Source organism: Lolium perenne, chromosome 5, assembly GCF_019359855.2.
Source record: "Lolium perenne isolate Kyuss_39 chromosome 5, Kyuss_2.0, whole genome shotgun sequence".
In the NCBI taxonomy this organism is placed as follows: Eukaryota; Viridiplantae; Streptophyta; class Magnoliopsida; order Poales; family Poaceae; genus Lolium; species Lolium perenne.
The window spans coordinates 180,660,227-180,730,101 of record NC_067248.2 but is presented as its reverse complement, the minus strand read 5'-3'; the positions used below and the strand labels follow the sequence as shown (position 1 = coordinate 180,730,101).

At 43.7% G+C, this 69,875-nt stretch overlaps 8 protein-coding genes across 12 annotated transcripts; 1 reads left to right on the top strand and 7 right to left on the bottom strand.

The window, feature by feature from the left end:
* Positions 1 to 14,463: 14,463 nt before the first annotated feature.
* On the bottom strand, positions 14,464 to 24,159 carry LOC127301126 (F-box/LRR-repeat protein 14). 2 transcript variants are annotated; one of them, XM_071820200.1, is made up of 3 exons: positions 23,929 to 24,159; positions 16,808 to 17,353; positions 14,464 to 16,297 (listed from the first exon to the last, which is right to left on the bottom strand). In XM_071820200.1, exon 3 carries the CDS (start codon positions 16,282 to 16,284, stop codon positions 14,779 to 14,781), a length of 1,506 nt encoding a protein of 501 aa, XP_071676301.1. In that variant the 5' UTR covers positions 16,285 to 16,297; positions 16,808 to 17,353; positions 23,929 to 24,159; the 3' UTR covers positions 14,464 to 14,778. The 2 variants fall into 2 exon arrangements, with proteins under 2 accessions (XP_071676301.1, XP_051187301.1); XM_051331341.2 differs by lacking the exon at positions 16,808 to 17,353 and having other exon boundaries at positions 23,929 to 24,158.
* On the top strand, positions 17,353 to 22,110 carry LOC139831063 (uncharacterized). 2 transcript variants are annotated; one of them, XM_071820201.1, is made up of 4 exons: positions 17,353 to 18,640; positions 18,958 to 20,028; positions 20,098 to 20,215; positions 21,057 to 22,110. In XM_071820201.1, the coding sequence occupies exons 2-4, from the start codon at positions 19,624 to 19,626 to the stop codon at positions 21,542 to 21,544; spliced, it is 1,011 nt and encodes a 336-aa protein (XP_071676302.1). In that variant the 5' UTR covers positions 17,353 to 18,640; positions 18,958 to 19,623; the 3' UTR covers positions 21,545 to 22,110. The 2 variants fall into 2 exon arrangements, with proteins under 2 accessions (XP_071676302.1, XP_071676303.1); XM_071820202.1 differs by lacking the exons at positions 20,098 to 20,215; positions 21,057 to 22,110 and having other exon boundaries at positions 18,958 to 19,371.
* Positions 24,160 to 33,755: 9,596 nt separating the features above from the next.
* On the bottom strand, positions 33,756 to 36,675 carry LOC139829677 (F-box/LRR-repeat protein 14-like). The gene is made up of 2 exons (XM_051331345.2): positions 36,487 to 36,675; positions 33,756 to 35,642 (listed from the first exon to the last, which is right to left on the bottom strand). The coding sequence occupies exon 2, from the start codon at positions 35,627 to 35,629 to the stop codon at positions 34,169 to 34,171; it is 1,461 nt and encodes a 486-aa protein (XP_051187305.1). The 5' UTR covers positions 35,630 to 35,642; positions 36,487 to 36,675; the 3' UTR covers positions 33,756 to 34,168.
* A 5,671-nt stretch (positions 36,676 to 42,346) lies between these two features.
* On the bottom strand, positions 42,347 to 45,162 carry LOC127301130 (F-box/LRR-repeat protein 14-like). Of its 2 annotated transcripts, XM_071820199.1 has the most exons (3): positions 45,003 to 45,162; positions 44,671 to 44,786; positions 42,347 to 44,171 (listed from the first exon to the last, which is right to left on the bottom strand). In XM_071820199.1, the coding sequence occupies exon 3, from the start codon at positions 44,156 to 44,158 to the stop codon at positions 42,671 to 42,673; it is 1,488 nt and encodes a 495-aa protein (XP_071676300.1). In that variant the 5' UTR covers positions 44,159 to 44,171; positions 44,671 to 44,786; positions 45,003 to 45,162; the 3' UTR covers positions 42,347 to 42,670. The 2 variants fall into 2 exon arrangements, with proteins under 2 accessions (XP_071676300.1, XP_051187313.2); XM_051331353.2 differs by lacking the exon at positions 44,671 to 44,786.
* Positions 45,163 to 50,293: 5,131 nt separating this feature from the next.
* LOC127301124 (F-box/LRR-repeat protein 14) lies at positions 50,294 to 53,268 on the bottom strand. Its single transcript, XM_051331340.2, has 2 exons — positions 53,089 to 53,268; positions 50,294 to 52,136 (listed from the first exon to the last, which is right to left on the bottom strand). Exon 2 carries the CDS (start codon positions 52,121 to 52,123, stop codon positions 50,663 to 50,665), a length of 1,461 nt encoding a protein of 486 aa, XP_051187300.1. The 5' UTR covers positions 52,124 to 52,136; positions 53,089 to 53,268; the 3' UTR covers positions 50,294 to 50,662.
* A 2,244-nt stretch (positions 53,269 to 55,512) lies between these two features.
* LOC139830092 (F-box/LRR-repeat protein 14-like) lies at positions 55,513 to 58,448 on the bottom strand. Its single transcript, XM_071820198.1, has 2 exons — positions 58,336 to 58,448; positions 55,513 to 57,475 (listed from the first exon to the last, which is right to left on the bottom strand). The coding sequence occupies exon 2, from the start codon at positions 57,460 to 57,462 to the stop codon at positions 55,825 to 55,827; it is 1,638 nt and encodes a 545-aa protein (XP_071676299.1). The 5' UTR covers positions 57,463 to 57,475; positions 58,336 to 58,448; the 3' UTR covers positions 55,513 to 55,824.
* Positions 58,449 to 62,038: 3,590 nt separating this feature from the next.
* On the bottom strand, positions 62,039 to 64,149 carry LOC127301121 (F-box/LRR-repeat protein 14). Of its 2 annotated transcripts, XM_051331337.2 has the most exons (2): positions 64,020 to 64,149; positions 62,039 to 63,724 (listed from the first exon to the last, which is right to left on the bottom strand). In XM_051331337.2, exons 1-2 carry the CDS (start codon positions 64,020 to 64,022, stop codon positions 62,225 to 62,227), a joined length of 1,503 nt encoding a protein of 500 aa, XP_051187297.1. In that variant the 5' UTR covers positions 64,023 to 64,149; the 3' UTR covers positions 62,039 to 62,224. The 2 variants fall into 2 exon arrangements, with proteins under 2 accessions (XP_051187297.1, XP_051187296.1); XM_051331336.1 differs by lacking the exon at positions 64,020 to 64,149 and having other exon boundaries at positions 62,039 to 63,837.
* A 3,367-nt stretch (positions 64,150 to 67,516) lies between these two features.
* LOC127301122 (uncharacterized) lies at positions 67,517 to 68,701 on the bottom strand. The gene is made up of 2 exons (XM_051331338.2): positions 68,253 to 68,701; positions 67,517 to 68,169 (listed from the first exon to the last, which is right to left on the bottom strand). Exons 1-2 carry the CDS (start codon positions 68,655 to 68,657, stop codon positions 67,666 to 67,668), a joined length of 909 nt encoding a protein of 302 aa, XP_051187298.1. The 5' UTR covers positions 68,658 to 68,701; the 3' UTR covers positions 67,517 to 67,665.
* Between the last annotated feature and the right edge of the window lie 1,174 nt (positions 68,702 to 69,875).

The window sequence follows — 69,875 nt, the reverse complement described above, 5'->3', positions numbered from 1 at the left end:
TGGAATTAAAACTTTCAAACTCACTTTTATCAATAATATGACAAGATGATTGATCAATCTCAAGAGATATGGGACTCATAGATAAAGTCAAGAACTCTCCAATCCCATTTTCATTAGTAGTACAATTAATATTATCAAGTAACATAGGACCATCATCTAAAGATTTATCATAAACATTTGCTAAGCAAAATTCTTTAGTACCATGCATTTCGACATCAGGCACAAACAAAGCATTATCATAAGATTTATCAAAGTAGCATGGATTATCATAAATAACAGTAGCATAATTATTCTCACAAGTATTACTCATAGGTACTATTTCAAGAGAATCCACAGGAACATAACATTCAACCTCTTTCAGTAAGCATGGAGGACAATCAAATAGTGTAAGAGATAAAGAGTTACTCTCATTAGAAGGTTGGCATGGGTAGCTAATCCATTCTTCCTCCTTTTGTTCGTCGCTCTCCTCTTCTTTTTCATCCAATGAGCTTTCAGGTTCATCAATTTCCTCCTCTTTTTCATCCAATGAGCTTTCAGGTTCATCAATTTCTTCTTCCACAGGTTCCTGCAAATTGTGAGTGCATTCTTGTGCATTAATGAGTCTCTCTTTATAATCAATGATATAAGGATTATCACTGTAACTTTCATTGAAAAAATTAAGGATAGAAGAGACATAATCTTTAAGGTCCTTACAAACAACACAAGTTTCATAATTCTTAACCATGAAGGATTCTATCTCAGAGGCTCCCATAAATACGACAAATTGTTCTACCTCTTCGAACCCATAATGAATATAGCAATTCTGATTATAGTTCTTAATTAAAAATTCCTCACTAAAGCCACATTGAAATTTAAGATGTTTAGTATCCTGTTGAGAGCAACAGTTTATATCATGGCGTTTAAGCAAGATTTTAGCAATTGTATTCAATTTTTCTATCACAGCACTCATTACTTTACCAGTTCTTGATTCTCTATAATTATTATAACATTCTATAAGCTCCAAGTAGGTTGTTGGTTCTCCCATAACAGCAGTTTTTAATTTTTAGGTTTTTCAAATTTTTATGGATTTTCAGGTATATGAGGAAAATAAAACAAAACAGAAATAAACTAGACAAAAGTAAACTAAGCAAAGTAATACTAGACAGAAATAAACTAAGCACAAATAAGGAAAAAGTAAACTAAGCAAAACAAAACAAAATAAAACAGAGAGAGGTAGAGTGTACTCCCCAGGTGAACTTATGAGTAGAGCTATGCCTCCCCGGCAACGGCGCCAGAAAACAGTCTTGATAACCCACAAGTATAGGGGATCGCGGCAGTCTTCGAGGGAAGTAAAACCCAAATTTATTGATTCGACACAAGGGGAGGTAAAGAATACTTATAAGCCTTAACAACTGAGTTGTCAATTCAGCTGCACCTGGAAAAGCACTAGTAACAGGGGTGATGTGAAAGCAACAGTAATATGAGAGCAATAGTAATAGTAACACAGCAGCAGTAATAGTAACACAGAGGCAATGGCACCAGAAAATAGTTGATACTACTTCCAATGTCATAGAGAAACGAGTATATGATGATGAGAGATGGACCGGGGTTCCCAGCGATCTACACTAGTGGCAACTCTCCAATAACAAGTGTTGGGTGAACAAATTACAGTTGGGCAATTGATAGGATTGATAAAGCATTAAGAAAGAACATCAATTCATTAATCATGTAGGCATATTTTCCATATATAGTCATACGTGCTCGCAATGATAAACTTGCACAACATCTTTTGTCCTACCAGCCGGTGGCAGCCGGGCCTCAAGGGAATCTACTGGATATTAAGGTACTCCTTTTAATAGAGCACCGGAGCAAAGCATTCACACTCCGTGAAAACATGTGATCCTCACATCACCGCCATCCCCTCCGGTTGTCCCGATTTCTGTCACTTCGGGGCCTTTGGTTCCGGACAGTGACATGTGCATACAACTTGTAGATACAATCTAAGCAATAAGTATAGAGCTTAAATCTAAGATCATGCCACTCGGGCCCTAGTGACAAGCATTAAGCATAACAAGATTGCAGCAACAATAACTTCACAAACTTTATAGATAGACTAATCATAATGTATCATCCATCGGATCCCAACAAACACAACACCAATTACATCAGATGAATCTCAATCATGTAAGGCAGCTCATGAGATCGTTGTATTGAAGTACATGGGATAGAGAGTACCAACTAGCTACTGCTAGAACCCGTAGTCCATGGGGGAACTACTCACAGAGCATGATGGAGGTGGTGGCGTCGATGGAGATGGCTTCCGGGGGCACTTTCCCGTCCCGGCAGGGTGCCGGAACAGAGACTTCTGTCCCCCGAATTGGAGTTTCGCGATGGCGGCGGCGCCCCTGGAGTCTTTCTAGAGTTTCGTCAATTGGTACTGCGTTTTTAGGTCGAAAGGGGTTAAATAGGCGAAGAGGCGGCGCAGGAGGGTCGACAGGGTGGCCTCCCCATAGGGGGGCGCGGCCGAGTCTGCCCGCGCGGCCCACCCTCTCGGTGGCCCCCTGGCTCTCCTCCGACTCTCCTTCGGTGTTCTGGATGCTTCCGGGAAAAATAGGATGTTTGGCGTTGATTTCGTCCAATTCCGAGAATATTGCCCGAACAGCCTTTCTCTCGGGAACCAAAAACAAATGAGAAAACAGGAACTGGCACTGTGGCATCTTGTTAATAGGTTAGTTCCGGAAAACGCATAAAATCATTATAAAGTGCAAGCAAAACATGTAAGTATTGTCATAAAACAAGCATGGAACATCAGAAATTATGGATACGTTGGAGACGTATCATTGTGCAGGTTCCACGTTGGCGCCGGAATCCCTGGTGTTGCGCCGCACTACACTCCGCCACCATCAACCTTCAACGTGCTTCTTGGCTCCTACTAGTTCGATAAACCTTGGTTTCTTACTGAGGGAAACTTACTGCTGTACGCATCACACCTTCCACTTGGGGTTCCCAACGGTCGCGTGCTGTACATGTGTCAGGTGCTAACCTTGATTCCCATAATTCCTTTGATTTACCTGATAATGATGATATTTTTTCTATAGCTCTTGAAATGTGAAAACAAAAAAGTCAATGAGGTGTTACTACTGGGTTTTGGTGAAGAAGACACTGATGAGGAAGGGTTTACTCCTCTTGTCTCCAGAAGAAACAGGAAGAAAATGAAATCTGCTTCCAAATAAAAAATGTCAATGCCAAGATATGGTTCTATAAAATCTGATGGAGGAGCACATTCAAAATCAAGTGCCGCCTCGGTGAAAGTTCACAACAACCACCCTTTGTATGGGTTATGTCTGGATCCAGAGTGAGGAAACAAAATCCTGATATCAATGATTGGTGACAGTTTGAATTGCAAAGGTGTTTGTAAGAAAGACATGAGTGCTTTTCTGCAAGATTTGATCAAAAAACAGATGCTCGATTTTGTTGCTTTGCAAGAGACAGTCAAAAAAGATTATTCTCATTCCTTCTTCAAGAGAATCAATCCCTTTGATCAGTTCCGCTGGAAATGGTCACCTTCTGTTGGTGTGGTAGGACAGGAGGCATCCTTGGAGGATTTGAAGTGTCCAGATTTGATATTTGTGATACCTTTGCTAGTAGATTTTACATAAAAGTAATTGTATATGACATCAAGATTCATACGAAGTATTGCATGGTTATTATCTATGGTGCTGCTCAGAAATGTGATAAAGAACAATTCTTGCTTGATCTGGGACAAATCTGTAGTGGTCAAGATTTGCCTCTCATTATGGGTTTAGGATTTAGGGTTTAGGGTTTAGGGACTGATGATAAAATAAGATAGTAAGACCTAGCAGATGGATTGATTTGTTCAACTCAGTCGTCAATACTTATGAGTTGAGAGAATTTAACATGGCTTGTGGCCAGTTCACTTGGACCAATTACCATACCTCTCCTACTTTGGAGAAACTTGACATATTCCTTGTTAGTAAGAATTGAGAAATGTTGTTCCAGATCACCACGGTCCACAAGCTAACTAGACAGATATCTCATCATAATCCCATCATCCTAAATACTATGTAAGAGTCTGTTCCTAGCACCAAATAATTCAGATTTAATAAGAGATGGTTGAAGGCGGAAGATTTTAGTTAGTGTTTCCAAAATTTGGTCTCTACCGGTTATTGTAGAACATAGCTTGGAGGTTATACAAATTAAATTGAAGAGAATTAAAAAGGATCTGAAAGGGTGGGTGCCAACCTGAGGGGACATGATAAGAAGAAAAGGAAAGATCTTTCCCAAGAGTTGCTTGATCTAAAAAAATAGAGGAAATTTCCAATCTCTCCCAAGCCCAGTGTTATTAAGGAAAATCAGGGTCCAAAAAGATCTTCTACATTTATATGAGAAGGAAGAGGAATATTGGCACCAAAGATCCAGAGACATGTGGCTGCTGAAAGGAGACAATAACACTGAGTACTTTCACAGAATTGCTAATGGGCACAAAAGGAAGAACAAAATTTTCTCTCTCCAAGATGGGACCAATGTAGTTCAAGGGACACATGATTTGCTAAAACATGCAACTTCCTTTTATAAGTAGTTGTTTGGCCCTAAAATGACTGTTGCAACAAGATTAAGAGAGGACATTTGGTCAGATGGGAAAAAATTGGATTCCCTTGACAGAATGGAGCTTGACAGACCATTTAGAGAAGAGGAAATCAGGGTGTTATATTTCTGATGGAGAAAAATAAACGGCAGTTTTCTTTTTGCTCCTGCTTTGTTCAATTTAGTAGTTAATTGTCTAGCTAAGATGATTCATAGAGCTCAGCTTAATGGTTCGATTAATGGGCTTGCTTTGGTGGATGGTGGGATTACAATTCTCCAATATGCTGATGATACCATTTTGTTCATCCAAGATGATCTGAATAGTGCCATTAATCTCAAGCTTGCTACTACACTTATTTGAAGTCTGGGCTGAAAATCAACTTTGAAAAAAATGAAGTGCTCATGATCCAACCTGATGATGATAAAATGCATCAGTACACTGAGTTGTTTAAATATCAAACTGGCTCCTCGCCCATAAAGTATTTGGGCATCCCTGTGTGTGCAAGGGGAACAAAAGTGGCTGAAATGAAGTTTGTGGAGGATAAGATGAAAAAAAGGGATGGAAGGCTGGATGGATAGTGCCACGTCTATTGGTGGCAGAGTTACACAAATTGATGCATGTCTATCTAATAGTGTTGTTTATCAAATGTCTTTGATGTTGCTTCACAAAACGAATACTAAGGGCTGGATAAACCAATCGAAGGTTTGTTGTGTGTAGGTAATGGAGGGAAAAAGAGATACCATCTGGTCAAATGGAAACACATTTGTAAACCCAAATGCAAAGGGGGGCATGCGTATAAAAAAACTTGACCAAATTCAATATTAGTTTTATGTGCAAGTGGTGGTGGAGACTTGAAAAATATAAAGGGTTGTGACAAGATTTCATGTGGAGGAAATACTTACGTAATTCATGTGTTTCCTTTGCTAGTCAAAACAAAAAGATTCTGCCATGTGGAATGATATGTTACATATCAGAGTATCTCAGTGGTAGGAAAATGGCAGTGGGGTTGGCAAAAGAACACATTTCTGGGGAGATTCCTGGTGTGGTTTTACACGTCTGAAAGAAAATTTTCCAAAGTTGTTTGAGATCTGTAAGGAGCGGGATCTGACTGTTGCTGCTGCTGCAGATGTCAACTGGAGATTCACCTTTAGAAGAATATTGCCAATGATCAGCAAATTCAGATGGATGGTTTGGACAGGATTCTGTGTTCCATCAATCTCAACTCCACATCTGATAGGCCTCTGTGGAAATGGACTAAGGGTGGCATTTCAGTGTGAGATCTCTTTATAAGTAGCTCTGCATCAATGGGATTGATAGATCTTTTAAACATCTGTGGAAAGCTAAAGTTCCCCTGAAGATCAAGATCTGGCTTTGGTTGATCTGGCATAATGCCATAGCTACAAAAGACAATATTTTCAAAAGAAATTGGATAGGGAATACAAAATGTCAGTTTTGTGATGAAAATGAAACCATCCATCATCTCTTCTTCACTTGTGCAGCGGCAGCAAATATGACTGGAGCTGTGTAGCTAGCTGCATTGGTGCAACAAGCAGACCTGCTTCCTTTTCTCCGTTCTCCAGGTGGTTCCCGCGTCATATCCCTATCAGTCGCAATGTTCAGATTACCGGCATAGCTGCCATTTGCTGGGAAATTTGGAAGCTGCGCAACAGAGGTTGCTTCGACGGAAAACTCATTAAATATCGTGTGGATCTAATATGCTATTTTGTTGTCTTCATGAAATATTGTGCAGTTTCAATAATGTTGCAGATCAGGAGGCTCTTCACGCAGGTGATGAATCTCTGGTTGCGGTGGCCATGGCGGCGCGCGAGGAAAATCCTTCTGCTAGCAACAAGTGGAACATCTTCTCTGATCCATGATGCTTCTCATGACCAAGACACAAGTGGAAAAATACCTCTATCTCTGTGATATGATACCAATTCTTTTGTCATGTCTAGCAATCTCCCAACGTGTTCAATCCGGGGGTTGCTCTACTGTCTTTAGCTCTTTCCTGCTTAGAACCTCTAGTTGCTTTACTGCTTCCTGGACTTGTGTTAAGAGGAAGCCCTTCACGCTGGCAGCTAGCACTAAGTGGAGTTTAACTTTCTTTGTTGCACATGGATGCTTTTTGTTACTCCTTCCGTTATGCCCAGTAATGGAAGCCAATCCTGGGTTTCATGTGAATATTTTTACCGTTCATCCAGTTCTTCTCCGGCTGGAAATGGAACTCCGTGCGCTGCCACGACAGCATCACATTGGTCCAGTCGTAGGCGCGGCCGCCAACATGAAGCACCTGCGTAGTGGACTTCTCGGACACGCCCAACACCACGCTGCGGGTGTCCGACACCTCTACGATGCGGCCCACTGCAGTGAACGTACATATCTATAATTTTTGATGCTCCATGCTTGTTTTACACCAATTTCTATGTGTTTTGTTTACACTTCGTTGCACTTTTATATATTTTCCGGAACTAACCTATTGATAAGATGTCACAGTGCTAGTTTCCTGTTTTTCTGTTGTTTTGTATGTCAGAAAAGTTGTACAGGAAATATTCTCGGAATTGGACGAAACAAAAGCTGAAGTTCCTATTTTATGTAACGAAGATGGAGTTCGGAAGAGAGACGAAGGGGCGCCACGAGGCGGCCAGACCTACCCATGTCGCAGCCCAGGCCCTGGCCGCGCCAAGGGGTGGTGTGGGCCCCCCGAGCACCCACCGACCTTGCCCTTCCGCCTATTTATTCACCTATTCGGGAAAAACATAAATACCTGAGCCTCTATCCACGATAAGTTCCGTCGCGGCCGCCATCGCCGACCCTAGCTCGGGAGGGTTCTGAAGCTCTTCCTGACACCCTGCCGGAGAGGGAGATCATCACCGGAGGCCTCTACATCGCCATGCCTGCCTCCGAAGTGATGCGTGAGTAGTTTATCTCTGGACTACGGGTCCATAGCAGTAGCTAGATGATTTTCTTCTCCACTTTATGCTTCATGTTTAGATCTTGTGAGCTGCCTATCATGATCAAGATCATCTTTATGTAATGCTACATGTTGTGTTTGCCGGAATCCGATGAATATTGAATACTATGGTTAAGATCGATTATATACTTGTCATGTGTTATTTGTGATCTTGCATGCTCTCCGTTGCTAGTAGATGCTTGGGCCAAGTATATGCTTGTAACTCCAAGAGGGAGTATTTATGCTCGATAGTGGGTTCATGCCTCTAGTAATCTGGAAGAGTGACAATAATTTCTAAGATTGTAGATGTGTTCTTGCTACTAGGGAGAAAACAACAATGCTTTGTCTAAAGATAATTCTATTGTTTACTTTACACACATTGCTTAATGCGATAGTCTGTTGCTTGCAACTTAATACTAAAAGGGGTTCGGATAATAACTGGAAGGTGGATTATTAGTCATAGACGTAGTTGGATTACGGTCTATGTATTATGTTGTAATCCCCAAATGAATCTCATAGTAATCATATTGTCATGTATGTTTTTTATTTTATCTATTGCCCGGCTATAATTTGTTCACCCAGGATGTTATTTATATTTATTGAGAGACACCTCTAGTGAACTATGGACCCCGGTCCTTTCTTTTACACTGATAAAATGATCCACTGCAAATACCTGTTATGTTTGCTTATTGCAAGCACTGTTCTCTTTAATTCCACTGCAAACAAACATCTCTTTCCACACTATACGGTTAATCCTTTGTTTTCAGCAAAACCGGTGAGATTGAGAACCTCACTGCAAGTTGGGGCAAAGTATTTTGATTGTGTTGTGTGCATGTTCCACGTTGTTGCTGACGCCGGTAGTGCGTCCTACCACAAGTCAGCTAGCAACACCTTCAGAAGTCACTCCTTTCTCCTACTAGTCGATTAAACCTTGGTTTCTTACTGAGGGAAAACTTGCTACTATGTCTCTTGGGGTTCCCCAACGGTGTGCAACTGCGAAACATGAACAAGCGCCTGGTCGTACGTCGTGGCGGTGTGGTCTTTGAAACACGAGCCGGAGGAGCGACAGAAAGAGAACGGTCCACATGATGGCCGGGAGAAGGATCGAGGACCTCTTATGATGTGCTCGACCCTTAAGATTGGTCTCAGGAAGGAGCGACGCGTTCGTGCACTTGGCGGGGGCGTGGCGGACGTCGAGAAAGGGAAGGAGGAAGATGGAGTTGCGATCTGTTGGAGTTTCTCACCGACAGGAAGGAAGCTATATATTTTTGTTAAGTAGATTTGATTGCTAGATTGATTAAGGCTAAGGGCATGTACTATGGTGGGGAAAGCAGTCTTTCCTTGTGCCTTACACGTCAGCCAAGAGAAGGCAAGAAAATAGATCGTACAATGCTTGCAAAAATGTAGGAATCATCTGTAACTAGTATCTCTGTAGATGACGTTGTGTTACATGATAATTGCAAGTACTACGTTTAGTACATGTATGAAATACAAATGATCTTTAGCATCAAGTGGTTGTATATATTATTTCCTTTGGTCCTAAATACTTGTCGTGAATTTAGGTAAAATGGACGCTAAAACTTATCTAGGCAACGGATTATTCCTAGTCTAAGACCAACACAAATATGGATTATTCCTGTTCAATATATAAACTCTGATACGATCACAGATACAAATTCCATATGTAAATCAATTCAAACTCCTGGAGACACGCAGTAGGTAGTCCAGCACCAACAACCACTGGATATTGCAACCAAGTTTCAAGAGACCTGGAAGTGAAGAGCCAGCACTACAAAAAAATCTTTGCACAATTGTAGTTTTTCATTCCACATGCACCCTGGTTCTAAAAGTTGTACCTCCCCCACTCAGTGTATTGCTCTAGCATTTTTGCTTTTGTTTTGGCCTCCTTGTTCTCCCTTGCTGCCTCCAGGGTGAGCCGTAATGCCTCAACCTTATCCTGTAAAATACGTTTTTGTATTTCTAGCACCGCAGTGTTTGTTCAATAAAAAAAAAGCACCGCAGTGTTTTAGACATAACCTCTAGGTGGGTGAACATCATTTACCCTACACAAGGATAACCATTCAAATGTTAAAATAACACAGGACATAGGTATGGAACATAATCATTTAGTACTGAATATCAAGCCGCAGGAGAAACATCTAGCTAGGATGAAACAACATCAGGCTACTGCAATACTAGATATCACCGTATATTATGAGGGACACTTCTATTAATTTAGTTATCGTATCTAGAAGTAGCTTAGATGTTAGCTCAGATAGAATGCTGCCTCCATAAACTAAATGATGCTCTTGTTCCATCTGCCATATACTTCTCGGCAGGTAGAGCATAATCTGTATGTGACTGATCGAATACAGCACAGCCACTAGAGATTGCATCTAAAACACATCTAATATTTTCTAGTTCTATGGCCGACCAATCCATGACATCTACCTATCGATTATTTTATACTCGTATCAAGGATGAAATAATAATTACAAAATCGAGATTGCGGACAGCAGCGTATTCATTCAGTTAACCAAACGAGAACGGCAGTGCATCACCAAATTAACTGAGTGAATCAAGATGAAGAGAACATGTACACATCGAGTACAAGGATCAGAAGGTGAGGCTTACCAATCTGCTGGAGGAGAAAGATTGGGGATACTAGCACCAGACCCATCCCACCAAACGTGCCAGGCGCTGGTGCCAAATCCAGCATAGTTCGGCGGTGGAGGGCATAGACGGGAATTGGGGATGGAGAAGATTGTCCGCGCGTGCGCAGAGGTGCAGAAGATCCATTCCACGCCGGCCGACGAGACATGGCCGGAGCAGTGGCGGCTGGGATGGATTTGCGGCGGCAGCGGTCGGGTTTGTGGTTCCTCTGAGTAAACATGGATATATGCAGATAGGACGATTCAGCACGGGGAGAAGAAAGAATTTGGCGCAACGAGCAAAGTAATTTCGCGCGTCGGAGCACTGGATTTGGCAAACGCGTTGATAAGGAAAAGCAAGTCATACAACGCCAAGACTTGCCTTCCCGTTCTTGATAAGAGAAGTTCCCTTGCGGAAGGGAAGGCTCAGGCCTTTCTTCGCTATCTCTCGCCTCCACGTCTGCAAATGTCCTACGTGGAGCTGTTAAGGGAAGGCTGACGTAGGAGCGTTGTACATGTAACTATGAAAGGGAGCGGTCAGCGTAGGATTAGGAGAAAGAAATTGATTACATCCCTAATTTGTATTTGTCTAGTGATCTATTTACAACATACCTTTTATTTGTGGGGGAACTTGTGTGACATCGGATATAGATTAACGGTCTAGATGCTTTTAATGACGACAATAAAACGTGTTGAGTGACAAATTACCAACTTCAATATAATAGTATATAATAGTATAGATATATTAAAATTAAAAATAAAGTTGAAGGCCTCTCAACGACTTTCAAAGGTACCTTCAGAAAATATACTTAAGTTCACCATCCGTCGCCTCTTTTGCTCTGGGAAAATACTACTACATGCCTTCAGAAACAAAAATAATTCACCATCCGCCTTTTTCTACGGTGCCTTCTTCTATTGCCTTTTTGTACGGTCCCTTTGACATAGTAATTTTCTGATGGTAGTTTTCCAATGGTATATTTTTAACAGTGTGGAATACTTCCATGGTAATTTCCATGCGGTATTTCTTCAACTGTAGCAACTTCAAAAATAATAATATTCCTGTTTTCTCTACCTCTTTTAGCTGATGAAAATACTACTGCCTTATCTACGGTATCTCCGAAAAAATAGATATGTATTAAAGTCAAAAAAGTTGAAGGCCACTCAATGTCTTTCTAAGGTACATTCGGAAAAATATACTTAGTTCACCTTCGGTTGCCTCTTTTACTCGGGGAAAATACTACTCCCTTCTTCTATTGTACCTTCATTTTCTTTTTCGCTATTCGCCTTCTTCTACTGCCTTCTTCAACGGTACCTTCAATGCAGATCTTCAACCTCAATAGTAATTTTCCGATGGTAATGATCCAACAGTAAGTTTTTAACGGTGCAAAATACTTTCACCGTAATTTGCATGCAGTATTTCTTCCTCGGTGCATGAAGCTGGCCTCACAATCACCCTACAAGAATATTAGTACCTTCTTCCGAAAAAGGGAAAAATATTATTGCCTACTTGCAAAGGGAAATATTATTGCCTACTTATATATTTTAGAAATAGTACATCATTAACAGCATCTTCTGTTATGGAAACGTACTACTGCATGGACAGTAACTTCTACAGTACTACGTCGCAAAAAAATCTCAACTGTTCGTCGTCTCTTTGAACCAGGAAAAATACTGCTACGTACATTAAAAAATTGGTGGATCATCCGTCGTCTCTTTTCTTCAGAAAATTACTACTTCCTACTTTAAAAAAATACTCCAGCATTGCTCTCCTTTTTTATTCGAAAAACATACTAATGCCTTCTTTTAACTAACTTAGAAAAAATACTCCATTATTTCTCACTTTTTTTATCCAAGGAAAATACTATTACCATCTTCTACGGTACCTTCGGAAAATAGTTGATCCACCGCCCGTCATCTCTTTTACCCGGGAAACTCACTATTGCCTTCCTATACATTATCTTCAAAAATAAATTATTATCCATCTCCTGCCGCCTAGTTCAATCGTTGAAAATATTATTATCTTCTTTTGTATGAATTCCGGAAACAAAAAGGATCATCCACTGCCTACCACCTTTTATAGCCGGGTAAAATACTACTGCCGTCTCTACAATACTCTGAAAAAAAACTCACTCGTCACCTCTTTCAGCCAGTCAACACTATCCACGCTTCGGGCGTTTGTAGCTACTCCCTCCGGTCGGATTTAATCGACGCGGAGGGAGGCCTGGGCATGTTCATCGTTACTTGAGCAGGCGCGTCAATTTTTAGTGACCAGAGGTAGTACATTGTAGTGGTACTACATAGTACCTATGTTTTCACATTGCCTCATTACTACACAGTGATTTTTGTCTATATTACCCTCTTTTTTATCGCTTCACGATCATTCTACCGGTGTAAAGAAAAAATAATATCAAACCATAGCGCTACAATATTAATTTTATGTTACTGGCAATACTTCCATGGCACCAATTTCGGGCACTACTTCGATAACCCATGGATCTTAGAGCATCTCCAGTCGCGTCCCCCAAAGTGTTCCCCAAACCGCGCCGGATTGAGTGTTTGGGGACGTTTTTTTCGTGCCGCGTTTGGGGGATGTCGCTCCCAGCCGCCTCCCCCAAACGCCGCCCCCAAACATTTTTTTAAAGATTTTTTAATGAACAATCATTTATCAAATATAACATAGGAATAAATATGTTTGCGGAGATAGTTTTCAAATTAAAATACAACAAACAATAAAACAACTAAACAAATGTAATAAATAGGGCTAGATCAAGGTGTCGCGGCATTTTCTTTGATCCTCCACAAATGCTCAACGAGATCAGCTTGAAGTTGATCATGAACATTGTTGTCACGGATCTCTGCATGCATGGTGAGGAAATCAGCAAAATCTGCAGGCAACTCATGATCAACCTCCGCAAGAGGGCCATCACACTCATAGGGACCAACATGTGTCCTGGCATGATTCTTGCGGTCATCCTCGATGATCTGTTGTGCATGATCACACAAGCCGCGACGACGGTGCCGACTCTCAGAAGAGATCAGACGCCCAAACGACCGGTAAATCCAGCGGCAGCGAAGGGGTGGGAGGCGCGGGAAGGAAGGACCGACGAGAAAAAAAGACGTGAATCAACGGTTTATGCAAATACTCATCGACATGTGGGAGCCCGCCTCGCTTTTCGTTGTGTCCGGCGTGCCCGGTGCGTTCCCTGTGGGACGGGAACGGCCTCGGGGCGTTGGACACCATATCGGGACGCGCCGGACAAACAACGGGTTTAGAGGACGCGGCTGGAAGCGCTTTTTTGTCCGGCGCACCCCAAATAGCTTTGGGGGACGCGACTGGAGATGCTCTTAATCTAACAACGAAGGCACGCCGTGCATTTTACTTCCTAGTACTCTTGATATAAGTAAACAGAATTGAGACCAGGAGTGGACAAATAGAGACCGAGCTAGATATAGTACTTTATATTCAAAAATTCAGAAATCATATTTATAAATTTTAAAAAAATCTGAAACAAAATCCTAGCTGCAGCTAGCTGTAGCCAACGATGAAATCTACAAATACGTAAAATCTCAATGTGAAATTCATTGTATTTTAGGATACATAAAAATGACAAATGTGTGGATCTGAGTATAGTGGATAATGCATATTTCAAAATTATAAAACTTGTCAGACTTAATCATTTTTGTGTAGCCTAGAATACAAAGAAATTCACACTGAGATCATGCACGTTTGTAGCATATATCATTGGCTACATCTAGAAAAAAAAATCAGATTTTTTGAGACTTTAGAATATAACTTCTGATTTTTCGAAAACAAAAAGCTACATGTAGCTTCCCGAAAAAAAGAATCTATAAGTAGCTCGGTCTCCATTTGCAGTTTCTGAATTGAGGGCCCCTCAAAAAACATGTCACAAGGACATGATGTGACTGCTTGTAATTAGAAACTGGACATGTTATATATGTTGGTCGGCTGGTCGCTCAACGCCACAAGTTTCAGCCAGTCTATTTGTGAAGTTGTGACGCAAGGTCTACCGATAAAATGAATCCATGAGATGGGTGCATTGACTTTGTCATCTTGGAATCTAGACACAGCCGATTACGCTAGTAACTTTTATTTTGAGAAGACATTCACAAATAGAATCAGTATCAACAAACGAAGCATGCAGCCTTTGTAGTACAGGTACCTGTGAGACACTGACCATTACTGCACTGATCCATACCAAAATTGTCAAGCGAAAAGTAGCAGGCAGATAGTACACACTTCAAACTCACTCCCGCGATTCTAAAAATGGGTTCATTTGCTTAAATAATACAAATAAAACTAAACGGTCGGGCTGGCCTGTTCATGAGGGTTTCAGAACGGCTACAGAGGGTAGAAACTAAGCAACCAGAATTACAGTAGATAGTACACACGTGGTGGCTACTACTAAAGTTGAATTAAGCAGATGCAGTCGAGAGTACTCACTAGACTGTCGGAGAATCATTGCAGCACAGATAGAAGGCAATAACAAGTTCAGAGAAGTGAATCTGGGTTGGATGATTGCCAGCCTTGTCCAATATGCACACTCAACAAGTTAATGGCTTCAGCAGCCAACTTATACTGAAAATTTTGGTGACCACTTCATCCACCAGTCGTCATCAAACCCGATTTTCTTCCAAAGGGCGGCTGATCGGTCCATGGAGTAGTGAACTGACTTGGCAACACCCTGCGCAGCTTGCAGAGAGATCGCATGACAATAATCAATGACCAAAGACTCTAACTTATGTGCACGTCCCAGTTCAGCCACTCCAACATCAGTCACACGGTTACACATCCTAAGTGTGAGATTACTCAAGCATGGGGTGTGCGCAATGAAGCGCATCCCAACATCAGTTACCGCTTCACACACTATAAGCTCGAGTGTCTCCAGATGTGGTGAGGATGAGAGGGCCTTCATCCCCTCGTCATCAAAGAAGTTGGCAGTATTTAGCACGAGAACACGAATCGGGCAGGACTGAATGAGCACCAGAAAACCCTGTTGTGTAAATCCTATATCTGATGGCCAATCAGGAGCACATGCTGTGAATTTGAGTTCTACGATCTGAAGCATACGACAGTTTAGGGCTAGAGCGTAAAGGCTTTTATCAGTAAATGACGTCCTGGTTTCACAATAGCTGACGTCACTAGAGTAGAGCTGACGTGTGAGCAAAAGTGAGATGCTTTTAAGGTTGCTGCAGCTCCGGGATAATGCAATCATGTCATTGTCATTTAGGGCATGCACATACTCAAGGCAAAGGTTCTCCAATGCTTTACACTTCCCTAAGACAACACGAAGTCCTATTTCCGGCCAAGTTTTAATATGCGCCAACCTTAAATCCTTCAAATTCTCACAGCAGAAATCATATATATCCATGTTGTGAGCATCATACGAGGAGTCATAGACCTCATCACCTATAAGAGCATCATCATATCTTCCTCTTTTTCTGTCAAACTCAAACTTCTGGAGCTTCATCCATCCTGAACCAAACTTTAGGAGGTCATGATGATTGATTCCTGCGCAGTTCTTCACTACAAGCTCTTCCAACGATCCATTCCTACCAAGGTATTCCAGCCAATCTATGCTGTCAATTTTCTCGCAATCAATAAGGTGGAGAGCAGATAGACTCGTGCAACCAACTGCAACCAAAAATAGCCCAATTGAAGTTATTTGTGGTGCGGAGATCAGCCTGAGAGACACCAATGTCTTGCAATAAGATAAACAACCAAGACCAGAGTCATCGATGTATGAGCAGAAGCTTAAGGTGAGGTCAATCAGAGAGGAACAGTGAGATGAAAACACAAAGAGGCCTTTACTGTCCAACTGATTTCCATGTCCAGGTATCCAACCAGGTATCCAACCAGAGTAATTGATTTCCACTTTCCGCAAATTTGGGAACCGGGCGCACAATGATGTCAGTGATTCTGTAGCAGTGCAAAGACCGGAACCAAGACGGATAGCACCCCTTTGATTCCCCTCTATGTTGTAGAGCTGCTTTGACACAAGGGAAAGAGAGTTCAGATCACTGGTCCTGGTGATCTTCTTTAGAATCTCTGTCATCATAGCCTCCGGTAGGTCCTCCATTGAACAAACTCAGCTGTACAAAAATCAGGTAATAGCACGGTTAAGAAAACAACCAAAGAGCTGGACTAAAACTTATGATAGTATTGAATAAAGCATTGAGGCTAGAGATCACAATGGCAAAACTCATTATGAAGAATATTCTGAGGAACTTTGAGCATTTACTGTATCCGTCCAAAACTTGTGTGAACTTCATAAGAATGGAGATTAATTAAAGTAGCAAGCACCTTATCCATATCTAGATTGCTAGCAAGAAACAATGAATCTACAAGCCACATCATTAAATTAAACTACCGCCATAAGTAGCAGAGCATGAACAATGAACTAACAGAATATAAAGAAACAAACTAGAATTGGGGCAAGCAACTACGCAAGACAAGATCCAAGTGCTGAATCTGAACCTAATTATGTGGGGGGCGCGTAATTAATCACGATACAAGAGCATGTAAATTAGTGCTTGTAGCTCCTGGCAAGAAAGTAGGGGGATCGCCACCTGTATATATATTTTTCTCGAATTGGTGCTTACAAATTCGGGAGAAGGGAAGCTAGGTGATCACGCCACACCAGAGTGTGCCCCTTTAAATTGGTTGAGTAAAAACGATGAGTCCATGTAGATATGTTGGTGTGAGTTGAAATTTATGTATCTACTAGGACCTTAATGTAAAATGTACACATAATAATATATAGAAGAGAATAGAAAGAGGGATCGGCAACGATCCAGAAATTTCCCCATACTGTAGCTCTATCCCCTTCTCTATTCTCCCTCACAAACCACTAAATCCGTTTGAATCTCTGTGATTTCTGCATGAGCTTCAACATGGTATCAGAGCAGGGCGGTTCCTGTGTTTTCTCCCCGTTTTACTGAGCAAGAATCGGCCGCCCGTGAGGTCCTGCGTCGCCATTGCGCTGGTGGTGCTCGTGCGGTGGTGCGGCCACGATTTACTCCAGATCCTGTGTGGTCTGGCCGGAGTGAAGCTGCTTCAAAGTGTTGTTTGTTGCTGATCTCGGATCAAGGCACGTCCTTGTAACTCGGCAAGGTGTGAGCGACAAGGTCATCCTCATCCTCTGGTCACTGCAGTACATTATTCCAGACTTCTATTATTCACATGCTTCTGCCTTTCAACTACAAATATTTGAGGTACGTGTAGCACTGTGTTGATCTAGAGTTGACTTGAGAAGCAGTATTGCTTAGGAGAACTTGGTCAGATCAGCCTAGAGCATTGCAATTTGAGGCAGGCCCTAGTATAATTGTTGATTGTGTGTGCTTTTTGAGTAAAAAATGGGAGATTCCTCCAAGGACAAGCCAGGGGATCCGAGCATGGAAAAAATGTATGAACTCCTCAGCAGACTGTTTGAACAACAACAATCAAAATCAGTATCATCAAGTATGCACTCGAACCAAATCCAGTAAAATTGTCAGGTCCTGGTGACTATGTCAGCTGGGCACGCCATGCTCAACTAATATTAAGTTCCCATGGTTATAAGTGCATGCTGGATTGTGAAGAAGAAAAGCAGAAAACCAGTGATGCTTATACAAAGCAGAACAATGACAGAGTGTTGGTATGGCTGCTGGGAAGCATGGAACCAACAGTACAGCAGCAGGTTGAAATAATGTCAAGTGTGTCTGAAGTGTGGAAATCTCTAGAGAAGCAATTTTCTGGAAAATCAAACAAAATGCATGCAAACCGCATCATGGAAGAACTGACTCACTTAAAGCAGGGCACCAAATCCATAAAAGAATATGCAGGTGAGGCAAGGCGGCTGTACAGGGATCTACATTATTATCATCCCTTTCAACCCGTTGACAAGCAAGATCTACCCATCCATCATAAATGGTTTGAGCCGATTGTGGCCAAACTTTTTCTTGATGGACTGAACATGGAATTTAATCTTCGTCGGCAACTTATTTTCTCCCAAACAGAATGGCCCAGCCTTGATGATATTATATCCAGTGTACTTGAGGAAGAGACTCGCTTATCTCAACCTAAAGAAGATGATCTGAAATGTGGAGATAATCGTGCAGCGTTATCTATGCAATATCGCCGCACCGCCAAGTCCCTTGTCAAAGACAAAAGCAAGTCGTTCTGTGACCACTGTAAGAGGAATGGACACACAAAGGATGTTTGTTTTGAGTTGCATGGCTACCCACCTTGGTGGGATAAAGGGAAACCTCGTTCAGGGGGAGTTCAAGGGGTCAATAAAAGGCAAGCTAACCATATTACAACCTTGCGGGAGCCACCGGTGGTAGATGTACGAGATCTTGAGGAATTCAAATCCAAGCTTAAACTCTCAGAAAGCTCATCTTCCTTCCAGGACACCTCTAAGGCTGATTCCAGGATCATAACCACCTCTCACCAAGGTATGAAACCTTATCAAGCCAACACCACCACCAAGTCAAAACCTTGGATTATTGATACAGGAGCTACAAACCATATGACAGGGGCTTCAAACCTATTTCTTTCGTATACACCTTGTTCGGATAAAGACAAGGTTCGTGTAGCAGATGGTTCCATGGCACCAATAGTTGGACGCGGATCCATCCGTTGCACAAACTCATTGTCATTATCTCCAGTTTTACATGTTCCAAAATTCCCAGTCAATCTCCTATCATTTAGCTCTATTGCAAAATCACTTAATTGTGGAGGTTGGTTTGATCCTACTTGTTGTGTTTTTCAGAAGCTAAAGACGGGGAGAATCTTAGGGACTGGGACCGAGCATGATGGGCTCTACTACCTTGACGATGGAAGTGACGAAGTGGCTCTCACATCCTTCTTATCACCATGTCAAGAGTTAGTGTTACATCATCGTAGGCTTGGTCATCCTTCTTTTACAGCTATGTCACGTGTCTATCCTTCTTTGTTTAAGTCGTGTCCTAAGGATGTCCTAGTATGTGATGCTTGTGAACTAGCAAAGCATACCAGGGGCTCCTACCCAAGCGTCGGTCTGAGAAGTAAGAGACCATTTGAAGTAATTCATTCCAATGTTTGGGGACCTTTATAGATTGCTTTAGTCGTTACACGTGAGGTTGTTTCTGTTTCTGGACATAGATGGTTCGTAACCTTTATAGATTGCTTTAGTCGTTACACGTGACTTTATCTCCTAAAGTATAAAAGTGATGTCTTATCTGTTTTTAAAGATCTGTGTGCTCTTATTAAAAATCAGCATGAAGCCACTGTTAAAATCTTACGCACAGATAACGGTACGGAATATGTTAATCATGATTTTAATCAGTTTCTTGCCTCAAATGGTATAGAACATCAAACTACATGTGTTAACACACCAGAACAAAATGGTGTGGCTGAGCGGAAAAATAGACACTTACTTGAGGTTGCAAGGTCTTTGATGTTTACAATGAATGTTCCGAAATTTCTGTGGGGTGAAGCAATTAAAACTGCAACTTATTTAATTAATCGCATGCCCCTTTGTGTTTTAGCTCATAAAACTCCTACAGAGTGTCTTTTAAATTCAAATGAGTTTGTTGTCCCTCCGAAGGTTTTTGGGTGTGTTTGTTTTGTACATGATTATAGAAATGCTGTTGGAAAATTAGATCCACGAGCCCTTAAATGTGTGTTTATGGGGTATTCTTCCTCGAAAAAGGGCTATAGATGTTGGTGCCCCTCTGAGCATCGATTCTTTGTGAGTATGGATGTAACATTTCGTGAAAATGGATCATATTATGGGCCTGATGCCGGGTCTGGTATTTCCTTATCCTCACCTGAAGAGCAGCAAGAAGGTGGGAGTGATAATGTAAGGCCTGTCCTTGTCCTTGCACCTACTTCAGGTGATATGTCAATTACTAATGATACTCAAAACCAGGGGGAGGAAAATGATGGTGTTAGTGATAATAACTCTTGTCATGGAGATGAGGGCGATGCGGTAGGATCCTCGCCACTTCTATCTCAAGGTGAAGAGTCTTCAATTCATGGGGACCCAGGTACCAATACTACCCCTCCTAGTTCGATAGCTCCTATTAGCACTTCAAGGCAAAGTGATAATCAATTGTCTACTTCAATAGATACCTTACCTATTGCCTTAAGAAAATCCGGTAGAACACGAAACACACCAGAATATCTCAAAGACTACAAACATGATATATCCAATTACATCTCCTACAAGTGTTGTAGTCCATCCTTTCAAAGTTTTATTGCTTCTCTAGATTCAATTTCCATACCACGTGACTGGAAAGTGGCCTTAGATGATCCAAAATGGAAGGAAGCAATGCTGGATGAGATGAGAGCATTGGAAAAAAAATAAAACTTGGGAGCTCGTAGATCTACCACCAGGTAAGCAACCAGTAGGCTGTAAATGGGTGTTTACTATTAAGCACACACCAGAGGGTAAGATTGACAGATACAAAGCACACCTTGTAGCAAAAGGGTATACACAGACCTACGGTATAGACTATGAAGAAACCTTTGCGCCTGTGGCAAAGATGAATTCTGTGAGAACTCTAATATCTTGTGCGGTGAATTTTGATTGGAGCATTTACCAAATGGATATAAAAAATGCATTCCTTCATGGGGATCTACATGAAGAAGTGTATATGCAAATTCCACCCGGGTTTGAGTCCAGTTATAATACAAAGAGAGTGTTACGCCTGCATCGCTCCTTGTATGGGTTGAAACAATCACCAAGGGCGTGGTTTGATCGTTTCAGACAAGCTATTCTAAAAAGAGGGTATCAACAGAGCAACGCTGACCACACATTATTCTATAAACATGCTAACAATAAGGTTGCTATCCTGATAGTCTATGTTGACAATATTGTGATCACAGGCAATGACACCGGGGAAATTGTTGGCCTGAAGCATCATCTTGCACGGGAATTTGAAGTCAAGGACCTTGGACACTTGAAGTATTTTCTTGGCATAGAAGTCTCACGTGGACCAAAAGGTATATTTCTAACACAAAGGAAGTATGTTTTAGACCTGCTCAAAGAAACTGGCATGTATGGTTCAAAAACAGCTGCTACTCCCATTGAGCAGAATCATAGATTAAGCAGTGATGCGGGAAACCCAATTGATAGAGAACGCTACCAGAGACTTGTGGGAAGGTTAATTTACCTTTCCCACACGCGCCCTGATATTGCATTCGCTGTGAGCGTTGTGAGTCAGTTTATGCATAGCCCAAGAACAGCTCACATGGATGCTGTCACTAGAATCTTCGGTACCTTAAAGGCTGCCCAGGAAAAGGTCTTCTTTACACTAAGCAAGGAAACTTACAAGTTGAGTGTTATACCGATGCGGACTGGGCTGGTTCTCTAGATGACCGGCGATCCACATCTGGTTATTGTGCATTTGTTGGAGGGAACTTAGTCTCTTGGCGAAGTAAAAAATAGAACGTGGTAGCCAGATCAACTGCTGAAGCTGAATTTAGATCCATGGCACATAGTATATGTGAACTACTGTGGCTGCAAATTCTCCTAAGTGAACTAAGATTATTCGAGTGTAAGCCTTTGATGCTTTATTGTGATAACAAAAGCAGCCATTGATATTGCAAATAATCCAGTGCAGCACGATCGAACTAAACATGTTGAAGTCGATCGTCATTTCATCAAAGAAAAACTTGACAGAGGAGTAGTCTGTATACCATATGTGACCTCAGCTAGTCAAATAGCAGATGTTTTAACCAAAGGTTTACTAGAGAAGCCATTTTCTGTGTTTTGTACCAAGATGGGTCTATTTGATGTGTTTGCCCCATCTTGAGGGGGAGTGTTGATGTGAGTTGAAATTTATGTATCTAGTAGGACCTTAATGTAAAATGTACAAATAATAATATATAGAAGAGAATAGAAAGAGGGATCGGCAACGATCCAGAAATTTCCCCATACTGTAGCTCTATCCCTTCTCTATTCTCCCTCACAAACCACTAATTCCGTTTGAATCTCTGTGATTTCTGCATGAGCTTCAACAAGATATCAATAGATATCCCCGATCTAATATCAGTTCAACTAGAAATACCGTTTGCTGCAACCTAGGCTAGTCCTCCATTGCAAAAAAGCTTACTTTCTAGGACTGAACTAGGCGGCGGCGCCGCATATTAGCGATTCCGTGCGGCGGCTCCAGCTCAGCTCGTAGACGCGAAATCAGGAGGCGCTGTTTCCTCTGGTTCGGCCCGCTTAAGTAAGCATAAGGATGGGCCTTATTGGGTCAAAGTGTGCGTACTTATTGGATCAAAGTGTGAGATTCGTTGCCATTATCGCCAGATTAATTGGGAGCAATTACCAGAATAATTAGTCACATATCTAATTAACGAGTTACTTCGGTCATAACTGCCTGATTAATTAGATACTCCCTCCATACCGGTTTACTGGGCTTACTAGCCAAAGCGCTGCAACCAAGGTATTCAGTGATTGGGTCAGATAATTGTGTTTGAAGTGTTGGTAACGCTCATATTTATTTTGAAAACTGTGGTACTTAAGGCTGGAAGATGAAAGAACCAGGAAAGTCCCACTCCCGGTGGTCCTCTTGGTCTGCATGCAACCCATCCAGTGCATGCATTGGACAGCACTAGGAGCTAGCGAATTCTCCACCAAAATGAAAGCTGGCCTGATTAAATCACATGCAATTAAACAAGGTATTAATTAGCAAATTTGGCCTAATTTTTAGGTTTTTCCTCATTTTCATTAGGAGCCCAGTAAACCGGTATGGAGGGAGTACTAATTATCAGATTTATTCAGAGTAACTGCCAGATTAATTTGTGCATATTTTCCAGGCTAGTATTTAGTGCGTTCATAATTGCAAGATTAAGTAAGTGCAAATTGCCCGGTTAATTAGTAGTACCTGCCAAATTAATTTCTACAATGGAGTACTATAAAAATTTCAGATGAGTCTCTTGTCCCCAAAGTTGAACGCTGAAGAAGAATTCAAATTTCAGATTGCTAGATGCAAAGAGTTTTGATGCCGAGGAATCCTTCACATGCTTCATGGACCCCAAGCCTTGCGTCATCTACCTCGGGTACAGCAACTAAGCAACGGGGCTCGAGCTCTGTTCTCCCGGCGAATGAAGAACGAAGATGAACAGCCTCCTCCTCACGCGGCTGGCTCCAGGTGCTCGTAGCCGCCTGATGCATTCTCGTCGGCGGCGGCCTCCACCTCCCGGCGTAAGCGCCTGGCGGCGGCCGCCCACTCCTCGCGCGCCTCCCGGCGCCAACAGACGCGGGGCCTCCCGCAGGGGTTTACGGCGGCGACGACGCCCCCCTCTCGTGCCTCCCGGCGCGGGGCTCCTCATCCTCTCGCCGCGCGTTGCTGCTCCCTATGGCAGTGAGAGAGAAGGTGGATTGTGTGGACAGAAAGAGCTCGTGGGGATAACGATGGAAAAGGTGCGGGTGTGCCATGGAAACAGAGTCGTTCGGGCTTGGTCTGCTCTCGCCCGTCACCCCTATAGTGTGCGATGCGCGTTTTCTAATCGCGAGGCGTCGCACGGAAGGGCCAGCAATGCGGCGCCTCTCAGTAGATTTTCCCTACTTTCTAACAAGGAGGTCGATTTACAACTAAAATGGATGATACTACCGGTTTCCCTCAGGCAAGTCTTAGTCAAGAAATCGAAACGAGAAAAAAAAACGTGTACATGTCGATGGGGAAGCAACGAAGAGGGAGCAGGAGAACCAAGAAAACAGCGGCGATACAGAATAGAAGAAAGACGGGACCTGCGCCGCCGCTCGAGCTTGGAGATGGCGATCTATCAGCCTACTCCGTGGCGGCGGAGAGAGGTTTTCTCTGAGATTCGGAGGAGAGCGCGTCGCCTATGCCCTAGGCCGCAGCGGAGGGTAAAGCATTTCCGTGGAGCATTTACTCGATTACTTCAGTGTTTGGTTTGGTTGGCTACGGATAAATGAATGGGGAGAAGCAGTTCAGTGTTCTTTTGGCATGTGAGATGGTGAGATTTACGACCCTTGCACTTTTGAGATGATCAAAATATCGAGTGCAGCATTTGTAGCTCGGGCTTCATGTCGATCATCTCAAAATATCGAGATGATCAAAATTTTGAGATGATCAAAATTGAAAATGGTAATTTATAGTGCCAAAAAATTCTGAAATGGAAAATTCTAGACATAAGTAAGACAAATTCTATAAACGTGTAAATTTTCAACTCAAAATACTTTATATTTTATGCAATACAAAAATAATAAATATGGAAATCTAACTAGTGAATAGTGCAAATTTTAAAACCTACAGAAATTGTCAAATTTTGTCATCTCTATGTGGTCTAAAATATAAGGTGTTTTGAGTTGAGATTTTGTACGTCGATAGAACATACCGTTATCAACATCTAGATTTATTTTCATAATTTTATAAAACTTTAAAATGTCACTTTAATTTTTTTCGAAAAGTGGCCGATACGTAGCCCGAGCTATATTTGTAGTTTCCGGTAAAATGTCATTATATTCTAAGTTTTAAAAAATAGAAAAATATCAAGCATGGAGGTTTGTGGTAGATGCTTACTTAAAAAATCATAAGTTGTTACAAAAAATTGTGAAATATGCAAAATGCATATATCACAAATGATTGTGCTTAACTTATACTACCGCCCTTGGTACCAGCATTTACATACTCTAAGAAAAGCTTTGATAATTATTTTGGTTAATAAAATATGAAATATATGTCATAAAAGTTATATAGATGAACACCACGGATGTCCCAAAAATTCAACAACAGATCGGCTCAAGCATTACTGGCCACCGACAAGTCAAGCCGAACGATTCCGCAGCCCACGACCACCCATGCGGTAGAGAATCACAACACAGGCCACACCTCGTGCATATATATGAAAATGTATCCATTTTTAGGAGCATTTTTAAAGTGTCTCAAAGAATATTATTTTTGAAGGGCAGGTCTAGCGCACTGGTATAGTATCTCCACTTGTATCGTGGAGGTCCTAGGTTTAAATAAGTCTTCTTGCATAAAAACAAGGAAAAGGCTGCCTAGAAATACCCTTTCCAATATCCCACAATGTGTGAGAGCTTTCAGCGGTACGCTATTTCCTTTCCCTTCTCTTTTGAAGTCTAGCAATAGATTTTAGCAATATGATTAAATTTGTCACTTTTTCAAATGCCTCTAAAATAATTGAGAGCATTTTGATGATTTTTAGGAACACTTCTAATTGTTACTAAATTGATATTGTGACGTAGTAGTGGAAAGAAACATGTGTAGAGCAATAGGCATAAACAACCGATATACAAAGGACGTGGTTCGGGTTCGGTGGTTGGTATTTGGTACCCGGTTAGGTGCAAAACTTGTAAATTGGTTGCTGGACTCTGGAGCTCCTCTTCCAGGCCAAAACAAAACTAAAAGCACCTAAAGGTAAAACCGGCCAAATAAACTACTCCCTCTCTTACTAGATATAAGACGTATAGTGTTTTGAGAAAAATTCTGAAATATAAGATGTATTGCGATGCATCACTTGTCTAGATAATTTTATTAGGGATTTGATTATGTTTCCTTATCTTTAAAAAATCCTCTATTTTCTCACATCAAATGTACATGGGTAATCCCGTTCAAGCCAGGTGTAATTTTTCTTTAATATGTGTTCTTTACTTTTCGTACTAAAAACTATATGGTTTATATCCAGAAACAAAGGGAGTATATTTTACCGCAATCAGGGTTATCAGGTCCAATATTATCTTTTACCTGTATATAGGCTAAGCTAGTAAAAAAATGCCTTCCCCCTATTTTTCACCCACTTTCTTTTTGAGCAAGGGAAAGACGCTTCATTTCAGCTCAAGTACATTTTACAAAGTACATCAAGAAGCGCGCAGCCCTGCAAACTGGCATTCTAAAGAGCTACAAATATAGAGTAAAGGCTATTGCTGTTGAAATATTGGGCCCACTTTAAGTGGCCTATACTAGATTTCAGATTTCCCTATAAATCTCAAAGCCCACATAGTGGCAGCCTTGTGAGTTTGAGCCCAAGTTGGTGGCAGCTCACTAGCGAGTGGCAAGAGGTGGGAAGTTTAGTCCCACATGGAAAGTTGGGAGGAAGTTAGACCACCTTATAAGGTGGGTTGTTCCACCACTAGTAAGTGAGTGAGAATAGGAGTGCTACACGCGCGCGCTCCTCCTCCTCCTCGCTCGACTCGACACGTCACGACGCGCTCGTGGTGAGTGGATTGAGCCTCGAGCCTAGACTTTCCTTACTTTTTGCAGCTCAGGAAAACGAACAGAGTCCTAGACGGACGCGTCGCAGTTAGTCGGTTCGGGTCGCTCCCGGATCGTGGGCTATCTGTAACCGACTCGAAACGTTCGTGCGACGTGGGTGTGGCCCACGTTGCCTAGGGTTTCCCGAGCCTATATAATCTCCTACCCGGCTACCGCAGAAACACATCTAATACACGAGTTAGGGTTTCCACCTCTCTCTGCTTGTGCCGCCATCATAGCCTACTCCATCCCGCGCGCCGACGTGCATCGGCGAACGGGAGAGCAGGTCTCCGGAACCACTCGTCCTTGCGATCCTGTACGGGAGAGGGCGAATTAGGTTTTTGGGAAGCGCTCTGCGCGACTGCTCAAGCTCTTCATCACGGGTCGCCTTCCGTCCAAGTCGGGCGGTGCTGCCTACCGTCGTCTACAACGCCGTCTACTTCGACCCGTCGTCCCCGTCATCAACAACGTTGTCATCAACAACGTTACTGCTGCGACATCATCTGCTACACCTTCACCGCCACCTCCACCAGATCGGTACGTGCGACATATCTCGATCTGTTTAGCGATGGATGTTGTACTGTTTGCTCTGCTACTGTTCATGTTGATCACTGCATCTAGTATGTTCGAGTTTCACATGTTAGTAGTTATTGTCGTCATGCTTAATATTCAGGAATTAATCATGGAAATTGTGCCTAATTATCCAACAATTGCTGTGAGCAGAATGGCTTCCAATTTTAATTATTTTGTTATGGTGTGTTTGGAATTTCCGTCTAGAATCAGAGGCTGGTGACCAATTTCAATTTCTGTTTAGATATACAAACCATGAAATAGTGCCTCCAACAAGGGAAATACGTTTTCATGTCAACTCAAGTACAATTTACAAAGTACAGCAAGAAGCGCGCAGCCCTGCAAACTGGCATTCTAAAGAGCTACAAATATAGGGTAAAGGTTAATGAATGACAGGTTGAGTCAAATTTTGCCTGAGAACCTGATGACTGATGAGCTGTCAACTCCTCCACTAGCGTTTTTGTTAACGCTGTGTTGGATGTTGGAAAATTGGTATGGAATTGAATTGAAAAAAGAATTTTAAATCTAGGATGGGAAGGAATTCCAATTTCAATTCGGCTGTTTGGGTATGTTTGAAATTTCCTGCTAGAACCAGCTGGTGATCAATTCTGATTGCTGGTTAGATATACAAACCATGGAATAGTGCCTCCAATAAGGGAAAGACGCTTTCATGTCATCTCAAGTACATTTTACAAAGTACAGCAAGAAATGCGCAGTCATGCAAACTGGCATTCTGAAAAGCTACAAATACAGGGCAAAGGCTATTGCTGTGAGCAGAATGAATGCAACCAATAACAGGTTGAGTCAAATTTTGCCTGAGAACCTGATGATTGATGAGCGGTCAACTCCTCCACTAGCGTTTTTGTTAAGAGAAATTCGACCAACTAACAGAGGCACGGTGCTCTCACTTCAGACCTCCAGAAAAAGGCACGTGCTTCCTATAAGGGGACGAAGAAATACCATGAGCTCTTCCTACCGTTTTTCCTATAAAGGAGCTCCCTGTGTAAATTACCTTGGTTTACTAGATGGACCTGGCGCGTGTTGTTGCGCCGTTTTCTGTTGTTGGTCGTTGCTGAGATAAATCATTTCATTCAGCATTACATTGCATAGAGATGCTAACAAACTCACGCAAAGATACATGTTTATGGAAAATGATTATAAACATTAGCGCAACTGTCTAGGACTGGGATCCTCTAGCGAATAGCGTTTTCGGAGATGTCCTTTCTATGTTGTACCACGCGATCTAGGTTAGAAGCTTTACAAAAATAGTCAGAAGCAGAAGGCTAATTCATATGCAAAGCTCATGTGTGATGGTTCTTCCTAATTCCAAGTCATTTAATGTTCTCTAATCTTACAGGAGTGACTTTCTCGCAGCAGCAAATTATTTCTGTAGCCCTCGTACAACTTGCTCTATCTTATTTCAGTCGGTTATATTTCCAATCTTAAAATTACTAATACATCATACACATGGTGGCACTCCCCATGTCGATTCACTGCCATCGTCCATGGTAGTTAAGCTATGATATTGCTCTCCACGTACGTTTCTTCGAACAAACTCTTCACCTGCTCCAGAAGCCTGATCTTGAACAAGCATCTGAACGAAATTTGTCATGGCTGCCTGGAAAACCCAAACCTGTTGGACATAGCTGTGGAGCGCTTGTCACCGACGCTTGGTTGAGACCTGAATTACAACGGGAAAACAGTGCGTTGATATGCTTACAGACCACGAGTACTGTAATATGTGTGTCCTCGAGTACTATATGTCTTTCTCTTGGAGCAACTGATGCTATCCATTCCATCTCTGAAAAATATGTCTATTCATCGTAAAGAAAATTCTAGTATGAACAAAGACCAAACCTCTTGTTTTTCTGGATTTTGCCTGCACTTGCTGCTACGCTGAATTCATCGACCATCTTTGCCAAGTCTGTTGTGCACGCAACCTGATCTTTTAATTTATTTACAAAAAGCGTCTGGATGTCCCGTAGATTTGTAGCACAAAATAGGAGAAAAAACTACAATATCTCTATGACATTTGTCAGTCACACAACACACCTACATATTTTCAGGGGGAGTAGATTCTTCATATGTTTTATGCAGATGTCTACTTTCCTGAACATATTGCAAGGAGTATCTGCTGTGGTATGTCAGAAAAATATCGATATGTGCGACCAAACGAACTGCAAACACAAAAAAATACGATCCATAGATCACACTCAGCCATACCAGACATAGGGAGGTCTTCTTGTACGACACACCAGCCGACAAACAGTTTGTGCATATAGAACCACCTTTAGAACATAACTTAGCCATCTGAAGAGTGATAGTGAGAATTGCATGAAAATATTAAATCGCATGGGAAACAAACTGAAAACACTCCAAATAAATTAAATAGTAAATTCATCTATCTGAAACGCAGCAAACAGGGAACAAACATCTTCCTTGATCATGTACATATGACTGAAAGTAATTTAAACTAAAAGGACTTCTAGATTAGTTAATTACCAAAAGTGATTTTCTATCTGCAGCATAAGTGATTTTCCTAGAGGAATGATTTCTCATATGAATGGACAACTCGTCGAGGCCTTGTCTACCTTCATTACTCACACCTCCTGTAGTGATAGTTCCACAACAATTAGACATTAGTTTGAATTCTAATTCTAGTCCACACAAAAATTGCAGCACAAAACTCTTAGGTGACTAATTTACCATCTGGATCAGTTTTACGCATGACATTATGCAGTGTTATATGTACCAGATCTTCCTAAAAAAACCACCAAACTCTGCAAAACATATTGCAATCATTGCGTATATGAAGAAACTGAAGAAATGAAGAAATGAGCAGCATTCAGAATTATACTGGCAAAACTGAAGAAATGTCAGCACACACATACAGGTGCACAAGACTGAAAGTTTAGGCCAAAAGGAATTCGATGCCCTTCATTATTTTAGCTGAGAAGGCATTCGTCAACTATTATATATTCATATGTTTGCTCTCAGATAAACAAATCCTGAGAAACAGAGAATAACAACCTTTGCCTAGTGGTTTACACATTTCCCTTGTTTTTATAAGAATGTCTTATAAACTGGCATTTGTCGCTCTTGTTGAACTTTATAACTTTAGTGATCCTTCCACCAAAATATGAGTGTAATTTTCTGCTACAGTTAAAACTTTAAATGGTTAATGTGTAAAATGTAGCCAGGTGATTCCGATATCAAGAAAAAAGGGGAAATCACGTCCTACCCAACGTTTTAATCCACTAATGCTGCAATATGTTGGCTCTCTACCTGACAATACTTTCCACCTGCAAGGTCTCGTCCATCCTACAGCAGATATAATCCTTTAAATTTGAAGAATGATAACACATGATCCAAGAAATAGCCAACGCTCACCACACTCTATGGAGCTTAGTGCTTCCTGGTGCTCACAAGTTTTCTGTCATGATGTATGTTTGAATGTCTGCTATGTACAATTTACATTGCACTCAAAGTCCAGTTTGGGCAGCCGGGTGAGCATATGCATCTAGTTTATTTTGTTCAATCTTCCACATTTGGCATTCCTACAAATCGGTTGTTGTGCACACCTGACACACTTGCAATATCAAAGGTTTAATTTTGTACAATCTATCTCATCAGGCATTTGTTCAAACAGCTGGTGACGTACAATAGCAAAGTGAAACAGAGATTCATCCGAACAAAGAACCAGTTACCTACTCAATATCTGCAATGGAACCAAATTGCGGGAACCATGAGGAGCAGGCAGCAGCGCCGGCGAACACGCTCACTAAGTCGTCACTTAAAACACCATGCATACCACGATTTGGAGCAGGTAGCGCCGCACACGGACGTGGCCGACTCTGTCGCAACGCCGCAACCAGAGGAAGGATGGCAAGGTGGAGCACCAACAGGGACCAGCACCACCACAGCGAACGGCGCCCTCAGTAGCTGACCAGGCGGAGGTGCTTGCTTCAGCTGGAAGGCGCTGCGGAAGGCGACACCAACAACGACTGGACCATCAAACCGAGTTGTGGACTTGTGGTCAAGGTACGAAGTTTGAAGGGGAATCCCTGTAGGAGATCGAGGCCGAGGCTGCCCAGGCGCATAGCAGCAGCAACCAGAATCCAACTGCCGCGGTGATTTCAAGAGAGAGACCAATGGAGGGTCGAAGTTCTATTTGCCTATGCGCCAAGGGCCTATCACCGAACGCAACCAAAGAGATCGACGAGCGACGACGCGGTCAACCAGGGACGCTCCATAGTACGAATGAAATCTTCCCAGCATGTGGGGCCCGCGAAAAGGACCTGCCGATTCACCACAATCGCTCCCAACCCTGGAAGCTTAGATCTCTTAGGAGATTGCGTCCTGTAAACAATACTCAGGATTCACATAACCAGGAACGAACTGTCCTATTAGAGCATCTCCACCGGCGGCTCTGATAACGACCCCAATAATATTTTAGAGACCGGTATCGAAAATAGGCTCGCACCGGCACGCTCTAAAAAGCACCGGCGCAATTTTGAGCCTAATAAAAGCATAGGCAATCCCGTGTTGGCAATTTGGCGAAGGGTGAATCAGATGCGCCAGCGCCTCGCGGCACATCGATTTTCGTGGGTGGGGCTGGCTTGGCAGCGAGAGGACGCGATGGTTCGCATCAACGCGGGAAGGTTGGTCGTGGGCGTTAATGGTCTCCCGCGCGAAAACCGAAGCGGCGACGAGGGCGGTGACTGGCCACGTGATGTCCACCCGCCTCCCCCACGCCTCCCTTAAAACCCAACCGATGCGCATCTCTCTTCTTCCCCGTTTTCCAACCCTAGCCGTCGCCACCGCCATTGTCGCAGACGCCGAGCCAAACACCCACCTCCCCCACGCACCCCACCGACGCGATGGCGCACAACGACGAGGCCGGCGGCAGCGGCGGCGCGCTCCGCTCGCTGCAACTGACGTACGACGAGGCGGATGTACTATATTGGCAGTGCATCCCCATACAAGTACAGTACAAGCTGCCGCACGGGTGGCACATCTCCACCACCGGCTTCGCCGTGCCACCGCCGCCACTGGTAGGACCGGAGTTGTGCACCCTCGTCACCGAGCGGCGGAAGCATATGACGCCTGCGGAGAGATGCCTGCCGTCGAACGCGCTCAACAGCCCGGCGTGGTCGGGGCTTCGAAGAGGACCGCCATCGAGCTCGCGCAGGTGGCCGACCGCGCGAATGACCGCTTCAACAAAGTCGGCCACCGTGCCTGGTGGCTCGGCTGCGACTTCGATGCCACACTGCAGCAGTATGGCTACCGCCAGCGCGTCCGCGGTGACCCGCCGCGCATCCCGATGTACTACCCGCAGGCGGAGTGCATGGCGCCGGTGGCGCCGCCTCTACAGAGGTCGGCAAGGACGGGCCGTCTGGGAGCTCGTGCACCGGATCGTCGCTCGCCGGCGACCGCACGCGCTCGGCCACGCACACGCCTCCTTCGTGTGGCGTCGTCATCGACGACGGGGCGAGGCCGCGTCTTCGGCTCCGGCCCGTCGGACGACGGGTTCGGCCCAACGTCGCCGCATCAAGGAGGAGGAGGCCCCCACACCACTTCCGCCGGTGAAGAGGCAATGGTGGGAGATGGAGGCGGAGGCGGCCCTCCGTGGCGGTGACGACCCGTAGGAATTCCCTGGATAGAACTTCATCGTCGGTCACTCCGTCGAGGAGGACTACCGGCAAATGACGATGGACCCGCAGCAGGCGCCGGTGTGCTCCGCCAGGGACCACGGCGCCAACTTCGTCGACCTCGCCGGACCTTCCGAGCCGTCGGCGCCAAAGGAGGAGGAAGACGATGACTGGTCCTTCAGCACGTCCAGTGACGACGGCGGCGACAATGCCAATAACCTCGACTTTAGCGCCTTCGACGCACGCGCCTAGTTTTTTCAGTTTTTATTTTAAATTCGAGTAACTTTTGTATAAAACTAGTCAATATTCATATAAATTTCGGTTTTTAAATGTTATTTTAAATTTGAATTTCTATTGAGACTGCCGTATAGAGGATGCTCTGTTAGTACCCTCCGTACGGCATTGCCGGCGCCCCTGTCGGTGCCTATTTGGAGGGACACCAGTGGAGATGCTCTTAGCTCCTACAAGAAAAGGATGGTAGAGAGCGCTAGTAGAAATCAGAATTCAGAAAATCAGAAACCTGCTTTGAGCTGCGCTTTAGATACACAATTTCAGGTTCTCGATACTAAACTGACGAACCAAGCAAACACTGAAACAATTCGCTAGGAAAAGAGCAAGCACTGAAACACATGATTCTAATCACTTCACATGGTGTCCCTCTTATCCATATTAGTTGCAACTAATATACATATGTCTAGACATATTTTAATTCTAGATACATTCATACTAGTGTCAAGTAATATGAATCGGAGTAGTAAATTATGCTTTTTTTTTTGTACACTCACAATACTCTTGACAAGGAAACAGAAATGCAAAACCCTCTGACAGGTAAAAAAAGGTAACGAAAAGAGAAGACTGAAAATCTCATTTGAATTTTAATGCGAGGACTACTGATGAACATGGAACCATGGATCAGGCGGGTGCATTAACTTCGTCATCTTGGAATCTAAACACACACACACTTATGCTAGTAACTTTGCCATCTTGGAGTACTAGCAAATATTCTTTTGACAAGACATGGGAAGACGTCCATCAAAACAAGCATACCGCATGCCGCCTTTGTACAGGACTCCAAAATTACTAGTACACTGATCCGTGCCAACATTGACACACGAATATAAGGCAGACATGCAGGTCCCCAAAATCACTTCCACTGTAAAACAAAAAGGATTCATGACATTTTCCTTAACTAATATAAATAAAACCAAACGGCCATATACTCATCCAGAGCACACAGGGAAATCTTGGGCCCGTTTGTGCAGATTTCGAAACGGCTACAGAGAGTAGAAATGAATCAACCAGAATAACAGTACATCGTACACAAGCCGTGGCTGCTATTAAAGTTGCATTCATCAGATGCCGACCAAAGTTCATCACTAGTAGAATGCCATACAGGAGAATCATCGCAGTAAAGGTAGAAGGCAATAGAAAGTTCACAGAAGTGAATGTGGGTCAGATACTCAGATGGTGCACACTCAACAACTTAATGGCTTCAGCAGCAAATTTATAACCAGCTTGCGAGACCACTGCATCAACAGCCGCCACCCAAACCTATTTTCTTGCTAAGGGCAGCTGAACACTTCTCGGAATAGTGAACTGACTTGGCAACACCCTGCACACCTTTCAGAGAAACCTCACCACAATACTCAATGACCAAAGACTCTAACTTACGTGCACGTCCCAGTTCAGCCATTCCAACATCGGTTACCTCATGACACAACCGAAGTGTGAGATTAATCAAGCATGGGGTGTGCGCAATGAAGCGCATCCCAGCATCAGTTACCGCAGGACAAAATATAAGCTCGAGTGTCTCCAGATGTGGTGAGGATGAGAGGGCCTTCATCCCCTCGTCATCCAAGAAGTTGGCAGTGTTTAGCACAAGAACACGAATTGGGCAGGACTGAATGAGCACCAGAAAACCCTTTTGTGTGAATCCTATTTCTGATGGCCAGTCAGCAGCACATCCTGTAAATTTGAGGTCTACGATCTGAAGCATGCGACAGTTTAGGGCTAGAGCATAAAGGCTGTTATCAGTAAATGACGTCCTGGTTTCACAATAGCTGATGTCACTAGAGTAGCGCTGAAGGTTGAGCCCAAGTGATATACTTTTAAGGTTGCTGCAGGTCTGGGATAATGCAACTATGTCATTGTCATTTAGGGCAAGAACATACTCAAGTGAAAGGTTCTCCAATGCTTTACACCTCCCTAGGAGAACACGAAGTCCTATTTCTGGCCAAGTTTTAATGCGTGCTAACCTTAAATCCTTCAAGCTCTCACAGCAGAAATCATATATATCCGTGATGTGAGCATCGTAGGTGGAGTCAAAGACCTCATCACATGGAAGAAGATCAAATCTTCCTCTTTTCTTCTCAAACTCAAACTTCTGGAGCTTCATCCATCCTGAACCAAACTTTAGGAGGTCGTGATGATTGATTCCTTCACAATTCCTCACTACAAGCTCTTCCAACGATCCATTCCTACCAAGGTATTCCAGCCACTCTACGCTGTCAATTTTCTCGCAATCAATAATGTGGAGAGCAGATAGACACGGGCAACCAACTGCAACCGAGAAAAGCCCAATTGACGTTATCTGTGGTGCGGAGATCAACCTGAGGGACACCAATGTCTTGCAATAAGCTAAAGAACCAAGACCAGAGTCATCGATGTATGAGCAGAAGCTTAAGGTGAGGTCAATCAGCGAGGAACAGTGGGATGAAAACTCAAAGAGACCTTTGCTGTCCAACTGATTGCCATGTCCAGGTATCCAACCAGAGTAATCGATTTCCACTTTCCGCAAATTTGGGAACCGGGCGCACAATGATGTCAGTGCTTCTGTAGCAGTGCAAAGACCAGAACCAACATGGATAGCACCCCTTTGATTGCCCTCTGTCTTGTAGAGCTGCTTTGACACAAGGGAGAGAGAATTCAGATCACTTGTCCTAGTGATTTTCTTGATAATCTCTGTCATCAGAGCCTCTGGTAGGTCCTCCATCGAGCAAATTCAGCTGTACGAATCAGGTAGTGTCAAAGTTTAGAAATCAACCAAGGAGCTGGAGTAAAACTTATGATATCAGAATAAAGCATGTGAAGATGGAGATCACGCTGGCAACATACATTATGAAGAATATATTGATGAACTTTGTGCATTTACTGTATTCGTCAAAAATTTGTTCATTATTCATAAGAAGGGACATTAATTGAAGTATTGCAGTAGCTAGCACCTTATCTATCTATACATTGCCAGTAAGACACAATGAAACTACAAGCCCATCATTAACTGAAACAACTGTTATAAGTAGCAGAGCCGGAAATGGCGCAAGCAACTCTACAAGATAAGACTCATGTGCTGAATCTGAACCTACTTATTTGGAGGCACCGAATTAATCACATGAAAATTAGCAGTTTAGCACTTGTAGCTCCCAGGCAAGAAAGTAATATTTAGACAAAAACGAATTAGAGATAATTTTTTACTAGATAATGCCCAGCTTTGTTTTTAAAACTTCAGGGGGAGGATCCCCATCTGTATATATATTCCTGAAATTGGTGCTTACAAAATCGCATGAAGAAATCCTCAACCGATGAGTCCCCATGGTGTAGTCCATCAATAGATACCACCCGACTATTCAACTAGAAATTAATACTACTGTTTACTGCAACCTAGGCTAATATTCCATCACAAAAAAAGCATGCTTTCTACCTAGGAGAATGGCTTTACAACTAAAATGGATGATGCTGCCGGTTTCCCTCTGGCAAGTCTCAATCAAGAAAGCGAATCGAAAAAAGCAAACCATGTACATGTCGATGGGGAACCAACGAAGAGGGGGCAGGAGAACCAAGAAACGGCGGTACCTTCAGCACGGCTGGGAGGTAGTAACAGCGGCGAGAGGGAATAGAACGTAGGAGGGGAACTTCGCCGCCGCTCGATCGATCAGGCTAGTCCGCAGCGGCGGAGAGTGTAAACCCTAGTCTCGCTCGCAACGCCCTTCGTCTTTCTCCAGCGGAAAAGAAGATGGCGAGCTGTAGCGGCGCCACGCTCACACGGGCCAAGCCCTGGAACCTTGCTGGGCTGCTGGCTTCTCACACTCGACGTAGTGTTAACATTTGAGCCATTATTTTCCCCTAAAAAAACAAATTGAGCCATTATTTTCCTCTGGAGTACTCCTATTTGGTTATGGACAATTTATTTTGCTACTACTAGTTTTATACTCGTATCTTTTTACAACTTAGTGACAGACACGTCACCTACCATGACTAGGTCTCGAAGACCTGCCGAATAGACTTAGTCTTTCCGAGGTCCAGACCTGCCGAATAGACTTAGTCTTTCCGAGGTGCTTATAGAGGTAGAATGCACCGGATCAGTTTTTTGAACTCAGTCTCTTAAAGGTGCTCATATGGGTAACATGTGTTTGTGTGCGTGCGTTTATAGAGGTGAGTGTATGATTTTGTACTGTGTTTCGTAAAAAAAATAGAAATCTCGAACATTAAATTAGGCATTCAATCAAAAAAAATCCTTCCATGTGTTCTAAGAAAAGTTACACATTAAAAATAGCAATCAATCATTTTAAAAGAAAAAATAGGAGCGCAGAGCGAGAGCGCAAAGGGAGAGTGCTCGAGCAGAGGCGAGGGCCCCTTCCCTTTACTCGTCGGTTGGCCATGGCCCCTCCGTCCCCTACCCCATCCCTGTCCCCTTCCCCCTCCCTAGTGGCGAGCCCGCGGGGCCACGAGGATAGGTGGCGCGGTGGGCGTGGATCTAACTCGGGAGGAAACCCCGTGTTCGTACTGCTACGCGCTTTCTAGTGGGAAAGTTGTGACGTGGTGGGCATGGATCTGACTCTGAGGAAACCCCGCGTTCAGCCGGTGGGCGAGCGGTGGCACTAGTTGATGAACCGGGGTCTTCCCGGGCACGCCTGGAGGTACGGTCGGAAATCTTCTGCGAGGAGGAGCGTACTGCCATCGACAAGCTCGATGATTTGGAGGATCCGCTCGAGGATGGAGAAGAAGCACCGTGAGAGGAACCCACAAATGTCACCCGCAAGCGCGTCAGGGGCCGCGGCGGCAAGAAGGTGGCAGCGAAGGTGGCGTGCCTAGGACGTGACACCAACGCCTCAGCAGAGTTCCAAGGTTTGTGCTTGCTATGCACATATCCGGGACACTGCGTCATCGATTGCAGGACGGGGCTGGCGTGCCTCCATTGCGGCGAGGTAGGGCACATGCTAAGGGAGTGCTCACTCCCTGGTCTTCCAAGGCCGCGCTCACCTGACGACGGCAACGAGCCTGCGAGGAAGAGGGTAAACGAAAATGGGCTAGGGCACCGCGTGGATGACGGTGCCATCGGCCACCGTGCGCGTGTGCCAGGCTGCCATGGAACCACGTGCAAGGATAGAGGACGCGATGCCTGTGTCACGCGCGCGTGCTCCTACGGCGAGTCGCGCGCCCGTGGGTGTGAGAAGGGTTGCGGCGCCGTGCTGGAAGGAGGCACCGCGTAGGGGTGCTGCTGCGTCGCGCCGTGAGATGGCGTCGCCAAGGGCCGCCATCAAGCTCCGTGACGACCAGTTTGTGCCGTGATAGCCACGGATTAGGCAATGCCCGCTCGGTAGCCCCTGTGGCACCGATCCTGCCGGTGGTACGTTGCGTTGTGGAGGTGACGCGTCCGCGCTGGAGTGCGAAGGAATAGGTGGTGCCCCTTTAGCTGCGCACGGTGGCGATTGGCGGTGACCTTGGGTCGGCAGGGCATATGCCAATGGTGGTCACTGCCATGTTAATTGGTCTAGGGTGTGCCACCCGCTGCGTTATGAAGTCCTGGGGATCCCAGACCTCGCCTGCACAGCCATCAGCCTCAGGGTGCGCTGGCTCGCTGGCTGTGGAGGATACGTGCCAAACTCATGCAGTTCTCGCAGATGGAGCAGGATTTCTTCGTAGCCTCCACCTCTGGTGGTAGGCGATGGGGAATTTACCCTCTTTTGGAAGGATAGATGGTTGGATAGTAAATTCATTAGGAAGGTTGCCCCGGAGGTCTACGCGCTAGTTCCTAAGCGTTGTAGGAAGGCGCGTATGATCCAACAAGCATTGATGGAGTACTCTTGGATTCCTGACATAGTGGGTGTGCCGAGTGCCCTCGCCCATGTGGAGTTGTGGGGCAGGCTTAGGGGCATACAACTATCGACATACTAGGACAGGCTGATTTGGCGGTGGACACACAATACTCTTCTTGTTCCTATTACGACACCCTCATCATGGGGCGGTTCTATCAGGGTCGTGGAGTTTAAACTGAAAAACATGGATGCCTCCTAGGGTGGAGTTTTTTCTGGCTAGCCTGCCTTAATAGATGTTGGACGAGTGAGAAGCTACCACGCTGCGCTCAGCTGCCCGCTTTGCTACTAGTTCGTGGAGACCATGCGCACCTTCTCACCGATTGCACCTTCTCCAAGACGGTATGGTATGAGGTCCTCTCGTTGATCCAATCCACCTTTGGGTCTCGGGCAGTTGAGGGTGACTTCACGGAGTGGTGGTCGCTGGTGGTGCGGACCGCTCCTCGCTAGTTGCGCAAGGGTGCTTCGTCGATAATGATGCTCACTACATGGTGAATTTGAAAACACTGGAACGTTGCTGTCTTCGATAACGCGCGCCCATCGGTGACATCCTTGTTCAACGATATCACGGCCGAGGCGTGACAATGGGCGAACGCGGGAGCCCGGGGTCTTCACCAGCCACCATGTATTCCCCTAGACTAGTTTTGTTGGGTCGAGTTATATGGCACGATGCTGGTGTTTTCTTAAACTGCTACATATAACCTTTTTATCTATAAATGCATCTAAACACAAGACTTTAACATCTATTTCCAACATATGATCGTTTCTGTAATAAGACAGAAAAGGACGACTGCTGGTTTCATTTTCAATAACGATAATGCGAGTCAAGGGTCGGGCCAACAAATAAACCTACATAAGTCCTCCATCCTCTTTGGCCCACATTGTGATGACCATATCAAGCTGAGGGTGAAGGAAAAACTAGGTGTACATGATGAATCTTTACAGTCCACTTATTTGGGTATGCCCACTCGGGTAGGAAGATCTCCAACAAGCAACTTTAACTTCCTCACCGGCAGGCTTTGGAAAAGGCTTAATGGTTGCACTGATAGGCCACTATCACGAGCAGGCAAAGAAATCTTTCTGAAATCAGTAGCGCAAGCAATCCCAACGTATGTAATGAGTTGTTTCCGGATTCCTAAATCCATTTGTGAGAAGTTACAGAGACCAATCTCTAACTTCTGGTGGGGTACAGAAGAGGGCAGGAAAAAATTACACTGGAAATCATGGAGTTGGTTATCTGCACCAAAGAATCTAGGAGGCATGGGTTTTAGAGAAATGACTCTTTTCAACCAAGCGATGCTTGGGAAACAATGCTGGAGACTGCTAACAGTCCCTAATTCTCTTTGTGCTCGAGTTTTGAAAGGGAGATACTTTCCCGAAGGGGAGTTCTGGACTGCTAAATGTCCAAGGTCAGCATCCTATACATGGAGGAGTTTAATGCACGGTAAAGAACTGTTGCAGAAGGGCGTGCATTGGAGAATAGGGGACGGGAAACAAGTTTTTATTCGCAGAGATAATTAGATCCCAGAGATCACACCAGGGACGCTACTCACTAATTCTCCTATCCCTGATAATCAACATGTAAGCTCCTTGATTACAGCCGATGGCCAAGCATGGAACGAGGAAGCTATCAGGTGTTTCTTTAAAGAAGAAATAGCTGACAAAATTCTGAAAATCCAGCTAAGTTCGGATGGCTGCGCTGACTTTGCTTCTTGGATGCATACAAAATCTGGAGTTTACACTGTTAGATCTGCATACAATTGGGCCAGAACACAAGCCTTTTGGATAGATAGAAGCTCGGCGAGAAAAGGTTCATCTTCAACACATGAAACAAATGGGAAGATATGGATGAAACTTTGGAGAACCCAATGTCCAAACAAAATGAAAATTGTGCTTTGGAGGATGGTCCACAATTGCTTGCCTACTGGTGACCAACTACATCTCCGTTCGATCCCCACAAGGTATGATTGCTCTTATTGCAACAGAAATGAAACGGTGGAGCACTGTTTCTTCCATTGTCATTATGTTAGAGGAATCTGGGACGAAATGAAAATATCTTACGATATTCGGTTAAAGCTAAGAAGTTTCAGCAACATGCGACAATGGCTATTGGACTGGGTCTCTAACGCTTCAGATTTTCACATGGTTGTTTTTGCAGTAGCTATTTGGCATATATGGGAAAATAGAAATAATGTAAGAAATGGGGAGGCTATGCCTCATCCTGCTCGTTTGATAGGGAAGATCAAGGCATATATTGATTTTATCCTTATGAATGATTTCAGATCGACTACATCCACAAGGCGTGAGAACCAGAGTTCAATTCAAAAATGGTCCCCGCCGCCGGTTGGGTCGATGATGATGAATGTTGACGCAGCGATCTTCTCTAAATCTGGGCGCATGTGCTATGGAATTATAATTCGAGACCACCTTGGATCTGTGCAAGCAGCTAGCAGGGGCTACATGAACCATGTTGATAACCCAGAACTAGCTGAAGCTTTGGCTGTAAGGCATGCTCTGAACTTCGCTGCACAAGCAGGCTTTGAGAATATCATGGTGGCGTCAGACTGCTTGTCGTTGATTAAGAAGGTGAAGAGCATTGACCAAGACAGATCCCACACTGGCGCTGTGGTTCACGATATCAAATGTAAATCTTTGAAGTTTGTAATGTGTAGCTTTGATCATGTTGATCGGTCTTGTAATGAGGCAGCACATGTTCTCGCAAAGTCAGCTGAGCATGATGTAGGATCCTGCTGGTTTAGTGAGTTTCCTGATATTATTAGGACCACTGTTTGTAATGAACAATGTTGGAGTGAATGAAATGAAGCTGCCCATTCTCAAAAAAAAAAAAATAACGATAATGCGAGTGTTACCAGCAGCACAGCTTTTGGTGAGAGGCTGATATGCCTTCCGTCACACAATCTACCATTCAGGCTCTTTCTTCCATGTTGGCCTTTAGGCAGGCACAGAGCTACAGCAAGTGCTGGTCAACTTCTCCAGTGCAGTTAAGCATTGCAAACCTTGTGGCAGTGATACCAACTTCAGTCAGTAGCTTAGCCCATCAACTGTTAGAATTTCACATAGCCATTCTGGAAAGACCTCCAAATCAGGGAATCTTCAGCTTCAGCAGCATACTAAGGTGGTGCCTGTTGACTTTAGGCGTAAAACAAAGCTTTTCGCGGTACGCAATCAAAATTGCAATCCACAAGTTTCAGCCTGTGGTCCATCAACTTACGCTAGTCGGGTAATGCATGGCCACAATCTCCAGAGTGATGCAGGTGCCGTAGTTGATGGCCTGAACATCGTTCCAATTGATAACATCTCGCTACTGTCAGATGCCGAATCTTCTATATCATCTGGGACATCCACTCCCAGTGAGATTTAAGAAGGCCAAACATAAACATTCTTGCTGAAACTGGACCAACAATGTAGCAGTTCAGCATCTTATATGATATGCTCATAACTAGTAACTTATCTTTTTGAGAAGAGATGAAAAGACATGCAAAATTAGAAATAACATCAACAAAACAATCATGCCGCATTGGTAGAATGTCCATGCAAAACTTTGACCATTATTACTACACTGATCCATATGCCACACAAAAATAGCAGGCAGATATACATGTCCTCAGAATCACTTTCGTAATAAAAAAGGGTTCATGACATTTGTTCAATAAAACAATAAAAACCAAACGGTCATATACTGCATCCACAGCAAAAACAAGGCATCCTGGGGCCGTCCATGCGGATTTCAAAAAAGCTACAGAGACTAGAAATTGAGCAACAAGATGACATCCAAAGTTTCATCATTAGGATGCCATACACAAGAAGCATTGCAGTAAAGGTAGATGGCAATACAAAGTTCAGAGAAATTAATCTGGGTCGGATGATGCACAGCCTTGTCCAATGGTGCACACTCAACAACTTAAATGACTTCAGAAGCAAATTTATACTGAAGATCCTTCATCAACAGGTGCCACCCAAACCAATTTACCACATAAAGGCGGCTGAAGTACTGAACAGTCCCTGGAGTAGTGAACTGACTTGGCAACACCCTGCGCAGCTTGCAGAGATATTTCACCACAATACTCAATGACCAAAGACTCTAACTTACGTTCACGTCCCAGTTCAGCCACTCCAACATCAGTCACCTGATGACACACCCGAAGCGTGAGATTTCTCAAGCATAGGGTGTGCGCAATGAAGAACATCCCAGCATCAGTTACCGCAGAACAAAATATAAGCTCAAGTGTCTCCAGATGTGGTGAGGATGAGAGGGCCTTCATCCCCTCGTCATCCAAGAAGTTGGCTGTGTTTAGCACGAGAACACGAATTGGGCAGGACTGAATAAGCGCCAGAAAACCCTTCTGTGTGAATCCTATTTCTGATGGCCAGTCAGAAGAACATCCTTCAAATTTGAGGTCAACGGTCTGAAGCATACGACAGTTTTGGGCTAGAGCGTAAAGGCAGTTATCAGTAAATGACGTCCTGGTTTCACAATAGCCGTCATCAATATAGTAGCGCTGAAGGTTGAGCAAAAGTGAGATGCTTTTAAGGTTGCTGCAGCTCCGGGATAATGCAATCATGTCATTGTCATTTAGGGCACGGACATACTGAAGGCAAAGGTTCTCCAATGCTTTACACTTACCTAGGACAACACGAAGTCCTATTTCTGGCCAAGTTTCAATATGCGCCAACCTTAAATCCTTCAAACTCTCGCAGCAGAAGTCATATATATCCATGCCGTGAGCATCGTACAAGGGGTCATAGACCTTATCACCTGGAAGACGATCAAATCTTCCTCTTTTCCTCTCAAACTCAAACTTCTGGAGCTTCATCCAACCTGAACCAAACTTTAGGAGGTCATGATGATTGATTCCTTCGCAATTCTTCACTACAAGCTCTTCCAACGACCCATCCATACCAAGGTATTCCAACCACTCTACGCTGCCGATTTTCTCGCAATCAATAAGGTGGAGAGCAGAAAGACTCGTGCAACCAACTGCAACTGAAAAAAGCCCAATTGATGTTATTTGTGGTGCAGAGATCAGCCGGAGAGACACCAATGTCTTGCAATAAGCTAAACAACCAAGCCCAGAGTCATCGATGTATGAGCAGAAGCTTAAGGTGAGGTCAATCAACGAGGAACATTGAGATGAAAACACAAAGAGGCCTTTGTTGTCCAACTGATTACCATGTCCAGGTATCCAACCAGAGTAATCGATTTCCACTTTCCGCAAATTTGGGAACCGGGCACATAATGATGTCAGTGCTTCTGTAGCAGTGCAAAGACCAGAACCAACACGGATAGCACCCCTTTGATTCCCCTCTGTCTTGTAGAGCTCCTTTGACACAAGGGAGAGAGAATTCAGATCACTTGTCCTAGTGATTTTCTTGATAATCTCTGTCATCAGAGCCTCTGGTAGGTCCTCCATCGAGCAAATTCAGCTGTACGAATCAGGTAGTATCAAGGTTTAGAAAACAACCGAAGAGCTGGACTAAAACTTATGATATCAGAATAAAACATGTGAACATGGATATCACGCTGGCAAGACATAATATGAAGAATATACTGATGAACTTGGTGCATTTACTGTATTCGTCAAGATTGCTAATAAGACACAATGAAGCTACAAGCCTCATCATTAACTGAAAATACTGCCATAAATAGCAGAGTCCGAATAACAGCCGAAGAGAATACAAAGAAAAGTTCAGTGATTGGCGCAAGCAACTCTACAAGTCAAGACTCATGTGCTGAATCTTGACCTACTTAATCATATGAAAACAAGAGCATGAAAATTAGCACTAGTAGCTCCCGGGCAAGAAAGTAGGGATTTAAACAGAAACAAATTAGAGATGATTTTTACTAGATAATGCTCAGCTTTGCTTTTTAGAACTTCAGGGGGGAGGATCCCCACATGTATATATTCCTGGAATTGGTGCTTACAAATTTGCATGGACCGAAACTAGGTGATCAGGCCACAGCAGATCTTGCCCCTATAATTCCTCAACCGCTGAGTACACAGGGTGTACTTCATCAATGGATACCACCCGATCTAGTATCTGTTCAACAAGAAATTAATACTACTGTTTGCTGCAACCATCGCAAAAAGCTTCATTTCCTACTCAGGAGAATGGCTTTACAACTAAAATGGATGATGCTACCAGTTTCCCTCTGGCAGGTCTCAATCAAGAAAGCGAATCGAAAGAAAAAAAACATGTACGTGCCGAATCGGGGAACCAACGAACAGGGGCAGGAGAACCAAGAAAAGGAGGTACCTTCAGCACGACAGGGAGATAAAAACAGCGGCGATATAGAATATAACGTAGGAGCTCCGCCCCCGCTCGACCTTGGAGATGTTGATCGATCAGACTGGTCCGCGGCGGAGGAGAGTGCTTCGTTTTAGCTTCGGATCGAGGAGAGTGTAAACCCTAGTCTCGCTCGCATCGCATTTCATCTTTTCCAACTACGATCTGTAGCGGTGCCTCACTCACCTGGGCCAGCCCAGGAACGTTGTGCTGCCTTCCTACAATCCTACCCCCGCAAGTCTGAAGCATTGGCCCAGCACTTGGCGCGACAAATTATCAGGTTTTTTTTTTTTATAAATCTCAGAAATATATTAATCTCGGTAATTTCATATAAGTAGGATTAAAATTTTCTGGTGCCGTAAAATATGTTCATGTTTACGAAAACAAGTGTTCATGTTTAGCAAAAGAAATTTTCATGCATTTTTTAAAAAAAGTTCTTGTATGCGAAAAATGCCATGTGTGCCCAAAAGATGTTCACATGTATCAAAATAAATGTTTGTGTTTCCTAATATTGCTTTCCTATAATTTCCATAATGTTCTTGTATGTAGAACAAAATGTTCACGTAGAATAAAAAATGTTCGAGTATATCAACAAAAATTACCATGTATTTAAATAAGATTTTTAAATAGTAAAGAAATGTATACTAGAGGAAAACAGAAATAGAAGAGGATAAAAGCAATAAAGAAAAATAAATAAATCAACCTGGAGTTATGGGGCCGCAAGCCATGTGGGAGAGTGCATAGCAGTGTAGTGTGTAGCTGAGCTCCTACTAGTATGACTTGCAATAAGCGATATATAGTTGAAGATTTTAAAAAAGAAGTTACGTATTTACCTGGGAAAATAAAAATAAAACAGGGAAACATCAAAGATGAAAAATAGTAGAGGAAAATAGAAATAGAAGACGGTAAAAACAATAAAAGAGAAAGAAATAGAAAAGGAACCTGGAGTTATGGGGCCGCAACCCGTGTGGCGGTGTGGGAGAGTGCATAGCTGTGTAGGCGACTTGCACGGAATCTCGTCAGATGGCGGAGAGCTCCTGCATTACCTTATAAGAAGAAAATAAATGATCTAGTTAATAAGAAATATATAGTGTTTTTGAGGGAAGAAATATATAGTGTTAGGAGAAGAAGATGTATATACGGATATTCACATATTCATGTGACCTAACTGAGAGTAGTGGCCCCGTGACTAACTTGACCAAAATAATTATAGAAAATGTTAATTCAGTTCTTAACCGTTGGGTTTGTTAGTAAGTCGCTGTTCATACTTGGCATTTCCAAACATTATGTCGTCATTTTCACAAAGGCGCAATTTTTGTGCTACTTTTTGTAAACCACAGCTTATATGCCAAAGTTTCAGCGAGTGCGTGATTAATGATTAAATAATTACATTCGCAAAAAAATGATTAAATAATTTGACAAGGTGGGTACATACACAAATGCCAGAAAACCAACTTCGCGCGCGCTACAAACACTTCGCGCGCTGCGCCGAAATACCCTCCACCAGAGCAACTATTTCGCAGCGCGGGTGGCCCGCTGAAAAAGCGCCCGCAACGAAAGCGCTAATTTACAGCGCTAGAAACACATTTTGATTTAACATAGTCCAAACAGAAGATCTAAAAAACATTAAAAATACATAGATAATAAAAAACATAGTCTACTCGTCGTCGGAGGTTGCCTCAGTCCAAACGTCGTCCCAGCGAGGGTCATTGTCGGCCCAAGTCGTGTTCGGGTTGTCAAGCTTGAACTCGGCGATGGCGCGACGGCGGCGCCTGAATGACCTACGTTGCGCCCTGAGGTCGGCGAAGAAGGCCTCCGTGTTGTCGACGTCGCTGGAAACTGTGCCCTCCACTGGCGCATCAGCTCCTCATCGCGCTCGGCGATGGCGATCTGACGCTGCGCCTAGCGGTGGCGGCGACGGTCCTCCTCGTTGACGAGGCACAGCGCGGGCGCTAGGAACTCCGCCTCCTCCAGCGACTCGATGTCCTGGAAGTTGAGGCCGCGCCGTGGACGCCGGAATCGCCACGCGGCCGCGTCGTAGGCGCGCGCCGCCAGCTCCGGCGTGTTGTAGGTGCTGAGGGTGAGGCGGAAGCCGCCGACCGAATCTCCGCGTAGAACGTCCCGTTCGGACACGCTCGGACGCCGCAGAAACCAGACGATCCGCGGCGGCGCGGCGGCATCCCGGCAACGAAGGAGCGGAGGCAACGGCGACGAAGGAGCGGCAGCGACGCGTGGCACGGGGAAGCGGCGGGGCGAGGCGAAGCGGTGGAACTTTCCGTGGCGGTTTGTTGCGCGCACGCGGCACTTTATAGCGCGCGCGAAGCGACACGACAAATTTGGCGCTCGGGATGCCGTGATAGCGTGCGGGAAAAGATTTCTTTTCCGCACCAATTTGGCGAGTCCGCTCGAGGCGCGCGGGAGGGTGCGCGCGCGGCAAAAAAAAAAAAAAAGGTTGAAACGCGATGGTGCGCCATTTCGCGCCTCTTTCGCGCCTCTTTTGGAGATGCTCTCACTCTATCTCTATCTACCGGTCACAACAGTGCGAGAGTGAAAAGGCAAAGAACAACGTTTCTTTCGAACTCTATGTAAGGCCTCCAGCTCTAAAATAAAATTTGGTCCACATCATATGTCGTTCTTGGCGTCTTTTTGACATTTCCGCGCTGATATGTGAGCCCGCCTTGTTCTATTCTTGCAGTTATGATTTTATAAGACTTGACACAAAAGTTATAATTTCAGAAAATGGTGGCTTATGTTTTTTTGGAACGGATGTAAAAGCTTTGCCTCGTTCTATTAAGAGGTGGCTCAAAATGTTCCTAATATAGTAATGTGAGTAGGGAGGAATGTTCCCCGCAAAGAAAATGTGAGTAGGGAGGAATGTTTTCCAACTCTAAGGGTGTGTTTGGTAGCCCGGGTCACCTGAGAATCGCTTTCCCATCTCAGCATTGCTCACCTCATACTAGCTGGGCTGAGATTTTGGTGTATGTTTGTTAGCTCGTATGCATTGAAACTGGGTGAATAGAGAGTGTGTTTGGAAAGACTTCTCGTCAGGGCACTGCCCACCTCCAACTTTTTACAAAATGAACCTTAACAAAAAAGAAAAAAAGCAATCGGGTCCTATCTGAGCTCCACGCCATGGATCTTCCCAAGCAATTCATCGTCCTGGAGAGTCAACGGCCGCACGTCGCGGCCTCACCTGGCCTGGTAGGCGTCGACCCTCAGCTGCAGAAGGTCCAAGGAAGCGAGCTCCCGTCGGGCGCCGAGGGAGAGGCAGCGAGGGAGCTCATCCGTGGCGGCGGCACAGCTCGGCGTCGGGAAGGCGAGCGTCGACGAGGCGGCGGCGGAGGCGAGCGTCGACGAGGCGGCGGCGTAGGCGAGCATCGACGAGCCGGCGGCGGAGCTGGTCCGCGGCTTGGCGGAGGCGCGATGAAGGAAAGGCGAGACGCGGCGAGGGAGAGGTGGAGCTCGTCTCGTGGCGGCGATGCGGGCCGACTTCGAGGCGCGTGCGTGGAGGCGTCACGCCGGCGGCGCGAGGCGCGTGCGTGGAGGCGTCACGGCGGCGGCGCGAGGAGGCGCGAGCGGGCGGCGGTGCGACGAGCCAGGGAGCGACGAGCCAGGGGCGGCGGCGCGACGAGCCAGGGAGCCAGGGAGCCAGAGAACGATGGGAGAAAATGGGGAGAGAAAGAACGTGGGGGTGAGGGTCTGGGGGGGGGGGGGTGGGGCGCGGCGAGTACAGTGTTTTGCGGGACGAGTTCGACCGGGATGACTAGAGAAGCTCGATTTGAGCTTCTCTCCTCAACCAGGCTGGCTCTGAGGCCTTTTTCGTATGGGTTGGGCAGTGCTGAGTTGCCCCGACCCGACCTAACAAACACAATCTTTGTCTAAAATCTGGGTTGGGAGGAGAATATCTGGGTTGGCCCGATCTACCAAACACGCCCTAAGCATTCGTTCAAAGAAAAAAAAAAACTTCCAGGCTTTGTCAGATTATACAAGTTAAAAATAGCAATATTTTTAACATTTATTTGCAATATATAAACAGTTAGGAGAGAAGAAGGCAACTGGTTACACTTTTGTTAACCAGGATGCGAGTGTTACCAGCAGGCTGATATGCCTTCCGTCACACAATCTGACACTTTTTTTACACACGGTGAGTCAGCGAGAGCATCACACCAAAAGAGAACGAAAACTTGGTAACTGCTACCTCCATCCTAAAGCTTAAGGGTTGTATTAATTTTGTATTTTACATATTTTTAAAAAATATGTCAAACCAAGTAAAATTTAATCAAAATAATCTATCAACAAATATAATATTTGTAGATACCATACGAAAATATATTTTATTATCTATTTAATTATATTAATTTTGTATTTTACATATTAATGATTTTTGGTAAAAGGTAAGTATAGTTTTTTTAAAAAAAAATAACATAAGCTTTAAGCTTTGGGATGGAGGTAATATTTTGTGGATAGAATCGAGAAACATCACAGGACTACTGCTGTAGATGCTCACCTAGCCATCCTGGAAGGCACTGCTGGAAGGACCTCTAAAACAGAGGATCTTCAGCTTCAGCAACATGCTAGACTTCAGTCAGAAAACATAGCGTTTCACACTACATACTCAAAATCCTCAAGTTTCAGCTTGTGCTCCAGTAACTTTCACTAGTCGGGCAACGCATTGTATCGAAGATGATGGCCTGAATATCCTTCCAACCGATAACACCTCACTAATCAGGTTTCAGCCTGTGCTCCAACAACTCCCGCTAGTCAGATAATGCATGCCCACAATCTCCCGAGAAGTGATGCAGATGTCGAAGATAATGGCCTGAATATCCTTCCAACTGATAACATCTCACTAATCAGGTTTAAGCCAGTGCTCCAGCAACTTTTGCTGGCAGGTAATGCATGTCCACAATCTCAAGTGATGCAGACGTTGTCACGTCGAATATGATGGCCTGAACATCCTTCAAACCTATAACATCTCGCTACTATATCATCTGGGACATCCACTCACAGTGACAGTTTTAAGAACACGAAACATGAACTCTTGCTGAAACTGAACCAGATGTAGCTGTAATTCAGCATACTATAAGATATGCTAGTAACTAGTAACTTATGTTTTGAGAAGCAATGAAAAGACATCATCAAATAGAATCAATATCAACAAAACTTTGACCATTATTACTACACTAACGCATATGCCACGCGAAAATAGCAAGGCAGATATACATGCCTTCATAATCACTTTCGTAATTAAGAAGGGTGCCTGACATTTGCATAAATGAATACAATAAAAAACAAACTGTAATATACTGCATCCACAACAAAAATTTGGAATCTTGGGGACGATCCATGCGGATTTCAAAATAGCTACAGATAGTAGAAAATGAGCAACTAGAATTACAGACGTAGATAGCACACATGTGATGACTAATATTTGTTTCATTAACCAGATGCCGTCCCAAGTTTCAACGCTAGACATTTAGACTGTCATACAGGACAATCATTGCAGTAAAGGTCAGAGAAGTGAACTTATACTCTGGTCAAATGATGCACAGCCTTGTCCAATGGTGAACAGTCAACAGCTTAATGACTTTACCAGCAAATTCATACTGAGAACTTGGGAGACCACTCCATCAGGCACCACCCAAAACTATTTTCCTCATAAGGGCGTTTGAATACTTGCTGGAGTAGTGTACTGACTTGGTAACATCCTGCGCAGCTTGCAGAGAGACCTCACCACAATACTCAATAACCAAAGATTCTAACTTATGTGCACGTCTCAGTTCAGTCACTCCAGCACCAGTCACTTTATGACATGCCCGAAGTGTGAGATTACTCAAGGATGGTGCGTGTGCAATGAAGCGCATCCCAGTATCAGTTACCGCATGACACAATATAAGTTCAAGTGTGTCCAGATATGGTGAGGATGAAAGTGCCTTCATACCCTCGTCATCAAAGAAGTTGGCATTGTTCAGCACAAGAACACGAATTGGGCAGGACTGAATGAGTGCCACAAAACCCTTCTGTGTAAATCCTATTTCTGTTGGATAGTCAGGAGAACATCCTGTAAATCTGAGGTCTACGATCTGAAGCATAGGACAGTTGAGCGCTAGAGCGTAAAGGCTTTTATCCGTAAATGACGTCCTGGTTTCACAGTAGCCATCTTCTTCACTATAGTAGCGCTGAAGTGAGAGCCAAAGTGAGATGCTTCCAAGGTTGCTGCATCTCTGGGATAATGCAATCATGTCATTGTCATTTAGGGCATGAACATACTCAAGGCAAAGCTTCTCCAATGATTTACACTTCCCTAAGAGAACACGAAGTCCTATTTCTGGAGAAGTTTTAATACGCGCCAACCTTAAATCCTTCAAACTCTCACAGCAGAAATCATATATATCCCTGCCGTGAGCATCGTAATAGGGGTCAAAGAACTCATAACCTGGATGAATATCATGTATTCCATTTATCCTCTGAAACTCAAACTTCTGGAGCTTCATCCATCCTGAACCAAACTTTAGGAGGTCATGATGATTGATTCCTTTGCAATTCTTCACTACAAGCTCTTCCAATGATCCATTCTTACCAAGGTATTCCAGCCACTCCACGCTGTCGATTTTCTCGCAATCAATAAGGCGGAGAGCTGATAGACTCGTGCAACCAACTGCAACCGAGATAAGCCCAGTTGAAGTTATTTGGGGTGTGGAGTTCAGACTGAGAGACGCCAATGTCTTGCAATAAGCTAAACAACCAAGCCCAGAGTCATCGATGTATGAGCAGAAGCTTAAGGTGAGGTCAACCAGCGAGGAACAGTTAGATGAAAACACAAAGAGGCCATTGTTGTCAAACTGATTTCCATGTCCAGGTATCCAGCCAGAGTAATCGATTTCAACTTTCAACAAATTTGGGAACCGGGCACACAATGATATCAGTGCTTCTGCAGCAGTGCAAAGACCAGAACCAACACGGATAGCACCCCTTTGATTCCCCTCAATCGTGTAGAGCTGCTTTGACACAAGGGAAAGAGAATTCAGATCACTTGTCCTGCTAATCTTCTTGACAATCTCTGTCACCAGAGCCTCCGGTAGATCCTCCATCAAGCAAATTCAGCTGTACCAATCAGGTAATATCAAGCTTCAGAAAACAACAGTAGAGCTGGACTAAAACTTTAGATAGCGGAACAAAGCATATGAAGATGAAGATCACACTGGCCAACTAATCACGAAGAATACTACACCCTCCAGTTCAAAATAATTTCCCAAAAATAGATTTATCTAGTCATGTTTTAGTGTGTAGATACATCATTTTTTAGGCAATTAATTTGAACCGGAGGGAGTAATGAACTTTTACCATTTACTATACCCGTTCAAAACTTGTGCATTCTTGATAAGAATGAAGATTAATTAAAGTAGCTAGTACCTTATCTGTCTCTAGTGTGCTAGTAAGAAACAATGAAGCTACAAACCACCTCATTAAATTAAACTACCTCCATAAGTAGAGCCTGAATAATGAAAAAAAAAAAGAAAATACAAATAAACAAAGTAGAACTGACGCAAGCAACTCCACAAGACAAGAGTCCCGTTCTGAATCTGAACCTACACTTATTTGGAGGCACCTAATTGACCACATGAAAACCAGAGCATGTAAATTAGTACTTGTAGCTCCCGGGCAAGAAAGGGATTTAAACATAAACGAATTAGAGATGATTCTCTACTACATAACTCCGATTTGTTTTTCAGAATTTCACCAGGGGGAGGATCCCGACGTATATATTACTACTCAAATTGGTGCTTACAAATTCACAAGAAACGAAATTAGGTGAGCACGCCACACGCCCACACCAGAGCGTGTACCTTAAATCGGGTTTCCTCAACTAGAAATGATACTTGATGCAACCCTAGATTGCAGAAAACATACTTTCTACCTAGGAGAATGGCTCAACAAAATTAACTTTATAATGGATGATGCTACCGGAAGAAAGCGAATCGGAAAAAAGAAGAACGTGTACATGTCGAATCGCGGAATCAACGAACACGGCCGGAGCACCGAGAAAAGGAGGTACCTTCAGGCTTCAGCACGACCCGGCGGCGATAGAGGATAGACCGGAGCTCCGGCCCCGCTGAACCTTGGAGATGTCGATCTATCAGCCTAGTCCGCGGCGGAGGAGATTCGGAGGAGCGTGCTAAACCCTAGTCTCGCTCGCATCGCCTTTACTCATTTTCCAGCGGAAGAGGAAGAAGATGGGTTTGCCGTATATACCGCCTATTGCGAGCTGTAGCGGCGCCTCGCTCAATGGGCTGACTTTCTACAACCTCAAGTCTGAAGCATTGGCCGAGCACTTGGTGACCCATTAGCATGTACGAACTGTTTTTCTGTCTTTATAAATCTCCAACATATATTTCTGTTGTAAATTTATATAACCATTTGAGTGTAAATAAAAAATTTCGGTGACTATCAACAATTATAATATTATATAAATTTAATTTGAAATATATCTAATGATGTATCTAATAAGGTTGATTTGACTGTGTAGAGGCTGATAATTTTTTCTTAATGTTTGGGCAAACTTTAAATGTCTTGACTTTTGACGAAATTTGTATGCCATCTTCTTTTACAGAACAAAGGGAGTTGAGAAGGCACATTTTCATTTTTTTTTTCTGAAAAAGGAGGCCAGGCATATTGTGACCTAGTCATTCCTTTTTTTTTTTTTTTTGCGGGAGACAGACGATAATATCAAACATCCGAACATACAGAAAGATCCAGAAACAAAGCAAAATTACACATCAGTCCTGCTGGACCTCGACGGCGCCGACGAAACAGAGGCCGTCGATGGCGCGCGCCGCGTCGCTCCGCACATAGCCTTGGACAGGAGCGGCCAGCGGCCGGGAAGTCGTCGAGCGCCGGATCCGGAGATCCTACCACCTGGAACGCCGTCGTCGTCGCGGATGTCTTCAACACCATCGTCGTCTTCAAGATCACCAACCGGATCCACCGTCTGGCCAGATCCGGGCGGGGCTTGACGAGCTCGGCCGATGTACCCATCAGCGAGCTCGAGGAAGTCGACCGCTAGGCGCCGTAGCTCCGAGGAGCGCCGCCGCCGGAGGAGAAGCGAATCGACACCAAACATCGCATCACCGGCACCTCCACCTCCATGGCGCCGCCGGGCGAGACCCTACCGAACCCTACACTATGTACAGGCCGGGATCCGTGGATTCCCCAACCTCCCGCCGCCGCAGCGGCCGTCGGAGGCAGAGGGATCCACGAATCGCCGGCCGGCGAGGTGGGCTGACGGGGAGTTTTACAAATCGCCTCTCTCGCTCACTGTAGACGGGAGAGAGGAGCGGTCCAAGTCGTTTTCTTCCAATGTTTTCGAGATTTTGACCTAGTCATTCCTTACAGAAGAACCTTAGCCATGGATTTGGTGGTTAGCCTGTTCGTAGTTGACCTACTATAACATATCTACATTCTTGATCTTCGTTTTCACAAAACCATAGCTTTTCTGTCAGTTTTCATAAAACCAATACTTCTATCATTCCATACCAAAATCCAGTTAGCGTGTGATTAAATAAATTCTGACACGATGGGTACATATAAAATAGGTGCCACACAGGCGGTGCGAGGTCTATCTACCTGTCCACTGTGTGATAGTGAAGAGGGAAAGAAAATGCTCTAAGACTCTATGTCGCGTCCAGCTATAAAATGTCGCAGTTCAAGATCTATCTATGTCAGATGGCGTTCTTGGCGACTCTTTGACATGTCGGACAGTAGATGTTGAACCGTTAGAAGATCACCTTGCCATTCAGGAAGGACGTCCAAACATGTTAATGTTCAGTTTCCGCAGCATACTAAATGAAGTGCCTGTTGAGTGATGACTTCGGGGAGAAAACGCATCAACAACTTCCACTCATCGGAAGTTGCATGGCGACAATCTCCGGAGAAGTGATGTAGATGTCGTAGATGATGGCCTGATCATCCTTCCAACTGGTAACATTTCGCAACTGTTGATAAATCTGCTATAGCATCTAGGAGGCATGGTTTCGGCCTCAGCTTTGGACACTATCCACTTGCAGTGGCAGTTTTAAGAATATGAAACATGAATATTCTTGCTGAAACTGATCTGTTCTTCATTCTAGAGGAAATTAATCAAACAAGGTAACTAGGAGCCTTGCCAAGGTCCACCGAGCCATCCCTTTCTTGTCAGTTCTACTGACAAAATAAGATACAAAACAATTTAACAATGCTGCATTATATGCCTTGTCACAACGACATGATGTGACTAGCTGTAGTTAACAAAACAGCTATGCGATATGCCTTCACTGGTCGTTCAGGTTTAAGTAATCAATATCATGCCGCCGTTGTGTAGCTCAATGCAAATTACCAGGCAGACATGTCTCCAAAATCACTTCCACGAGGAAAAAAAAAGATCCATGACATCTGCTTAAGTAATACACACAAAACCAAACGGTCACGAACTGCATCCACAGAAAAAAAAAACAGGGAATCCTGGAGCTGAGCATGCAGATTTCAAAACGGTTACAGAGTAGAAATTAAACAAGAATTGTACAAGTAGATAGTACACAGGTGGTGGCTAATATTAAAGTTTCATTGACCAGATGCCGTCCAAAGTTTCATCATTAGAGTGTTATAAAGGAGACTCCTTGTAGTAAAGGTAGACGGCAATAGAAAGTTCAGAGAAGTGAATTTATACTCTGGTCAAATGATGCACAGCCTTGCCCAATGGTGCACACTCAACAACTAAATGACTTCGCCAACAAATTTTATACTGAAAATTTCCTTCCTAAGGGCGACCGAAACCTAATTTCTTCATTGTGGCTGTTGAACAGTCCTTAGCATACTGAACTGACTTGGCAACACCCTGCACAGCTTGCAGAGAGATCTCGCCACAATACTCAATGACCAAAGACTCTAACTTATGTGCACGTCCCAGTTCAGCCACTCCAACATCAGTCACCTTATGACACAACCGAAGTGTGAGATTACTCAAACATGGGATGTGCGCAATGAAGCGCATCCCAGCATCATTTAACCCATGACACAATATAAGCTCGACTGTCTCCAGATATGGTGAGGATGAGAGGACCTTCATCCCATTCTCATCAAAGAAGTTGGCATTATTTAGCACGAGAACACGAATCGGGCAGGACTGAATGAGCGCCAGAAAACCCTCTTGTGTGAATCCTATTTCTGACGGCCAGCCCCGATCACATCCTGTAAATTTGAGGTCTACAATCTGAAGCATACGGCAGTTTAGGGCTAGAGCGTAAAGGCTGTTATCAGTAAATGACGCCCTGGTTTCACAATACATGACATCACTACAGTAGCGCTGGAGGTTGAGCCCAAGTGAGATGCTTTTGAGGTTGCTGCAGCTCCGGGATAATGCAATGATGTCGTTGTCATTTAGGGCAATAACATACTCAAGCCAAAGGTTCTCCAATGCCTTACACTTCCCTAGGACAGCACGAAGTCCTATTTCTGGCCAAGTTTTGATATGTGCCAACCTTAAATCCTGCAAACTCTCACAGCAGAAATCATATATGTCCGTGCTGTGAGCATTGTACAAGGAGTCATATATCTTATTGGATGGAAAAAGATGATATTTTCCTCTTTTCCTCTCAAACACAAACTTTTTGAGCCTCATCCACCCTGAACCAAGCTTTAGGAGGTCATGATGATTGATTCCTTTGCAATTCTTCACTACAAGCTCTTCCAATGATCCACCCCTACCAAGGTACTCCAGCCACTCCACGCTGTCGATTTTCTCGCAGTCAATAAGGTGGAGAGCTGATAGACTAGTGCAACCAACTGCAACCAAGCAAAGCCCAGTTGAAGTTATTTGGGGTGTGGAGTTCAGCCTGAGAGATGTCAATGTCTTGCAATAAGCTAAACAACCAAGCCCAGAGTCATCAATGTATGAGCAGAAGCTTAAGGTGAGGTCAATCAGCGAGGAACAGTTAGATGAAAGCACAGAGAGGCCTTTGTTATCCAACTGATTTCCATGTCCAAGTACCCAGCCAGGGTAATCGATTTCCAGGGCAGACCCAGTGCTAGAAGCTCCCACACTAGGTGGGGTCTTGGGAAGGATTATAGAGGCAAGCCTTACCCCAGCAAAGTGCAATGCAGAGAGGCTGCGTCGAACCCAGGACCTCTTGGCACAAGTGCAAAGACTGGAACCACTGCGCCAGGCCTGTCCTTCAGAGTAATCGATTTCCACTTTCTCCAAATTTGGGAACCGGGCGCACAATGATGTCAGTGTTTCTGTATCAGTGCAAAGACCAGAACCAACATGGATAGCACCCCTTTGATTCCCCTCTATCGTGTAGAGCCGCTTTGACACAAGGGAAAGAGAATTCAGATCACTTGTCCTGGTGATCCTCTTGAGAATCTCCATCACCAGAGCCTCCGGTAGGTCCTCCATCGAGCAAATTCAGCTGTACCAATTAGGTAACATCAAGGTTCAGAAAACAATCGAAGAGCTGGACTAGAAGTTATGATATCAGAATAAAGCATGTGAAGATGGAGATCACACTGGCAACACACATTACGAAGCATATAGTGATGGACTTTGAGCATTTACTGTATCCGTCCAAAACTTGTTTGTTCTTCAAAAGAAAGGAGATTTATTGAAGTGGCTAGCACCTTATCCGTCTCTAGGTTGCTAGTAAGAAAAAATGACGCTGCAAGCCACATCATTAAATTAAACTACCGCCATAACTAGCAGAGCCTGAATAGCGAACGAACGAAGAGAATACAAAGAAACAAACTACAACTGGCGCAAGCAACTTCGCAGGACAAGACCCACGTGATGAATCTAAACCTGCTTATTTGGAGGCACCTAATCGATCAGATGAGAACAGAGCATGTAAATTAGTACTTGTAGCTCCCTGGAAGAAAGTAGGGATGATTTTCTACTAGATATAACTCCAATTTTGTTGAGAACTTCTCATGATATTATTACTCACATTGGTGAGTACAAATTCGAAAGGAACGAAGTTAGGAGATCAGGCCACACTAGAGCGTGTCCCCTTAAATCGTATGGAGTGCGGTCGTCAATAGATAGCGCCCATCTAATATCTGTTCAACCAGAAATACTGTTTGCTGCAACCCTAGGCTAGATCCCCAATGCAGAAGGCTCAATTTCTATCTAGGAGAACTTCTTTACAACATTCTTAACTCAAAAATGGATGATACTGAAGGTTTCCCCAATCAAGAAAGCGAATCGAAAAAAAAAATGTCATATCGAATGGGGGAATCAACGAACACGGGCTGGAGAACCAAGAAAGGGAGGTACCTTCAGCACAACGAGGCGGCGATGAAGAAACAAGAAGAGACCGCGACCTTGGAGGCGACCTTGGAGCCTAGTCCGCAGTGGAGGAGAGTGTAAACCTAGGGTGTGTTTGGCAGCCCGGGTGGACTCAGATTTTCTCACCCCATCCCACTTTTTCTCAGTTTTTGCTGTTTGTTAGGTCGGGTCGGTCCGACTGGGCACTGCCCACCTCGCCCGGAAAAGAGCTCTCAGCCCTGCCCGGTAGAGAAGCTCAAATCGAGCTTCGCACCTGGGCAGGGCTGACATCGCCCGGAAAACTCCCCCCGCGCGCCTCGCTCCGGACCGAGACCAACAAGGGTCGCACGCCCGACCCCTCATTCCCCCCACGAACGCTCTCCATCGACCAGACGCCCGCCTGCGCGCCTCCGCAACCGCCCGACGCCCGCCTCCGCAACGCCCGACGCCGCTGTGCGCTCCTCGCGCCCGCTTCGTACGACGCGCGGCGCCGTCTCCCCGACGCCGCGCGCCGCCTCCCGATGTCGTCGTCTCCGACGCTGCGCGCCGCACTCCATCGACGAGCTCGGGCCATGAGACGAGACGAGCTCCGCCATGGCCACGTACCACCTCCGCCACGACCACGGCCGGCGCCGCCACGGGCACGGGCCAGCGCCGCCAGGGGCACAGGCCAGCGCCGCCAGGGGCACGGGCAAGCGCCGCCACAGCCGGCAGGGACCCGATTGCTTCTGTCTTTTTATGTACAGGGACTCGATTGCTTTTTCGTTTTTTATTTTAGGGGCCTTTGTGTAAAACTAGTACCTCAGCAGTTGAAGATATGGCTAAGCACCAAACAGGTTCTTGGCCCAGCACGGTTGAACCCACCCGACCCACCAAACACATAGCAAAATCTGAGCCCAACTTGTATAGGGTGAGAATGTCTCAGCTGAGAAAGACAATCCCAAGTGAACCGACCTACCAAACACACCCCTGGCAATTCCTATACACCGACCAGGTCGGTGGTTACCCCGCGCCGCACACCCCCGCGCGCGGGGTATGGGCCGGCCTGGTCGGCCCATTTCACGTTTATTTTCTGTTCTCTGTTCTCTGTTTTCTGTTTCTTTTCTATTTCTATTTTTTTCTGTTTCTTTTTTTTGTTTTTGTTTCTTTTCTGTTTATTTTATTTAAAAAAAATTAAAAAGTTTGAATCTTAATTTTGTTCAAATTTAAAAAATGTTCAAATCTGGAAATCGTTCAAATTCGAAAATTGTTCAAATTCGAAAATTGTGCAAATTCGAAAATCGTTCAATTTTTGAAATTTTTTCAAATTCAAAAATCGTTCAATTTTCAAAATTTGTTCAAATTCGAAAATCGTTCGATTTCAAAATTTGTTCAAATTCGAAAAATCGTTCAATTTTCGAAATTTGTTCAAATTCAAAAATCGTTCAATTTCAAAATTTGTTCGAATTTGAAAAATCGTTCAATTTTTGAAATTTGTTCAAATTCGAAAATCGTTCAATTCGAATTTTGTTCAAATTTGAAACTGTTCAGATTTAAAACAGAGAAAAAATGAGAAAAGAAAAAAAGAAAAACAAACTTGGGCCGGCCCGTCCGCACCGAATCCACAGCAAACAGTATCAGCAAATCGTGGGCCGGCCCAACAAAGATCTGGGGGTGGTCGGTGGCTGCTATACACCGACCAGGTCGGTGTAAAGCAGCTCCCCACACCCCTAGTCTCGCTCGCATCTCCATTCGTCGTCTCCTCTCCAGCGGCCACACTTACATGGGCCGGCCCAGGAACGTTGTGCTGGCTTCCAACACCCGCAAGTCTGCAGCCCATTAACATGTACAGATTATATAATCTAAAAAAACGTGTACAACTTAGTACTCCTAAATTTCCGATACTTAGGATCAGAGGCTGTACATATTATTTTTTTAAATAACTTTTTTATAATACAAGTAAAATTTTCAGGTTTTGTAAAATCATTCATGTGCACCGAAATAAACGTTCATGTATTTTAAAAAGGGTTCATGCATTTTTCTTAAATGATATTGTATGTTAAAGGAAATGTTCATGTGTGCAAAAAAATCACAGGTATTAAAATAAATTTTCGTTCCTTTTATAAGTTTTCATGTAATTTTTTAGTTTCTTGTATGTAAAATGAATGTTGTAAGAAGTAATGTTCACATGCCAACATAAAAGTTCATGTGCATCAATAAAATTACAAGGATGTTCACTACAGATGGAGCAGCCAAATAAATTTTCTTACGAATATGTTTATATATCTTACAAAGATGTTCATGTTTTGGAAAACGGAAATACTTTTATACTTAAAAATGTTAACATGTTGGAAGAGACATGTATCTCATAAAAATAGTCATGAATTTCCCTAGTAACAAAAAAAATAAGCAGGGAAATAGAAAATATGGAAAACAAAAGGAAATAGAAACAGAAAAATGGAAGCTTGTCTTTGTCGATTTCATGACTTCTGCGAAATATTGAACAATAGACGAAACACTGCTTTAGATCGGGTGGCATTTGGTTTGTTTATTTTTTTTGAATGGTAGGGGTGGCATTTGTTAATTGGTAAGCCTGAAATACGGCAAGATTGTCTGTTTCTTATCGAACTAGCAATGCTTCATCATTCCTCTTGAACCACAATATGCTCCCCAGAGCCTTGGCTAAACGACACACCACGGCATTTCGATTAATTGAAATGTGTTGTCAGCACAAGAAATGCATAAACCATATGGATTATTCTTGAGGGATAAACCATATCGATTCTAGAACAGAATTTTGAATATTAGACATATGTTGCATGTAGACACAATTCACTACAGATGGAGCAGCCAAATAACTCATAAGGTGTTGCTTCCTTTTCTGTTTCAACTCTTAGGATTTTCGTGTGTTTTATACCAAACACATATTGCCGCTGATGCTATTCCATATATTTCCAATCAATTTTTTGATTTCGTACCACATAGCATATACTACTCTAGTACTCTTGTTGAAGCTTATAGGTTTTTTAACTCTAGCCCATAGAGGAATTGCATCTACTGACGAAAAATATGTACTCCTATTGAAAATTGACAATGCTGCATTAACTTTGTCATCTTGGAACTAGAAAGGCATGCATGCCAACTATAAAAGCCCCAATTTTGTTGCTGAGAAGGAATGCAAAGACACCTTCAAATTATATAATCAACATCAGCAAAAGAAGCAAGTTGCTTTTGTTGCATATACGTAACAACTTCACAAAGACCATTGATACACTGGTACCAGCAGGCGGATACATTCTCTGAAACATCTTTTCTACAATAATGTTTTCACAGTATTTTCTCAAATGTGACAATAAAAATATTTAGAGCTGAAGAGGAAGCTTCTAGGACCGATTTATGCAGATTTCAGAATGGGTATCTAAAAGAGTAGAGACATTATCACATTAAGCAACAAGATTTATGACACGAGTAGCTAAAAATACAGCTACACAAGTTGCTAGTATTGAGGTCTCGTTCATCAGCAGATGCCATCCATAGTTCACCATTACTCTCTCATAAGCAGGTGAATCATAGCAGGTATGGTACAAGGTAAAAGAAATTGCACACAAGCAGTAAACAATAGGATGGAAAAGACGAGTAAATTGCAGTAACACATAACTTCATCGACATGACTTTTCCAGAACCACAATTTCAGGGATTTATAACATGAAAGCACAACTTCAGGAATAAAGAGTAACACGGAACCCAAATTTCCAAATTAGAGGAGTTTGACAGCAGATCTCACAGACATGGCCATGTGATGCCAGTGATGTGGTGGAGTCTCAATTTACTCAAAAGAAAAATCGCGTAACGACAACCGGTAAACCTGGGTGCAGAAATGCAGTTTTCTCCATGATGCGGGGTCAACAACTTAATGAATTCAGCCGAAGCTTTTAACTAAATGTTCTAGAGGCCATTTCATCAATAGTACATTTTTTTTGTGGAAGGCATGGCTTGGAGCAGCAGTAGAATAGTGAACTGATCTGGCAGCTCCCTGCACTGCTTGCTCAGAGACCCGATGACAACCTTCGATAGTTAGAGACTCCAACGTACGTCCATGTACCAGCCCAGCGACTCCGACATCAGTCACACTTTCACACCACCGGAGCGTGAGATTACTCAAGCATGGGATATGTATGACAGAGCGCATCCCAATATCAGTTATCAGCTCACAAAACATAAGCTCAAGTGTCTCCAGGAATGGTGCAGACCAGAGGACCTTCATCCCCTCATCATCAAGGAAGTGGGCGCCATTTAGCATGAGAACGCGAACTGGGCAGGACTGAATGAGCACCAAAAGACCCTTATGTGTGAATCCTGTTTCTGATGGATATTCAGGAGCACAACATACAAATGTGAGTTCAACAGTCTCAAGCATAGGACAGTTGCGGGCTAGAGCCTTAAGGCTGTCATCAGTAAATGATGTCCTGTAATCACCATCATAGAAGTGAGGTCTGAGCCAAAGTGAGATGCTTTTAAGGTTGTTGCAGCTCTGGGATAATGCAATCATGTCATTGTCATTTAGAGCATGAACATACTGCAAGCAAATCTTCTCCAATGCTTTGCACTTCCCAAGGACAAAACGAAGTCCTATCTCTGGCCAAGTTTGAAAACGTGCCAACCTCAAATCCTTCAGGTTCTCACAACAGAAATCATATTTATTCAGGTTTTGAGCATTGTATGAGGAATCATAATCCACAGCTCCACGGGCCCAAAATTCTCCCTCCATCTCAAATTCAAACTTTTGGAGCTTCAACCACCCTGGACCGAACTTTAGGAGGTCATACTGGCTGATTCCCTTGCAGTTTTTTACTACAAATTCTTCCAATGATCCTTCCAAACCAAGGACCTCCAACCACTTTATGTTGTCTATCTTGTCACACTCAATAAGGTGGAGAGTAGATAGACTCCTGCAACCAACCACCACCGAGAGAAGCCCACTTGAAGTTATTTTTGGTGCATAGTTCAGCCTGAGGGCCGTCAAATGCTTCCAATAAGCTAGACAACCAAGAGCAGAGTCATTGATGTATGAGCAAAAGCTTAAGGTGATATCGGTGAGCAACGGGCAGCGAGATGAAAACACAAGGATGCCTTGGTTGTCCAACTGATTCCCATGGCTAGGTATCCAATCGGAGTAGTCAATTTCCACTTTCTGTAGATTTGGGAAACGGGAGCAGATTGATGTCAAGGCTTCTGATGTCAATGCTTCTGTAGCAGGGCAAAGGCCACCGCCAATGTGGATAGCACCCCTTTGAACCGTGTCGATTGAGTAGAGCTGCTTCGACACAAGGGAAATAGAATTCAGATCACTTGTCTTGGTAACCCTCTTAATGATCTCTGCCAGCATGGCCTCAGGGAGATCCACCATCGAGCAATGCATCTGCATGAATTTAGTAAACTCAAGGTTCAGAAGATAGCTGTACAGCTAGACTAAAATCGATGAGATCATAATGAAGTAGACGAAGATAGAGATCACTAGCGATATTCAGCAAGTATACAATATAAAGTGTGAACCAATTCTGTATCCATCTAAAAAGCTCGTGTGTGCTTCATCAGACTTTTTTTTTTTTTTTTGCGGGAAATCAAACCAACATTAATAAACAAGTGTAGCACCATAGACTGAGAAGTACACAGCAAGGAAACTAAAAGTTATGTCATGAAGCTAAGCTACCCACCATAACTTGTTGGAGTTGCCTGAATAATGAATGGAAGAAGGGATCCACAAACAAATAAACTAGAATTAACCCAATCAGATCTGCAAAAGAACATCCTCGTGCTGAATTTACATCTTAGAGGAACCTCACTGATCAAATACAAAAAGAAAACCACGTAATGTTGCTTCCTGAGTACTATGAAAAATTAAAAGGGGGGCTTTATAAACAAAGAAATAATTAAAAAATTTACGAGACGGCGCTGTTCTGGGATCTATTGAATTGACCTGGAGCCTGTATTATAATCTTGTAACCCCAAAAATGCAGGTAATTTGCTCCCGAGGGGGGAGCAGAGTACTGGGCTGAACGAATTTAAGCAACCCCAAAAATGCAGGTAATGTGCTCCCGAGGGGGGAGCAGAGTACTGGGCTGAACGAATTTAAGCAGGGCGTATGCCATCTATAAAAGAACGCGGAGGAGAACTGAACGAATTTAACGAATCAAGAACAAAATCCATATGCGTGCCGAATCTACGAACCAACCAACAGGGACAGCCAGCCGGAAAGCGGGCTTGGGTGCCGGAACCAAGGGAAAGGCAGTACCTTGAGGCTTCAGCACGCCCGGGAGATGAAAACGGGGCAGGAACGCCAGAGATCGTGGGTCGGCGGCGGGAGAAGCCTCCGCTTCCAATCGATTGTGAAGGCGTCGCTCGATCAACCAAGTCCCGTGCTAAAACCCTAGTCTTGCTCGCATCGCCTACTCTCTCCCTCTGTCTGAGCCTCTCTCTTAAGGGTGTCAGGTGCGATCCCACTTTTGTCCCACTTGTAATATAATTTGATTTTTTTTAGTACAAATTTTGACATCAAAATTTGAACTACATAGTACAAAATGACATCCCATGAGGATCCCACCTTGACACGCTACTCTCTCTGAGAGGAAGAAGAAGATGATGGGGGCTGCTGTACACCGACCTGGTCGGCATGTACGGGGGCACCGCACACCCCAGCGACCAGGTCGGTGGGTTGGGCCGCGGCCCATTAAGAGTAGGTATGTTTTTTCTTCTTTTTTTACTGTTTCTTTTCTGTTAATAATTTTTTTTTCAATATCCAACTTTCAAAAATATATTTTCGGAGAACAAAATTTCAAAATCTGTTCAGATTCGAAATTTTAGAAATTTTAAAAATGTTCAGATTTTAATTTATTTTTTTTCAAAATTTGAATATTTTCGAAAATGGACATAATTTAAATTTGAACATTTTTAAAATTTGTAAAATTTATTTTTTCCAAAAATTAACATTTTTTGTTATGAAATTTTTTCGAATTTCAACATTTTACCAAATTTCAACGCTTTATATATTTGAACGGATTAAAAATTTGAACGCTTTTATAATTTAAACATTTTTTGTATTTGAACATTTTCAAAATTTGAACGGATTTCAAATTTGAACGATTTTATAATTTGAATATTTTTTGTATTTGAACGGTTTTCAAATTTGAACATTTTTTTGAATTTTGAACAGTTTTCAAATTTGAAAATTTTCTGAATATAAACTATTTTCAAATTTGAAAAAAAGAAACAGAAAAGAAACAAAACAAAAAACGAAACATAAAAGAAACAGAAAATAAAAAAGAAAAAGGAAAGAAAAAAGAAAAAAAAACAGAAAACAGAAAACAGAAAAATAAGCGAACTGGGCCGACCAGGCCGGCCCATACCGCGCGGAGAGTGTGCGGCGCGCGGTAGCGGCGGCCTGGTCGGTGTATAGGATTTGCCGAAGATGAGTACTGCAGGCATGTGCTCCCGAGGGTCGAGCAGAGTACTGGGCTGACATCAGTATTCCTTTCTGGGCCTAGTTGCTCTTTCCCATCTGTGTTTTTCTTTTTCTTTTTAACTTTGCTTTTTCACATTTGTTACAGCCGTGGAAACTAATTAGGCAAAAAAGGGGAAATGCTGAAACACACCCAATTGTGTCTTTGCCAGGTATAATTATAATTTTGTGATACATTTAACATAACACTGTATCTTATATTCCTTCTCCTTACCGCCTTCATATAGTATATAAGCATAGTATTTTCCTGTTCTCCCCTTCGGAAAACCAGTTTGTTAGGCTCATGTTTGTTTTATCTTATAACATCATAGGGCATTATCTGTGGACATTAGAAACCCTGTAAATTAAAGTCAAATGTGTCTTGCATTACATCCCTGGATCACTTAAACTCGCAAGCATATTTGTATCTTTTAGATCACTTTCTTTTTTTATTGATGGATCAGACTGTGACTCGTACCGAATCGAAAGAAAATGTAGAATAAATGAAAAAGGCATGTTCTACCACCATGTTAAGTTCATCAGCAAACAACATCGGCAAACACATTTGCTTCAAATTTCGGAAAGGAGCAAGTGGCAAAATATAAACAAAGCATCCTTAGAAATAACCTGAGACAGTGGCGCTTCCCTCAGCCATTTCTTCCAATGGTTTGCTCACTCGTTCGAGTAGGTTTGGTCGTCGCGCCTAGCAGTATACCTGGCCATGGGCAGCCCGACCCGAAAAACTCGGGCCTGGGCCGGAAATGTTGGCCCGACTGCCGGGCCGGGTCGGGCCTAGGTAGCCCGAAAACGTCAATTAACACTACGGCCTGGCCCGCGGCCCGACGGCCAGACGGGCTTGGTGGGTATTTGGTCGGGCCGGGCTTGGGCTAGCTTTTTCAACATCGGGCTTTCCTCGGCCCGGCCCGAGGCCCGGCCCGGCCCGACACATGCCCAGGTATACCTAGCAGCAACGTGAGGTAGCTGGGTAGCACATCTATCACCGCCCTCACCATGCCACCCTCTATGTTTAGTTTTTTTTGAAATGGTCCCTGTCATTTCTTTTGATCTCCCGCTTGACGGGACTGCTCGTTGCCACATCTCATGCTCTATGATGAAGTGGTAGCCAGGAAAGATCGTTGCTTGTGTGACCATATGTGGAGCTAGATGAGTTCATGGGTGTACAGATGTACACCCATTATTTTTGCTAAAAGAATATCTAGTATATATATATGTATATATAAAAGATGCTCGTTGGTAGTTGAAATAATTATAAAACTGGGAGGTTCTTTCATCCTACAAAACCCCATTCGTCTCTTTAGCACCAATTTGCAATTCCCCAACCGACTAGGGATGTGTTCGGTTTGAGAATCCTGATGCATGGAACGGAATGGTTCCATTCCAATGTCATGGAATGGTTCCGTTACTTCCGTACTCGTGTTCGGTTCGGGAAAAGCGAGGAACAGAATGTTTCCGTGCTTGTGTTCGGTTCGGGAAAAAACGCGGAACGGAATGGCAGGATTTTGGTTCGGCTCACCTCTTTCATGCTTATGGTGAACATACCACCCCCCATGAAACAATGTAGTAATAAAAAATTTGGCAGCACTTTGTTTGTATTTTGAGCAGTTTGCAATAACAAATATATTCATATAAGCATAACACATATATAACAGCAAATATAGTACACAATTAGATCCAAACGACCATAATAGGCATCGAAACAGTCCAAATGCATACAAGTCCAGTTTAATGCATAGTAGTGATCCAAAAGCAACTACATAGAGTTCATTACAGTCCATATTACATATTATGGTCCATGGAATAATAAAGTTCATTGCTGTCCATCAACCCACTTCAAGTGAATATCATCACTTCAAATTGTAGAGCACTCCAAAGGTCTTATGCACATACCTACTCAACCAAACCAACTTGCTCTCAAGTTTAAGCGTCATGAACGCTTTTGCAATCTTCGGATTGTCAACAAGATGAGCATAGTAGTGAGCAACATGGTCCTCATCAAATCCCTTGATTGCATCCAAAGCATCCCACAAGTCACCAGGTACGGCATCATCATCCCCACCAGATTTTGCAATTGCATCAGCCATCATCTTGAACCCATCTTTGAGAGTGGTGACTAGTGGATCATCTTCAATGTGCACAAGCTTAGCCTTCTTTTTTGGTGGTGCTTTGGCAGAAGACTCACCTACATTTGGTGAATTTTGCATCTCATTGTCATCTTCAACATCAATAGAGAATGGATCATTCCCTGACTTGGCGTATTTCCCCGAAGTCGTGGTAGACCCAAAAATTGTTTCCATTGCACGATAGTGCTCAATTGGGTTATTCAAGAAGGGGATATCAGATTTGTTGTTCTACAAAAAATGAAGAAGTGAGTAACATATAATAGATGCAAATAGTGAAAGTTGGTTGCAAAATGTTTAGGGAACAAACTTACAGCACAATGGCCTGCATAGTGCTCATCGCTGAGCCTAATAGTGCTAGTATCCTCATCCCATAGGGCCCCACTCAAATTTTTCAGTTGGACTAGCCTGCCCCAAATCTTCCTCCACTTCTTAAGATGGTTGGAGCATTGATCTCCGGTTAGAGATAGCTTGAAATGGTCATTCAAAAACTTGGCACATTGGTTGTAATGACAAGTCTTGAAGCCACTTGAAGTTCTTGCACCACTAGCCACAAGGTCAGCCAAAAATCCTAGATGCATGGTGGACATGGAGTTGGTCCATGCTACCACCCCTCCCTTGGAGCTCTTGCTTGTACCGGTCACGGTTGTATCGGTGGTTTCAACGCTGTCCATACCTGTCCAGCCAACAAAATCAAGGGTAAAAATGATTTTGAGCATCACAAACACATGGTACCATTGCAATAAAATAGTACATTCTGTCCAGCCACAAAAATATTACCAAAACCTGATTTTGAGCATCACAAACACATGGTACCATTGCAATAAAAGAGTACATTCTGTCCAGCCACAAAAATATTGTCAAAACCTGATTTTGAGCATCACAAACATATGATTTCATTACAATAAAGGAGTACAAATATAGCACAACTCAATACATGGTTTCGTTACATACATAGTGGTACAAATACATGAAGAATGGCACACTCAATGACCATACTAGACCTGCCTATCCACCCACATTTGGTTAGCCATTTGTTGCCTACCGTTTATCATGTCCCTATGGTGTCTTGCATGTTGGCTTTGTGTCCGGATTGGTTGTGTGTTCCAAGTCACCTCCGGTATAATGAATTCATCAATTCCTTGAGATAGTGCATAATTATGAAGAACACAAAAAGCTACAACAATGTCCACTTGTACCAAGAAAGTGAAAAATGGTGTGGCATCATCTAAAATTTTGAATCTCCTCTTGAGTGATCCAAAAGCTCGCTCTACCGTCACCCGTAGAGATGAGTGCCTAAGGTTGAATAGCTCCTCCGCATTTTGGACGGGATTGCTGCCCCACTCGTTCAAATGGTATCTCACATTACGAAAAGGTGGCAAAAAACCACGATTGGCTCCATATCCGGCATCAACTAGATAGTATTTGCCTAAAAATAAAACACATTATGGTGACAATTGTTTGGACAACATATGGACAATTATATCTAAAGTCATTTTGTTACCTTCTGGTACTTGTAGGCCTCGCTCACGTGCTAATGCATCAGCTAAAACACATGCATCATGTGCTGACCCCTCCCAACCAGCCAACACATATGTGAAGCGAAGATCAAAATCTACCACTGCCATCACATTTTGAGTGGCATATGTTTTCCTACCACGAAAAGCATCTTCCATATCTTTTGGAACAGATGCTCTCACATGTGTGCCATCAATTGCTCCAATACAATTCTATATAGTGACAAATGTTAAATGATATGAAGTGTATCCTAAATAGCTAAGAAATAGTTTTAGCTAGTACCTTAAAATATGGGTCAAACCGAGGGTTTCCTGCTATTTTTTCTGGAGTCTCCAATGATGGTGGCCTGATATATTCATTACGTAGTTCACCAATGGCATGTAGGACTGATGGCGTGTAACTCACACGTTCGTTGGGAA

Excerpts from the sequence above, each read along its gene's own strand:
- LOC127301124 (XM_051331340.2), bottom strand. The coding sequence starts at position 52,123 with ATGGAGGATCTACCGGAGGCTCTGGTGACAGAGATTGTCAAGAAGATT.
- LOC139829677 (XM_051331345.2), bottom strand. The coding sequence starts at position 35,629 with ATGGAGGACCTACCAGAGGCTCTGATGACAGAGATTATCAAGAAAATC.
- LOC127301130 (XM_071820199.1), bottom strand. The coding sequence starts at position 44,158 with ATGGAGGACCTACCAGAGGCTCTGATGACAGAGATTATCAAGAAAATC.
- LOC127301126 (XM_071820200.1), bottom strand. The coding sequence starts at position 16,284 with ATGGAGGACCTACCGGAGGCTATGATGACAGAGATTCTAAAGAAGATC.
- LOC127301122 (XM_051331338.2), bottom strand. The coding sequence starts at position 68,657 with ATGCTCAAAATCATTTTTACCCTTGATTTTGTTGGCTGGACAGGTATG. Across the intron at positions 68,170-68,252 it reads ACTATGCAGGCCATTGTGCT|AACAACAAATCTGATATCCC; the intron begins GTAAGTTTGTTC and ends CATTTTTTGTAG.
- LOC139830092 (XM_071820198.1), bottom strand. The coding sequence starts at position 57,462 with ATGGAGGACCTACCGGAGGCTCTGGTGATGGAGATTCTCAAGAGGATC.
- LOC139831063 (XM_071820201.1), top strand. The coding sequence starts at position 19,624 with ATGTTTACAATGAATGTTCCGAAATTTCTGTGGGGTGAAGCAATTAAA. Across the intron at positions 20,029-20,097 it reads AAGAAGGTGGGAGTGATAAT|GGGGAGGAAAATGATGGTGT; the intron begins GTAAGGCCTGTC and ends ACTCAAAACCAG. Across the intron at positions 20,216-21,056 it reads TTCAATTCATGGGGACCCAG|GCAATGACACCGGGGAAATT; the intron begins GTACCAATACTA and ends TTGTGATCACAG.
- LOC127301121 (XM_051331336.1), bottom strand. The coding sequence starts at position 63,730 with ATGCAGATGCATTGCTCGATGGTGGATCTCCCTGAGGCCATGCTGGCA.